Below are 72,089 nucleotides of genomic sequence, written 5' to 3' on the forward strand. Positions count from 1 at the left end.
TAAGGAAGCCCCGAGGCTTCCGGAGTCCCGAGAAAAAAAGGAGTTTTTCGGTTTCGAAACGCTGCTCCAATTAAGTCCCGGTTTTCAATAAAATTCGCTGTAAGTATGCTACGCTTACGCAATTTTTAATATAGCTTTCAAATATTTATGGGAATGTTATTAGGTCCTTAAAATAATTATTTGGGCTATTATTATAAGATATATCGAGTATTATTAATGCTTAATAATACTCAGACTAATTAATTTGTCGCGGTTATCATTAAACTAAACCCTAGTGGTATCGATACTAGGTTTTATCGAAGGAATATCATTTTGAGAGTATCAAAGCGCTGTCCGAGTGCTGAGTCACCACCTAATCAGGTGAGTGCATAGTTACTTTCAACTTACACATAGATATGAAGTATTTAATATAAATTACGTGCTATGTGTGCATATTATCTGAATACTTGCTATCTAAGCTGGATGAACGTTTTATACATGTTTTCAAAGATTTAAACTGTATATGTATTTTATATCTACAAAATGTGTTGGGTAAAACATGGGTAGATGTAATAGTTGCTGTGTGACAAAATAAAATAATGAGAGGCCTCGTTATAGATGTTATTGATGATCCAGTCATCTAGCGGAGTATAGATGACGACCACGGACTATTCTAGACAGTCCAGTGGAACACTAGCAGGCTCGCAACCTGTAGGTGTTTATTTGAACTCTGTGTTTATTTGAACTGTGTGCTCACCAGATGTACTCCATCCCCCGCATGGTTGCATATTAGGACATTTATTGCTGAGGAATCCCCTTAGCAGTAGTGTCCATCCCGATGATGATCCTTAGGCTAGGTCCCTTATGATAGGTGTTTAGGGACGTAAAGTGAGGATAACGGGAACGGGTAATCGGGTTATTGTTGATTGATGAAATTAATAAACTTATTTATTGTGGGTTGAAAACCCTATGTGCTCACTAGGCTCCCAAGCCTGACCCACTCAGTTTCTTGTATTACAGGTAGTGGCGCATGAGCATAGATGTGATATCTTGGGATGAGAGATTCATGGATTTTAGGCCTGTAAATACAGAATAATGTAGTAAGGCTTATATTGTACTGTTTATACTTTTGATCTGTACGAACATGACATCCCGAGTCTTTTAATGAATACATTTCTATGGAAATGCTTTTGATAAATCTTTATCATATTATTGTTTTGGGACAAATTCCGCAAACCTTTTATTAAAAGATAACTCTGATTTTGAAATAAAGTATAAACAAAACCGGTCTTTTCTGGCCGTGATTTTAGGGATGTCTCAATCCATATAGGGAATTTCTAGGTATAACATGATGAGTGGGCGAGATCAGTGTAGTCAAAGTTTATTTGATCATTTTTCCTTAATAGGAGAAACGATATTCATAGGCCCCTAAATGATTTGGTGTTAACATCAAAATGTACAATGATACTCATACTAAGTTGATAATTGATGAATATTGTAGCCTATTGTTAATTATTACAAATTAATCTCTATCGCGAAACATAATCTTGATGTTTGATTGACACACTTTCATGTCTTATGTTAATATGGATATCACAAAACAAATGCATATTTGATCACTTATTTAGGACTATTCATACCTCTAAGTTATGAGTAAAATTATACTCTTGGATGATGTACACCTTGCTAGGCTAAGGAAAATAGGACTATATAGTTGTGACATATATAAGCGAGAGACTATTGGAAATATGCATATGGTCACAAGTTAGCGACTTTCTATAAGTAGCAGCTTCATTTTGGGTAACACACAATATATGATTTAAGTGTGGGATGAAAAAAGAAAAAGTAGAGTGCATAGTTTGTTAATCCATCATAAGATGATAGTCTAATTGAAAATTAGTAAACTTAAATAATTTAAGTGTAAATAAGTGATTATTTGAATCGGTGATCATTATCCATTAGATTAAAGGATAATTATACCAAATTCAAGAGATAATGACTTTGAAAATGCCCTAAGATGATCATACAGCTAGATACGACAATTCCTTCCCTCACAATCTTTCTCTCTCTCTCTCTCTCTCTCTCTCTCTCTCTCTTTCTCTCTTTCCTTCTCCTCTCCCTATAGTTTTCTGCCATAGCTTGCTAGAGTTTGAGTTTTAGTTACCAAAAAAGAAGAAAGAAGTCATCTTGAAGCATCATAATTGCGGGGTTCGCCTACATCTTGTGCAATAATGATCATTATAACCCAATAGTTGGTGCACTTAAAATAACCACATAAACAAAGTGAAATTCTTTATAACTTGTAAAAATATTTGGTGCAAAAAACGAATAAAACAAAATATTTTTTTATTCCGACATAAGCTAGCACTACAAGAAGATTGGGTAACAGCGGCGACACGTGTCGCCGCTAAAGGGTGGGCTTGTCACCGCTAATACCTTTAGCGACGACATGTCGCTGCAAATGCGTCGCCAGTATTGTTTCGTCGCTAATACTCGTTGTCGCCGCTAATACCAGGCGTTGCCGCGAATACTGATGGTCGCCGCTAATACTCTTTTGATTTTTTTTAATTTATTTAACATTAAATTTATAATCAATCCAACTATTAATCCATATAGCATTTGAGAAATCTGATATCTTTTTATAGAAATATTAATAGATATTATACAATCAATCCAAACTATTAATCCATACCACATTAAGTATTCTTCCAAATTACAAAATGTTTTATAAAAATCTAAAATAACTACTCGTCCTCATCATCATCTCCTTCATTATTTGGTGGTGGCAATGAGCGAAACCACTCTTCCAATGCTGCAGAACAGGCCGGGTCCTGTAGTATTGTTTGGAGCATTTGCAACTATAAAGAAAACAAAATATATTAACAACTTATCAGAATAACATTATAATTAATTATACCATTCTACAAAATATCAACATATCAAATACACTTAAACATACATCTACTTTCCATTATAGCATTGTACTTTCCAAAAATTACCAAACTACAAAATATCAACATATCAAACCATAACCAACATATCATTATACCATTCTACTTTCCATTATAGCATTGTACTTTCCAAAAATTACCAAACTACAAAATATCAATATATCGAACCTTAACCAACATATCATTATACCATTCTACTTCCATTATAGCATTACTTTCCAAAAATTACCAAACTACAAAATATCTACATATCAAATCATAACCAACATATCATTATAGCATTTTACTTTTCATTATAGCATTTACTAACAATTACATGTGATTGTGGTTGTTCTTGTGTCATTGGTTGTTGCTGATCATACATAGACACAACGGTAAGGAGGTTTACGCCCAATGCCTCTGATATGTCCGCGTCGAACACCCAATATTCTTTCAAAACAATCTTTTATATCAGTTGGTGCTAGACCGTTTGCCTCAGAAGTAGCTTGAGTTCGTTGGTTTATCTCTTCGAGTACAACATTCTGTATTTTTTAAAAATAATAAAAATCATAAAAATTAGATTACTAAATACCTTTGACGATATAAACATTTATATGAAAAATACAAATTAACCACTTACGTATTGTTGCTCGACTGCAGGATTATAAGTATGTTGCTATTAAGTTAGTTTTATAATTAATATAATTTGATTTTATAAAGGTAACTTAATTTGATTCTAAAGGTAAATTAATTAGATTTTATAATTAATTTAATATTTTCTTTTTTGTTATTAGTTTAATTTATTAAACTAACTTTATTTTAATTTTAATTTATTAAACTAACTTTATTTTAATTTTAATTTATTAAACGAACTTTATTTTATTTTAATTTTAACATTAACTTGATTTTACAACTAATTTATTATTTTTTTAATGTTTTTTTTAAATTAATTTAAATTTATTCTATAATTAAATTAATATTACTAGAAGTACGTTGCTATTAATAACCTAATTAAAGCTAAAGTTGTAATGACCAACATTAAGTCACTAAAAGTATGTTGCTATTAAGTTGGTCAAACATTAAATCACTAACAAAATTAAACACTTTGAAACCATATACAATACATTAGTAGAAGTAAGTTGCTATTAATAACATAATTAAGCTAAATGTATACATCCAATTTGCATATTTCAATTTAATCAAATTTGCATTTTCCAATTTCATCCAATTTCATACAATTAAGTCAAATGTATACATTCAATTTACATATTCCAATTTCATCCAATTTCATACAAATATATACATCTAAGTTTCATGTTAAAGTAATGTGGTATAACTTTCATCCAATTTCATCCAATTATACAAATATATACATCTAAATTTCATCCAATTTCATACAAATGTATATATACATGTCAATTTTTTTTCTTTTTTATACTTCAATGTAATTTAAACATAAATTTCAAAATATACACAAAATGCATAATAAAATTCCCACAAATATGAAAAAAACACACAATCCAACAAAATACATGCAATCCAACAAAATGCATAACCAATTCATATATCAAAATACAAACATAATCACTCAACAAACTTGAAAAATACTCACTATTTATCATCTAAAACAGAAAAATCATAAAAAAGATGAGAAACTCGACCTTGGTTGGGGCAATTTCGGATTTCTAGCTAAATGTCGACCTTGGTTGGGGTTGTAGCGGTATTGTGGCTGCCTTGAGGGAAGGAGAAGCTAGCATCGATCCAAGAAGCAATGCCTAGTCCACCAAGTTGGAAAAATTGCGTGATTTTGAAGACAAAACGAGAGAAAAACGAGTGAAAGGTAAGCTGTGAATGGCAGAAAGGTAAGTTGTGAATGGGATATCTGCGTTTAGCATTAGCGGCGACGGGTATTAGCGGCGACTAAGGGCAATAGTGGCGACATTAGGGCATTAGCGGCGACAAACGGAGGGAAAACTCAGCGCGCCTTTCCGCTTTCCTTAACAACCGTTAGATTGAAAACAAATCGGACGGCTAGGGTGAGAATGACGCGGATCGCTAAATGAAAGCATTAGCGGCGACAGCCAGTAATAGCGGCGACACGTAACGCGTCATTTACGTGTCGCCGCTATTACTGACTGTCACCGCTAAAGCTTTGTTTTCTTGTAGTGTAGGGTCAGTATCATTAATGGTATAGACGAAGGGAGTAAGGGGGAGGTGCTTAACCCCAAACTTGTCTAATACTTTGTATTAATATTTTGGGTGTCTCATAATTAAAGAACACTAATTGGTAAGACGAGCTCAAAATTGATGATTTTCATTAATTTAATGGTGTTGTGTTGTGTGAGAATGAGATATTTAACTAATTTTTCTAATGTTACATTTATGATCCTCTTATCTATAACCTTGTTTTTTTTTCTTGTTTTTATGATTTATTCATTTTTGAAAAGTTACTTTTACGACCTAGTTTACACGTAACATTATAAATAAAAATTTTGCCAAAAATAAAAAATGACATTTATATTAATATTCCAATAAAAAACAATAAAGAATCGATCTCAAATCAAAATAAGAGAATGAGAGCTGCATCGTTTGCTTAAGCCTTCTTATTTTAAAATCCTAACTTCGTCTCTAGTTGGCGGTTTGAGTTTGCAAGCAATACAATTGGTTTGCAACGGTGTCTTCAAGAGTACGAATAGTAGGATAAGCAGAGCATGATGAAAGTCTGTCTTGTAGATCTAGAGTTCGTGAGTACTGTGTACCATTGGACCCTTCTCTTTATGTGATCCACCGGTGTCGTCAAATGTAGGATAAGCACACCAATGTGCTATGCCGCAGTGTCCCTCCCCACCCTTGCCACGTGCAAGTTTCATGTATCCTTTATCTCCCCAATCTGGTCCCCAAGAGTTCTTAATTAACCAATACTTTTGTCCCTCAGGGGTTTCATCAAATCCAACCACTGCTACAGCATGAATTGGTATCGGCCCACACGATCCCTCATAAACCCCCTGTTAATTCGATCGTATTATAACTAATTATATAAACCAATAATTGAGGATAATCGATGTGAGAGAGAGAGAGAGAGAGAGAGAGAGAGAGAGTTACCTCTTTATAACTTGCGATCTCCTCGTTCCAGTACATGCCACAAGAGGCAGGCTGGTTTGAAATTATTTTAAGAAGATTCTCCTCTGTACCGGGCGCAGGGATATTTTCATATCCATGAACTTCTACTACAATATCTTTTTCCTGCATGGCATTCAAAAAGTTGAGATGATAGTACGTACATGCATGCATGCTATCCAGCTAGCTATAGGACATTAATTAATTACTCCATGGATGATCATCGGTCGTACGTACCTTTTGGTGGTTGCAAGGCTCCTGTACAGGTTTGTATGGATAGTTCTTATCTGTTGTTATACCTCCATTCTTTGCAACGTAATCGAAACAGGCTGTAAAAAACGATCCTGCACATCCTCCGACATTACCACAGTCGAGAAGTTCTTTTGGTGATACTTCGACTAGCTTCTTCGTTTTTATGAAGTTTAATCCATCAAGTGCTTCCGAGGCAGCAAACTGTGCGCACGATCCTGTAATTATAACATATATATCAAAACTGCATCAAATTAATGAAAAACTTACAAGATCTCTTTTGATTTCTGGATAGTAATTTATATATAAAATAAGTATATATATATATATATATAAAGGTACGTGTGCATGCATATGCGTTACGTACCGCAACCTTGTTGATTCCTGACTCTGCCGAGGGCACCATTGGCTTTCCAATCAATCCTGGGAGGGATATCAGTGAAATTACGATACATGAAAGGCTCGGGATCAGTCTGCCGGAAAAGTGGAAGCTTCAGTCCGGTATACTGGCTCCTAAACTCCTCCTTACTCATGCCGGAAAACTTGTTCAACCCTAACTTATATGACTTCTTCGCCTTGTTTGATGCCTGAACAGTTTCCAGGGTAGCTAAGAAGTTGTTGTACTGCTTCCTTTTGGCTTCTACGCTTATACTTTCCATATTGTGGTGGCTCCTCCACCTCTCAAACAAAGCCGACCTACTCTCCACCGTTTCAACCTCTTTATCGTCATATGTGAAGCCCTGCACAACTACCCCTAAACACCAAACCAATGTAACAGAAACTAAAATCAACTTGCGAGAATCCATTTCTTGCTGGTTCAGAGAGCTGAGTGTGAATGATGATGAATGGCAAGTCAGATCTTATAAAGACAGATTCGGTGGATGAAAGGTCACGTACGCGAGTGAAGTACGCTAAATTAACAATAACAAGTATACACGTGTCTAAAAATTGTTGTTGCATTTTTGGTCTAATAAATATAAGGGTTTTGTGGCTCAATTAAGCGAGTGATCACATTTTTAGGGTTTGAATATGGATGTACGTTTTAATCGGGTTATAAATCGCCGCCGGTGATTGTGTTTGACGGTATAGTGTTTAAATGTACTATTTTTTTTAAAAAAATTATTGACTTAAATAAATAACTTTTTTTTATAAATTGTTTACTCCCAACTTAGTTACGGCTTGTCATGTTATTACTTATACCGACATTAAAACACATCTTATCTTATATATTTCACGTTTTCATTTTTTTAACATCTTGAATACCACTTATATCTAACTTAAATTATAAATATCAACATGTTATATTAAAAAAAAACTTATTTGGACACTATAATTATTAATAGTTTATAACCCGTAAATCAAAATTACAAAATTAATTAAATTTTCATTGTAAAAACTTAAAACTATTAACCAATTATTTTAAATAAATTATTAAGTAAGAGATATTTTTTTAATTAAATATAATTATAATCGTTGATTTAAATAAATATGTGGTCTAATAATCTGTATTAATTTTTTTTATTTTTTATTCTAATATTATTAATTTAAGGTAATAGAGTGATAAATCTAAAATTTGAAATGAAAAATCAATAAGTTAACAAGTGACATGCTATTAATTAGTTTGACTAATGAGATGACACGTGACAAAAAGAAAATAAAATTATTCTTTTATTAAAATAAAAAGACTAGTTATGAGACTCATGTATTACATGAGTTAATTTTTTTTTAAATAAAAAGCTAATTATATATGTCAAAATATTTAAGAACTTTGAATTTATAAGAAAATAAAAAAAATAATAAATTATTATAATAAAAATATTTTTTATCTTTTAAATTTAAACAAATAATTAAAATAAATAAAAGAAACTAATGAACTTTAATTTTAAGAATTTTGAAATTAAAAGATAAGTTAATTAATGAAATTAATATCCATTTACTACTATATTTATTTCATTTGTTACATTAAACTATTATGTAAAATTAAATAAAATAGAAAAACTCATAAAATGACACGTGGAAAAAAATAATTCAAAATATCCACAAAATAATATTTGACAAATTGAATAAGAATGTGATAAGTGACAAAAAAAACATTTATTTATTAGAAATGATACGAAACAAGATAAACAATCTTTAGTTTTCTTTGTCTCTAAAAAAACCTATATTTTTGAGGAAATTACTACCAACTGATTTTGTTATAGCATCCTTTTAACAAATATTGATAATTAACTTTTTGTGTTATATATATATATATATATATATATATATATATATATATATATATATATATATATATATATATATATATATATAATAAAAGCTTTTATTTAAGTCTAATGTAAACTTTAGTTATAATATTTCTTTAATGTTATTCTTATGTTGAGGTTGTAGAATTTATCTTATAGGAAAACATTTGCTATATAAATATTTATTGGAGTTTGAAAATATTTTTTTTTTAATGTTGTTGATATACATTTTTGTCAGATTATTATCCTATATGTTAAAAAGTAAATTGTTATACTTAAAAAAAACAAATAAGTCAATAATATACAAAGTTACTATCTTCGTTATTCTTCATTTGTATATGTATAAATTAAATATTGCAAAACACTTAAAAAACAATTTATTAACATTATATTCAAGATAAAAATCGTCTGTTCATAAACAATGATATATATATATATATATATATATATATATTATTAAAAAAGAAACCTTATGACATCATCTAAAACAATCTGGATCGTTAATTGTGTTTTCTTTATATGTTTTACATCCTTAGATCAATTTGCTTACGTCACCTTGATCAAACAAGAAATCAATCCGTTATATTAGGAAATTAAATGTAGGAATTGAATGAAAATGATACTTGAATTCTTTCCAAACTTACAAATACAAAATTGGTTCCTTATTAATGTAAACCTTAATTTTAGGCTCTATTTCCATTCAAAATTGTTTTCCAAATATATTATATATTGAAATCTCGGAAACTATTAATTTCAAATTTTAAAAGTTTCGGATATTTTTACGAATGAAAATGATACTTGAATTCTTTCCAAACTTACAACTACAAAATTGGTTCTTTATTAATGTAAACCTTAATTTTAGGCTTTATTTCCATTCAAAATTGCTTTCCAAATATATTATATGTTGAAATATCGGAAACTATTAATTTTAAATTTCAAAAGTTTCGGATATTTTCATGAACCAATACACTTTCAAGCATGATATCTTCTATTAAGTTTAAATGAGATTTCAATTGATAACCTGCTAATTTTCATCATATTGACTTGTATATATATTTCAAACCTTTTTAATAATCGATTTAAACAAACGTTATGTCATAATTCCCATGTAGAAAACAAATGCAACAAAACTTCAACATTCCCATCAGTCTGATTAGTCGAATAAATGTATGTATTTATTCCTTATATCATTTTAATCTGTAAGTTTGATATTGTTTTCGAAATTATATGTTTTTACTCATTCGTATGGTCCTTGTTGAATACTTATAATTTGGATGTATAATGTTGTTTTTGAATTTTTTTTTTGATGTTGTGTTCGGTTCTTGGTTCAATCTTTTTAATCGGTAACTATGATCCTATTTTCGAAAACAGTAAACTCAATGTTAAAATTAGATGTTATATATAATGAAATTATGATGTTACATGTGTGTATACCTTTGTAAAAAAATCAATAGACAAGATAAGAGATGACATGACATAATATAACAGACGGGTTGTACAAAAGACATGAACGCCCTCATTAGAAAGTTTTTTTTTATGGCTCCGGTAGTAACAAAATAAGAATAAGAAATATACCTTCTCAACAATTGATGTGAGCTTTAAAGTTAAATATAAACATATTGTGAAAGATGAAAATAGGCTCTCGTATTCTTTTTTTCAAAAAGAATCGGTACCTACATGGACAGGTAAGAATGCACGGTATAATAGAAGTGTGCACTCCACTAGAGTCAGCATTTGACCCTGAAATACCAAAAACTCCCCTCAGAACCTTCTAAAAAAATCAGGTATACTCAAGGACCAAAAATGTAATCTACTCTAAACTTAAGTAAAAAAAAAAAAGAAAAAAAAAAAAGAAAAATATAAATTTTGTTGTTATGCTATATTTTTTTAGTTTTGGTTCAAAGGCAAAATGGTGATTTAAAAAAAAAAACTAATAGTTAGGGTGTTAACTTAGGCAATCATAAAAGTTTTATGAAACAGTGAAACAAGGTCCAAAAACTACAACCTGATTCTTTTATGGACCAAAACCAAAAAAATCAACTAAAAACAGGGATCAAATATGTAAATCTCTAAAAATAAATGAAAAACTTTTGTTTTAAAAAAGAATCAGTCCCATACATGGACATGTAAGAATGCACGGTATAATAGAAGTGTGCACTCAACTAGAGTCAGCATTTGACCCTGAAATACCAAAAACACCCCTCAGAACCTTCTAAAAAAATCAGGTATACTCAAGGACCAAAAATGTAATCTACTCTAAACTTAAGTAAAAAAAAAAAAAACAAGAAAAATATAAATTTTGTTGTTATGCTATATGTTTTTTAGTTTTGGTTCAAAGGAAAAATGGTGATTTAAAAAAAAAACTAATAGTTAGGGTGTTAACTTAGACAATCATAAAAGTTTTATGAAACAGTGAAACAAGGTCCAAAAACTACAACCTGATTCTTTTAGGGACCAAAACCAAAAAAATCAACTAAACACAGGGACCAAATATGTAAATCCCTAAAAATAAATGAAAAACTTTTGTTTTAAAAAAGAATCAGTACCATACATGGACAGGTAAGAATGCACGGTATAATAGAAGTGTACACTCAACTAGAGTCAGCATTTGACCCTGAAATACCAAAAACACCCCTCAGAACCTTCTAAAAAAATCAGGTATACTCAAGGACCAAAAATGTAATCTACTCTAAACTTAAGTACAATATATATATATATATATATATATATATATATATATATATATATATATAAATTTTGTTGTTATGCTATATGTTTTTTAGTTTTGGTTCAAAGGTAAAATGGTGATTTAAAAAAAAAAACTAATAGTTAGGGTGTTAACTTAGGCAATCATAAAAGTTTTATGAAACAGTGAAACAAGGTCCAAAAACTACAACCTGGTTCTTTTAGGGACTAAAACCAAAAAAATCAACTAAACACAAGGACCAAATATGTAAATCTCTAAAAATAAATGAAAAAACTTTTGTTTATACTGATCCCCCCCCCCCCCCCCATTTTGAGGTAATGGTGGTAATTGAGCTTCATCACTTCTGCCCCTAATTTGCTCTTTGCTTTATAGTAAGGAATGTTTTTTACTACCACTGGATCATTTCTTGCACGTTCAGGATCCATTGATATAATCCCTGTTGTATTTCAAATTCAATAACAAAATTGTAATTAATTAATTTCTCATTGAAGTTAATAAATTATAAATTTATCTCACTTCCTGATCATCCAAGTTTTTTCATTGTTATAACATCACGAAGTTGATCATATCACATATTTTTCTAAATAAGAAACACTAATATCAACAAAAGAAGCTATTTAATTTTGTAATAAAGTTGAATTAAAAAATAAGTAAATTAATAGATAAGAAATAGAAGAACCTTGTATTACTACCATATTTTATGTTTGACCTCATCACCGTATTTAAATCCTCCCATAATTTGAGGCATTGTGATTAACCAAAATGCAACAATGCGTGGATCTTTCATGCTATCAATAATATGCTGAAATACAAAAGTAGATGTTTTGAAGTGAGATAATTGTTACAAGAGGAAAAGGGGTAGAATCATAATTGGCATTTACCTCATAAGGGTTTTTTGTTTTTTTTTTCATTATGTTGTAAGCTTTGCATGGAGGCTCGATAATTTGCAAAGTAAATAAAACTAAAGGGGTGTTTCTTTTTTCCTTCATTAAACTCTATAGTGAATGACTATATGGATAAAGTGTTCTATACATAAAGATTGCATATAAAGATAAAAAATAAAACGCAATGGATTATGAGAAATCACAAAAAATAAGAACCAAACCTAGGAACCAACATCAAACAAAAACCCTACTTTCTTTACTTCAAAAAAAATCAACATACCAGCATATACTCAAAACCGTAGAAAGAATTTCACAAAAAAAAAGTTATTTCATAAAAAAAAGGGGCCTGAAAAAAAAAGATGGTCGTAAACCGAATAAGACATATCAAAATCAACAAAAAAACGAAGATATAAACATAAATGATGGATCTGATAAATGATTTCTGTCATATTATCCATAAAATAAAAAAGAAGCCATCAATGAATCTTAACATTGTCGATGATAGTGACAATAACTTAGATTAATGAAAAAAAGATCTGATACTAGAGATGAAGTGGAGGGAGATGATTAGCTTCGTTGCAGATTTATTGGTTATAGTTTCTTTATATTTAATATTATGGGGGGTTCTATGTGGTTCATTTTGAAGGAACATAAATAAGTTGCTATTTTTTTGAAATAAACAGTTATATTTCGCAATATAGCCATAAATAACAATGTATTTTGAAAGTACATTGTTAAATGTTGGGTTATACTTGTGTAGACCCATTTTCACGCATGGTTGGCTATATATAGTTGTTTTCCGTATAGCAAGTAAAAAATGTTTGAAGGTACTTATATGTGACAAACAAGGTCATTGAACTAATAAAATAAAAAATGTTGTCTATACAGAGGTCCTTTAACACTATATATATTTACCTATTTTAGTGTAATTTCTACACATTTAAATAATACCAATAACCCTATTTTTTTTTTATATAATTATTTTGTAATATCTATATAAATTTGCATTTTATTTATGTGTTCCCCGCGTTTAACGCGGGTCATAATCTAATATATATATATATATATATATATATATATATATATATATATATATATATATATATATATATATATAGTCGTTTACCCGTGCTAAGCGACGTGTGCGAATAATTTTTTCAGAAATTGGTTTCTATGAGCGATTAATTCTTTTGGACGTTAAATATATGTATGTTTTTGTTTTGATTTAAAAATATATGTATCTTGCTATTTTTGATTAAAAGTACATTTCTTGGGTTAAAAAATAATTTTGCATAAGTTATCATATCGTGCAATAGTGTCGTGTTTTTGTCTGCCACGACACGATTGCTTGTTTTTATCATTGACACAAAAATTATAACACTCGAATCCAGGTTTTTACCCTTCTTTCCCTTGAAATAAACTTTTTATTGCAAAATTGGTCCCTTCCGTACGATGAGCGTACTTATAAGTACGCTTAGCGTATTGAGGTGGAAGGATCGCGAAGATAAACAACATACACGGGGAGTACGAGTAGGTACTTTGGGATCTAAGGTCAAGGGCTGGCATGATGGCGCAACGTGCACTATTCAACATTTTTCCCCACTAGTGTCAGGGACACTCTGATCTTTCAGCAGTCTCGTGCTCGTTCTCTGAAGATACAAGATGCGAACCCTACCTTTGCCGCCTCGGGGCAAAAGCTTGTGTGCTGGGCATTCTCCATGTCTACCACCCAACATCAACTAGTGATGGGATCCCTGACCCCAAAGAACTCAGGCGATCCACACGCCTTAAACTCCCTAAACGAGGGAGCTTGGGCCCCAATCTGGCCTTCATAAATCTCGGCTCAGAAAGACCTGAGTCGCTCCTCCATGATCTTCATGATGCCCTCCTTGACGGTACCATAGATCACCGGGGTAGCGTCAAGTATGCCACGAGTAACCTCGTCTGCGATAAGATCGCGCAACCTCTCATCAATGTGCTAGGCACCCAAGCCTGAACCTGAACCTCGTGTGATCATCACCATCCTCAAATGAAAATATTAAAAAAAAATGATGAGAAATTCGAAGGGGATTCCTCCTCACTGGACTTCTAAGAGCTATCAGGTCTATCTTGAATTCGGGTATATGTCCTGTGCTTTCAGTAGTACGGGCCCAATACTACCTTCCGCACCTACATGTACCTTCCCCAAGGCCATACCTGATATCCCTAATTCATCCAACCACAAATCATGACTTACAAGCACAACACTAATTCATATCCTAGACTATCCTAAGATTTCTCAATGCTTACTGAACCGGAAACTCAAATCAATCATAGCAGGTTGCCTTATGCATGCAAGTTATACATAAAGAGAATCACATAGATTGTCAAATAAATCTTTTACACTAAACCACAACCAAACAAGGAACAGGAATAAGGCAGATTCCCTTATTCTAGGGCTATGTAATCCTAGGCATGTAAAACTTTGAAAGCATACACTTATAAAATAATCCATCCAATCATCAAATTCCATATATATATATACTATAGCATGGCTAAAACAATGAGAACACTTACTTGAGCTCGGCCTATTGCGCGCATTTCACTCTCCTCTTTTACTTACAAAAATTGTTTTCAAGAAAAAAAATTTAGCTTTTGGTTTCTTTTTGAAAAACAATTTTACCATTTCCTTAGTTTAGGTTCCCCCTTGTATAGGGACCTTTTCGGTTAATGGGTTGCTAGCTCATGTTCTTTTTGATTCAGGGGCTACCCGATCATTCGATCTCTTGCGTTTAGCAAGAAGTTTCGAGATGCTCCGGGGACCTTGGATTCCCCGCTTGAGGTGGAGATTACGGATGACCACAGCGTGAGCGCTGCGAGGGTATTTCGAAGGAGTATCCTGGATATGTTTGGTGAGGGATTCCCCATCGATTTGGTATCGATTCCTTTGAAGGGATTGAAAGTAATCATTGGGAGGGATTGGTTGGGGCCTAATGGGGCCATGATAGATTGCGAGCGTCAGCTGGTGAAAGTTCAACCCCCGAGAGGGGGAAATTTGGTTATCCATGGGGAGAGAGCCTCGCATGGGCCAACTCTCTGTTTCGCTGCGAGGGCTAGGAAATTTCTTCAGCAGGGTTGTTCTGGGTTCTTGACTTATGTCTCAGATACGAGGGTGGAGGCCACGTCATAAATGAGTTGGGTACCTATTGTGAGAGATTTTCCCGATGTATTTCCAGAGGAGTTGCCAGGGGTGCCTCCCGAGAGGCAAGTGGAGTTTCGTATTGATTTGGTGCCTGGTGCAACTCCGATAGCCAAGGCGCCGTACCATCTAGTTCCAACTGAGATGAAGGAGCTGTCTACGCAACTTCATGAGCTGCTAGATCGGAGGTTTATTCGTCCGAACAGTTCCCCGTGGGGAGCACCGATCATGTTCATGAAAAAGAAGGATGGGTCACATAGGATGTGTATTGACTATTGGGAGCTGAACAAGCTAACAGTGAAGAACCTTTATCCGTTTCTGAGGATTGATGATTTATTCAACCAACTTCAGGGTGCATCTTGGTTCTTCAAGATTGATCTTCGGTCGGGGTATCATCAGATGAGGATATACCAAAGACGGCTTTTAGGACTCGTTATGGTCATTACAAGTTTGTGGTGATGCCATTTGGGCTCACCAATGCTCCAACAATGTTCATGGATCTCATGAACCGGGGTTACAAACCGATGTTGGATCGGTCTGTAATCGTTTTCATTGATGATATATTGGTCTATTCTAAGACCAAGGAGCAGCACGGGTAGCATTTGATGGAGGTATTGGGGACCTTGAGGAGGGGGAGGCTTTATGCCAAATACTCCAAATGCGAGTTTTGGATGCGTGAAGTGTAATTTATGGGGCACACCATCAACCAAGAGAGAATTTTGGTTGACCCGGCCAAGATTGAGGCGGTAATGCGTTGGGAGGTTCAGAAGAACGCATACGAGATCCGAAGTTTCTTGGGGCTAGCGGGGTACTATTGGAGATTCATATGGGATTTCTCCAAAATTATCGTACCTTTGACCTGTTTGACCAAGAAAAGTGTGGCCTTTCGGTGGGGTCCAGATCAACAAGTGGCTTTCGAGACTTTGAGGTAGAAATTATGTGAGGCCTCAATTCTAGCACTACCCGAGGGATTGGATGATTTTGTGGTGTATTGTGACGTTTCTAGCTCAGGTTTGGGAGTTGTTTTGATGCAGAAGGGGCATGTGATTGCTTATGCCTCGAGATAGCTGAAGCCTCATGAGACGAATTACCCCACTCGTGATTTGGAATTGGGGGCGGTGGTATTTGCCCTCAAGATTTGGAGGCATTATTTATATGGGGTCCGATGTACCATTTTCACTTATCACAAGAGTTTGAAATATTTGATGGATCAACAGAACTTGAATATGATGCAGAGGAGATGGTTATATGTGGTAAAAGATTATGACTGTGAAATTTTGTACTATCTCGGGAAAGCTAATGTGGTGGCCGATGCTTTGAGCAGTAAGATGGTAACTGCTCCGATTCAAGATGTCTGCTTGAGTATGACAATGATTTCACATTTATTGGATATGATTAAGGAGACACATGTGGAGGGTTTGAAAAGGGAGAACTGGAAGATTGAGCGGATTTGAGGGCAAATTCCATTGTTTGTTCGAGATAGCCGAAGGTTATTGACTTAGTGTGGCAGAGTTTGGATCTCGTCATTCGAGGGTGTGAGGCAAAGGATCTTAGAGGAGGCACACAAGTTCAAGTTTTATATTCATCCAAGAGCCATAAAAATGTACTGAGACCTGAGATTGAGCTATTGGTGGCCTTGCATGAAGCAGGAGGTTGCGTGGTTTGTTGAGTGGTGGTGTTCGACCTACAAGAATGTCAAATCCGAACATCAGAGGCCTCACGGCAAGGTTTAGCCGCTGCATATTCCTATGTTGTAGCGCCTCGATTCCAGGTATGAATTCAAATGAAGAATAATTGGCCTTATGACCTACTCGGCGAGTTGGTTGCCCTACTCGCCGAGTAGCAGCGGGAATAAAACGCGTGTTTAGTGACCTACTCGGCGAGTCCACTAAGGGACTCGGTGAGTAGGAGCTGGCAGATGAAACCCTAAATTCTGGTGGTTTTACACCCTATTTAAAGGATCATTGGCCTCCACCAGCCTCCCCTTACTGCTTCTTGTCCCTCTCAAACCCTAAATCGTGTGTGTGTGTTCTTTGGTGTGTTCAAGCTTGGAGGAGTAACCTTGGAGAAGGAAACACTTGGGGTAGCAAGGAAAAGCAAGGCCAGGAACTCGTGGGAAGCTAAGGAATTCCTCAGTCATCACTCTCTGGAAGGTGGTGGAGTTCGTGTTGGACCCGGGAGTTGAGCTTTCTTATTTCCGACGACAGTTGCGAGGTGAGTTATCTTCACTATACTAAGGTGTCTAAGGCACCAAGGCCGGCCCATTGGATATGATATCCTAGTAGTTGTATTATGTTGAGAATGAATTAGTTATGCATGCTAGTTGAAATGCTAGAGGGTAGGTCTGTAGGACTACCTGTGATATTGATTGGTTGCTTGTATGTGCATTATCTGTTACATGTTGATATGTTATGTGGGATGGGTTGAGGTTGTACTGCTCCGTGCGGTAGCCAACAAACCCTAGAGTATTCCAGATATGAGCTGAGCGCCCGGTAGGCATTCCAGACTCATACTGAGGACTTGGGAGCATTCCAGATACGAGCTGAGGGCCTGATAGGCATTCCAAACTCGTACTGAGCGCTCGGTGGCAATCCACATGTGAGCTGAGGGCCCGGTAGGCATTCCAGACTCACACTGTGGGCCCAGGGGTATTCCAGTTTGTTAAGCTGTGGACCCGTTATGTGCTGTTTTGCTCAGTTGGTTATGATATGTTATGGTGTGACATGGTTATGTGGACTGTATGTGTATCGGTATTTCGGGGGTAACTCACTAAGCTCTCGGACTTACAGTTTCAATTTATTGTTTCAGGTACATCAGGGGATCACGGTAAGGCGAAGGCATGATAGTACAGCTCCTCCTATTATGTTATGTTTCTTGGAAAACTCTTATATAAATGTATTTTGAAAACAAAGTTGTAATGTTTTGATGAATCTGACATGTTTTGAAAGTTTAAATTTGTCTTGAATTTTTGGGTGTTACACATGTGGAAATAGGAAGAGATCCCTATGGATTTTATCACGAAGTTACCTAGGATGGCACGGGGTGTGGATTCCATTTGGGTTATTGTGGACAAGTTGACTAAGAGTGCGTATTTTATTCCGATTTCAGAGAGTATCTTGTGACATCCCCAAAATCACAGCGAGAAAAGACCGGTTTCATTTATGCTTTTTAAAATAATTTCATAGTAAATCCATTGATTTAAAAGAGTTGAGGAATTTGTCCCTAAAACACAATATGATAAAATAAAGTTTATCAAAACATTTCTTTAAGAAATGTATTTTCTTATATACCAAAACTCGGGATGTCATGTTCAGATACAAACACAAAAGCATAAACAATAAAACATAGTCCTCACACAGTTACATACAACTACTAGTCTATAAACAAAAATATATTCACAAGTTCTCCAACTTATGCTCTCGCGCCACTACCTGTAATACAAAGAAACTGAGTGGGTTAGGCTTGGGAGTCTGATGAGTATATAGGGTTTTCAACCCACATTAAATAATTATATTTAGTTTCACCAACTAACAATAACCCGATTACCCATTCCTGTTATCCTCACTTTACGTCCCCAAAACAACAACTATTATGAGGGATCCAGTCTAGGACTTTTCATCGGGACGGATACTACTGCAAAGGGGTTTCCTTAACAATAGATGTCCTAAAGGAAACCACGAGGGGGATAAAATACAGCAAATGAACACCCAAGTTCACTACACCTACATGTTATGAGTCTGCCAGCGTTCCACTGAACTGTTTAGAAATGTTCGTGGTCGTCATCCATATTCTGTTGGACAACTAGATCACAATCACATCGAGGCCTCTCATCATTTTTATTTCATCACATCACTATCTACCCATGTTCTACCCAAAATATTTGTAGATAAAAATATAAATATATATACAACATAAAACATGTATAAAACATTCAACCAATATTCATTTCAAATAACACATAACATATAAACACATAGCACGTATTTTATGGAAATACTTCGTATTTATGTGTTAGAAGAAAGTAACTACACACTCACTTGATAAGATGATTATCGGACAACACTACGGTTCTACAAGTAGCAATTCTTCGATGAAACCGGGAGATCTTCACATACACCGGGCTTCTTGCGGGCAGAGCTTCAACTTGAAACTCTTTTCTTCTTGGGATCTTCAGAGCGTCGGGATTCGCTTCGGGTCTTAGGATGATATCGGGGCTTTGGGGGTAGAACTTGCATGTAAATTGAGGTAATATGGGAGATAGAGAAGAAATTTGGCAACCAAACTCAGCTGCCTTCATGTTCTATTTATAGGGTGTTGAACCCTTGATTACGCTGGGCGTAACCCCAGAGTATGTTAGGTGTACTCCCCTATCAACATGTACATTGGGAGTACGCCTCGTACGCTGGGCATACTGGGTGGATAAGACAGGAGGCTTTCGAGGCTACGACGTTGCTCATCCGTGGCCAAGAACACGAGTACGCTGGGTGTACTCCGCATTTCCAAACTTCAAAATTCGTAACTTTCACATACGAGCTCCATTTTTTATGATCTTTGTATCCATGCGTAGGTGAGACTATGCTCTACAACTTTCATTTAGACTCCGTCGGCTAATTTTGACTTTATTTTTATTATATTATTTTTAGTAGCCCGGGACAGGAAAACTCCGTTAGAAATTCATAACTTCTTCATCTGACGTCCGTTTTAATCTGTCTTTCTTCCGTTGCACTACTATCGATGATATCTTCGATTCTCATTTAGATTGTTTCGGTTAGAAATCACTCGATCTTAAATCCGAACTTCGGGCTGCATACTGCTAAGCTGAAACTTAGAAAAATCATAACTTCCTCATATGAAGTCAGATTTGGACGTTCTTTTTATGCACGCTCTCGGTTTAACGAACTCTACAACCTTCGTTTATATCACTAAGGCTAAATATCGGTCTGTCTTAAATTCATTATTTACGTCACGCAGTGTCGTACCGGTTCTGTCGCGAAACTTCGATAGGTCATAACTTCTTCGTTATAACTCGGATTTTATCGTTCTTTATATGTACGGAATCCTTGTAACATATACTACAACTTAGTTAAGATTACTCCTTCTAAATAATCTTCCATCAAAAAGTCATTTTTGATGCTCATTGTCTCTAAATTGACTAGCCTGGATCTACGGGCGTTATATATATATATATATATATATATATATATATATATATATATATATATATATGTATATATATATATATATATATATATATATATATATATATAATTAAGTTCAATTGATAAAATAAAAAAAGTTGAGAATGAGGGAATCATTCTCAGTCACTCATATATTTTTGCCGTAAAAGCCTTCTTCGTACCGGCTGAAATGGGAAAGAAATACACATGTGTTTTCCTACAAAATATGTTTCCTTAAACTATACTGATCATTACCTTAATATATACAAAAACAAAGTTTTTTTTTGTTTTTTATTATTTTTATTTTTAATGAGCTATTTTTATCGAAAAATATTTTTAAATATATCAAAATTCATATTTTTTTATTCTTTATAAATTGATATCCATATTGATATAGTTTTATAATTAAAATTAATAAAAAATATATTTTTTATAATTTTAGCTATCGTTATTCATAAGTGAATAAAAATGCATCAGATTTTACTACAGTACATTCGTTATTCACTTATGAATAAAAAATATGATTAAGTTATTTTAACAATTTAACTATCAATCATATATGAATATAACATATAATAAACATAATATATTCATATTTAAATATTAAACGATGTCTTCACTTGTGAATATTATATAGTATATTCACTTGTGAATATTAGATAATATATTATTCACTTTTAAATATTATATGATATATTCATATGTGAATATTACATAGTATTACATGGTATATCATATGTTAATATTACATAGTATATTCACTTGTGAATATTAGATGATATATTTACCTATGAATATTACACAGTATATTCACATATGAATATTACAATGTGTTTTCACAAATATATATAATTTTATATGTTATTCACATATCAATAATAAACAGACTCGCATTTTTGTTTTGTGTTTGAATAATCATATACTGATTCAGGTGAGAAAACATATTCATGTGTGAATATAACGTGACAATTTAGTTTATGCATTTCATCAAACAGTTGGAGTGCATACAAGTTAACTTTTTTAAAAATGTTAAAAACATGATATGTCGACTATTTAAATCTTACAAAATAATAGATTGATAGAGAATTATATGAATTAAAAAAAACAATTTGATCTTTTTCTAACCTTAATTTTGAAGTTTTATGTGATGATCGATGTTGAATGAATGATATGAAGTATATTTTTAATTGATTATCGATGATGTTGATCTAATGACGTTAGGAGTATAATTAATCATAGATGTTGAATATGTGAGCGTATTCAAGCAGAATTGAAAGTTGGATTAAAAGAACCAAAAATAAATTTTTTGGTTCGTTTATTGACGAACAAAAAATTGAAGAAGATCGATAATTGATTAACACTGGATGACGTTGATGAGGGTTTAATTGAAAAAATCTGAATGATTTTTGAAGGTTGGAGGAGAAATTGGACGATGAACGATCGATTAGGAATGAATTTGAACTTTTATATAATTCTCTATTGTTCGTATTTGAGATTGAAAGTTATTATCATATTTACAAGTTTGTTGTGTCTTTTTATGTTTAAAATAATGTTATGTTTGGCGTACTAGCTGAAAAGCTAACTGTTAGCTGAAAAGTTAGCTGATAGCTTAAAAGCTAGCTAATAAAAAATAGCGTTTGGTAAAACTAGCTGAAAAGCAAGCTGAAATATATAAAATTACATAAAAGGACATGTAAGAGTATGTGTTTCTATAATTAATTAAGAGGTGCATTTGAAAATTAAAAAAAAAAAAACAACCCTCCTAAAAAACTAGTCTAACTAGTTTTTCAAAAAGCTAGCTTATCAGTTACTTTTGGCTTACCAAACACAACAACATAAAAAACTCGAAAAATAAGCTAACTTATGAGCTAGATATGACGTACCAAACACAACCTAAACTCCAATTAGCACCGGCTATTTATAAATTGTAATTTGCAAAATTTATTAATTAAAAAAAAACAGTTAGGCATCCCTAAATCTTCTCCCCTCCCATGGTCGCTGCTTCTCAATCAGATCCAAGTTCTAAAAATTGCAGGGTATGGCATTTGGATTTAATTTTATTTCTATCTCTAAACCTCCATTGTTATTGATTAAGCGTGTTTCATGGGCATAAGTCACCTCTCATCCACTAAGCCTGTAATTAGTTATACGATCTCGCTTTCAATACCCTATTTCCTCGACGTTAACAAATTTGAATCCAACAAACGGAAATGAATACATTAATTTTACGTTCACTTACATTGGTTTTGGCTCTAGGCCTTGTACAGGGCTTCGAATACAACGAGAAAGATCTTGAAACGGAGGAGAGCATGTCCAATTTGTACCAGAGGTGGAGGGACCACCACAACCTGCAGGAAACAACCCACGCCGAGAAACATAAACAGTTCAAGGCCTTCAAATCCAACCTGCAACATGTTCACAAAACAAACAAGATGAACAAGCTGTATACATTAAAGTTGAACCAATATGCAGGGATGACAAACGATGAGTTTATGAGCAAGCATACCGGATTTAAGTCCAAGCGTCACATGCATCACATGTTGCACCAAAGCCAACGCAACGAAGTCAAGAACTTCATGTATGCTGATGCCGTTGATCTCCCTCGGGATGTTGATTGGAGAAAAGAAGCCGTCACCCCTGTCAGGACTCAAGGCATATGTGGTAAGTTCGATCTTTTTGGATTTCATCATCTTTGATTATATATCTTCATCTCGCTCATCTATATATGGATATTAATTACAGGAAGTTGCTGGGCGTTTTCAACGGTGGATTCGGTTGAAGGAATTAACCAGATCAAAACCAAGAAACTAGTAAGGCTATCACCACAACAACTTATCGACTGTGACATTCATGGCGTCAATAACAGAGCATGCGACGGAGGGATAATGGGGGATGCGTTTGAATACATCACAAAGAATGGAGGTATAACCACAGAGGAAAACTACCCTTACACAGGTGTAAATGTTACTTGCAACGCCGCAAAGGTATATATATAGTAATAAATAACGTAGCTCAATTGGGATCAAAACTTGTATGATTAAATCCGTGAATTGATCATTTTTGTAATGCATCCACATATCGATCACAGGCGGCTGATCATGCTGTATCCATTGATGGTTATGAAAATGTGCCTGAAGAAAATGAAGATGCTCTATTGAAAGCAGTTGCCCACCAGCCTGTATCTGTCGCCGTTGATGCTCAAAGTAATGATTTCCAGTTATACGCAAAGGTATACATCTCAAAACTCAACACATAAAATTATTTCCAAACAATTCCATGGTGTTTGTATGAAGATTGAAAAGGAATTGAATGTAAGTGCAGGGGGTTTTCACCGGAGAGTGTGGAACGGATGTTAATCATGGAGTAACAGCGGTTGGGTATGGAGAAACCGACGATGGAGTCAAGTACTGGATAATAAGAACGTCGTGGGGGGAATCATGGGGAGAGAAGGGATACATGCGACTGCTACGTGGAGTTTCTGACAAAATGGGCGTTTGTGGTGTAGCAGTCTATGGTGCTTATCCTATTAAGAAGTCTGATACAAACCCTAAATCATCATTGAACAGGGAAGAACTCTAGAAATAATTAATATAATTTCCTATACATAATACTGTTGAGACTTGAGAGAGATATGTGTCGATACACGAAACATAATTATCCCGATCGAAAACCAAAAGGTAAACTACTTACTTCAACCGTAGGAGTATATAGAGTAAGACAGGTGATGCCGAATTTAAATTTATTTTTTTAAAGATTTTTAAGTGTATTAGATATGTAAAATGATGTTTAAGGAACTTGTATTTTAGAATTGGGATGTCGTATGCATCAACATTATGAAATAACTTATTCGAGATCAGCAATTATATTATATCATTAATATATGGTTTGATAAGAAAGAAACAAAGTACAATCAAAACAACAAACATTAGCAACTTTGCAATCGGATTGCTTGGTATGCATACCAGGTTCATGGCATGGTGATTACAATGGCGAAGTGGCACCAATGGCGGATTTATAGCTTTGAAAGGGTATGCAATTGCATACCCTGGTTAGTTACTAGAAGTACTTATATAGTCTTTATTAAAAAAATATATTTATATAGAATGTTTAATAATGCATACCCTTCTCAAATTACTTGCATGCCCAAATAACAATTCCAACCTAAGAAAACAACAATTCAGCACAACTACATTTGATGTAATAGAAATTTCTTAAAAATATTTAAATTCTTATAATTAATAAATGGAACCAACGAAAAAAAATCCCACAAAATCTACATTCCTAATCAAGTTATTATAAAAAGTTACAAGTTTTTGAATTCATGTTTAATAGAAATTCTAAATTCGTCACATTTTTTTACAAAACCAACTAAAAGTTTGATAACTATAAGTACTCGACGACAGCATTTGTAAACTTTACTCTCGATGTTAAGTGTTTTCTATCATTTTCTTTACAAAAAATTATTGATTAAAATTTACTATATAATTGCACACACTAATTTATTTTTCTAGATCCGTCTGGTGGCATAGTTCATGGTTGACCCGATGTGGTCTCAACCACCACGCACAATGCGGAGGGAAAGAAACTTGACGTTGTTTTTTATAAACTATATTTTCCATGTAAATACTACTCAATTTTTTTTTTTGAAACGGCAAATCTAACCTACTCTTAAACTACACCTTTATTTCACATATGTCCACAATAGGACTTGAACCCTCAACCTCAAGGAGGGAGAACAACACCGGATACCTTTACACTATAACCTTTCATTCTATACTCTCTAAACATTTATTTGTCTACTACTTTTTCGCTCAACCCATAGAGCAAAACCCGAACACACCACTAGATATTACGATTCACCGAGTGATACATAACTTGATGATTATGCTACATCGTTCACCAATTCTACTTCAAAACCTTTTCCAACATCCATTTCAATAAAATGATTTTAAACAACCCTTTCAACCAACCCATACAGACTAGATTCCCACCAAACATCCTCTAACAACAATAATTTCAAGGGATACATTAAAATTCCAATTTTTTCATTGATTTGACAAAATTGTCCAATTTTTTTTTTTTAATAATAAAGTCTAAATTACTGGTAATTTTTGACACTTTTACATTTTTTCGGTTAGCTGATAATTAAGATTTTTTTATCAAAAAAATAAAGTTTATGACTTTCTTGTCAAATCGTTAATTTGACATTACTGTCAAAAAATAAAGTTTACTACTTTCTTTTCAAATCATTGAAAACATTGGGACTCTAGTGTATATATTCTTTTTTTGTTAGAAATTTAATGGTATGATACTCTTTAAGCATAAGAGTTATTGAAACCTTCTCTGGTTAGTTAAATTGTTTTTTTAATTTTAACAAACCGACATTGAAAAAAATAGAGATAATAAAAAATAAAATAAAAAGAAAGAAAGAACAAGTGCTGCAACAAAAGTCACAATTAAAAGTTCTTGGGTTACGAAAATACACTAAAGTCTTAATATTTTCAATGATTTGATAAGAATGTCTTAAACTTTATTTTTTTGACAGTAAAGTCTTAATTGACGATTTGACAAGAAAGTCATAAACTTTATTTTTTTGACAAAAGAATCTTAATTACCGGCTAACCGGAAACGTACTACTGGAAGCAGATGATTCGTACTCGAGTCAATAAGAGTCACAAAGAAACCGGGAAGCTTGTAGACTATGGAATTCTTCGAGTATGTTGTGATGGTTTATATGGCTTATTTTCAGTATCGTGGTCACTCGAGGAGGTTCCGGTAGCGACTCTGGTGCCGGTGATGGTTCGCGTTCGGGCTTGGAGCCGAGTTTATGGATGATCAGATGCAGGAGTTCATTTCAGCAAAAATTACCCACATTATTCTTGATCAGACTCCTGTGATCTTTGGCACGATTAATGAGGGTATTCTGGAGATTCTGGATGAGTGCTTGGGCACATTTCGTTCTGAGATGGTGTCGATGATAGGAGCTCTCACTTTGACTTTCCGAGGGATTCGGGCATGTGAGGCTCCGGAGAATAACATACCTCTTTTGTAGCACTTATCTCCATGCTTGAGATCTTGTTCTTCTAAAAGTTGCTTGGATAAGAGGACCCAAACCAAAATATCTTTAATTATATCACACCTAATGGAACCAAAGAGTGGAATAAAATAGGTAGGAGAAAGGTCAATTCCATAAACCTTAAGGTACCGTTTGGTAGGAGAACTAGGTGGAACAGAACATGACTAGACTAGACTGAATAGAACTAGATAAACAATTTGTATTGTGTTTGGTAAGATTGAAATTGAACAGAACAAGTTATCTGAAATCATTTGGTAAAAATAGAAGTGGACATAACAAGATGTAAAAATGATCGTATTACCCTTTTGCAAAAAACATTAGTATTAGATAACATACATAACTTCAAAATTAACATTTTATTTAAAAAAAATAACAATTTCATATTAAAAGAAGTTCTAATACCAAATAATTGAGTTTGCTTCAAAATTAACAAAGTTTTAAATCTAAATGGTTTCCAAAATCCATAACTTTAAATAAAAAATAACAAACTTTATCTGTCTTCTTTAAATATAATCTTCGCGAAAAGTGTTTTGATACCTACGTCCAAGCTATTCCACATCGATAACAAATTCATGTATTTTGTAAACTTCAAACAAAATCGCATGATTTCTGAAGAAGACAACTCCATGGTCTTCAACTTTTCATGTAGGGACATTTTCATCCTAAATTGAGTATCTACAACATGAAATGGGTAGGAACAACACAAACTCGACAGGTAGTGACAGAAAAATGTGCTTAATTAGCCCCCTAATAACCAACTTGCATCTTTATCATAAAGTAGGGAGAAACAAAAGCTTCAGGGCAATTTAGTCCAAAAGCCGAGGTCTAACTGCATATGTTATTCATTCCCTGTTTGGGGGCACTTTAGCCCAAAATTTGAGGTTTAATTGAATATGTTATTCGTTCCATGTTATACACTCGCACTCCCTGGTGTTATGTGTTTAATATGATGATGTTGAAAGAAAGTCATTTGGATATAAATAGAGAAGATATAATATTGAATTATAGGGCTAAATAGTTAAGAATGGTAGATAATGTAGAGTGATTATAAAATTGTAGTATTCCTTTTATCTTGTAAAGACCAATAATTGGAATCCACCATGTATTCTAACCTTACAAGAGTTACAGATTAAACCTCCATATGAAACACAAAGATTTTTATTGTAGGTAATTATAAGGCAATCAAGAAAGAATCAAGTAACAAATGACATTAAACACAAAATTATACAGTAACACAGAGAGAATAACTAAGAGATAGCCATAGAAAGAATAAAAATCATCGGGATGTAACACCTGTTCTAGGTATTACTTAATTTATTTAAAATCTAAGGCTTTGGTGTGTGGACTCGGCGAGTTGGGAGTCCAACTCATCGAGTAGAGGACATTTCTACGGCGCGAGATCGACACCCTACTCGACGAGTCGGAAGGCCGACTCGACGAGTAGGCGTTGTAATGATAAAACCCTAATTTTAGGATTTGCATCCTATATAATCTCCTTAAGAGCCTGGAGGTTGACCTCCCATCATCCTCGAAACCCTAAGAACGTATGTGCTAACCCTAATCCCCATTCTCTTCCATTTTGTGAGTTAGTGTGGTTTTGAAGCTTAAGAATAAGAAGATAGTGTGAAGATCCAGCAAATCAAGCACCCATCCTTGAGCTTGACCTTATTGTAAACTGATGTAAGTCTTCAAGACTCTATTTTTATCATAAATTATGGCTACATCTTGAGAGTACTTGTAACATCCCAAAATTCGAGCCCGAAAATTTCATTTTTTGAATTAATAATATTTTTTTTAAAACATTTTACCATAACATTGTCAATAAAACAACACATTACAAAACCATAATATTGTGTCCCAAATCATGACATCAAAATAATGAAAATCAGAGCGTAATCCCAGAAAATCCGATGCGGAATCATGTATGTGTGTGTGATACGATGCTACACCGTCGACTCCTTCCCCTTAGACGAAGAGGTACCTGAAACCAAAATAGAAACCATAAGCACAAAGCTTAGTGAGTTCCCCATCATACCACATACCATACAATATCATCGGTATCTTTCAACCGGTAATCATCATCGGTATCTCTCAACCGATAATCATCGTCGGTATCTTTCAACTGGTAACTTCCATTGGTATCTTTCTGTTGGATTAGTGTCTAAGTCCATAACTATTTTGGTATGTACTTGACCCGATGGTGCATGGTCCTTTTGGGTTGCCTTCACCAAAGCAGCTTGATTGGAAAAATAAATAGAGAGAGAGGTTATTATGATTTATTAATATGTTATAAGAATAATATATTAAAGGAGAAATCATATTTGTTTAATTAATATTGGTCAATAATTAATTAAGAATTAATTTTGTGATCAAATGTAATTAATTAAACTAGAGGGGCTGAATTGTAATTATGTGATAGTTACAAAATAAGGTAAGTATTATCCTAAGTATAGGATGGACGAATTTAAGGTGATAATGCCTTTGAATTCGACTATGATAAGGATTCAAGGATTATATTATGGGTTGCTTGGTAAGCAAGCAACTAGACAAGGATAATGACTGAAACCCTATCTGTACACCTATATAAACCCCCTTGGCTCATGAATTCGTGTAAGACCTTCCCAAGGCTTCTTAGGGACGAATTCAATACCTCCCCTCTCTCCTCATATCTTCTCCATTTGCTCTCGGTGTTTGTAAGCCATTAGAGGAGTGACAATTGTGACTCTAAGCCTTCCAAAGTCAATACAAGGGGATTTGGGATTGTTATTGCTACATAACAATCAAGGTAACATCTTAAACCTATTATTATATTAATATGATTACTTGAATGCTAGAATTAGGGTTTATAGTCTTGGATAACTTGCATGTACAATAGAGAAACCTAGATCCAAGCATTAGGGTTTGTATGAGCACATAGGATGTTCTTAGGACCAAAACCCATCAGTGGTATCAGAGCCTATACTGGTTTCAATTGTATTGATGCATTACATGTTCAAAAAAATTTGTTTGTTGGTGTTTTGGAGGCTGGACTCGCCGAGTCCATAGCTGAACTCGCCGAGTCCATGCAGACTCGACGAGTCCAGGCTTGACTCGACGAGTCAACTCGTCAGAAGGAGGGTATCTCGGGTTTTCTTGCTGTTTTTGCTTATGGATATTTACCTTATCATGTTAGATCAATATTAATCCGATTATATGATATATTTGACCATAATTTTGATCTAATTGAAGATATTTATCAATTAATAAGATAATTGTTTCCTTATGAGATAATTGATTAATTATTTTGAGTAAATTGATAAATTGTTTTGCAAGAAATCATTAAATAAATCAAATATGGATAATTATGTGATTAAATGTTAATTTGAATTATTTGTTATTTGATCCTTGTTGTTATGAAAAGTTTCATATTTTCTCCTTTAGGTTTTATAGTTTAAATTTGAACCCAAAAGTTTTGTTGTATTGAAATTTAAATAGTTGAAACCCTAACGTTTTGAAAAAGATTTCAAAACTTGCCCTCAAGTTTTGGAATTTAAATTTTGGTTAATAGTTTAATTGTGATGTATATTTAAATTCTAAACCCTAATGTTTTAAAATGTTTCAAAACTTGCCCTCAAGTTTTGGAATTTAAAAGTTGATTAAAAGTTTAATTAGGAATGTTAAATTCTAAAACTCTAGTAATGTTTTGAAAAGTTCAATTCACACCCTTATGGTTTTATTAATTAATTAAGGTGTATAATTAAAAGAGGTTTAATAAATCCATAAAATTTTAGGTTTACAATTTAATTGAATTAAAAGTATAAATGTTAAATTTGACCACCTAGTATTTTAAAAGTATAAAATACACCCTATACTATATATAACATTAAAAGTCTAACATTATATATATGTATGACTAAAAGTCAGTCTTACCATTAGTAGGCCTCATTCACGAAGCTGGTCTATAAGGGGTGTTTAAGGAAATTGCCTATAATATGGCGATTGAATGGGTATCCACTCTTACCCACCGCACTCTTGACTAGTGGAGGGTCGTTAGCCGAACGGGTAGGATAGGACGAAACCTTCTATTATAAGTATAATGAAATACAAAGTAACTAAATGTTTTTCAAATTCCCAATCTTAGTTACTTAGGCAAAAGTGAATTGATGCAATTCCATGAAATTACACTTTGTGCCATTACGAAGACGTTAGTGGAGCGTGTGTGGTTTACCGGCACACTAAATGGCTCTAAGCAAAGGTAGCAAAGGGTGACTCAATGTTTGTCATAGTTCGGTGGAGCGTGTGTGGTTTACCAGCACATCGAATATGTGACTGTAACATGTGAGGGCACCATGTAAGTTTGCATGGTTATTCACACCTGCTTTGTGATCCTCAGCATCCCAGTCACAAACAAGAGGGGCATATCGAGATTTAAACATGCCATTGAAATGTTCAATGAATCTCAAAGGATCTAGGAGTTTTCATAGATTTAAAACTTAAATTTCTTTTTCGTTTTTCATGGTGGAAATTAGTGAATCGTCATTCACTTACCTTCAAATATTCTGCAACTAGATTACGACATCCCTTTTCTAGGTTGTAGCATATTGTGTTGGGTCCTAGCCTTAGTATCTCATTTGGGTGATTTACTAAGGACTCAATCAATCAATCAACTAACTTGAATTTGTTTCTCCCATTTTGTAGATGTCAAAGTTCGACAACTATGGTCTTCCCAAATCCCGTGGAACAAGCATTCTACATGAAGATGGTATTCCACGATTCGATCGAGGAACAAGATATCATGCTTCACTTCCTCCACCTCCTCTAATTGTTCTGCCTAACCCACAAGATCGAAGAATTGAAAGGTTTAATATCACTAAGGCCCTATTGGAAATGAAACATGAAGATGGTAAATCCGTGTGTGCCCACGTTCTAGGAATGAAATCACACATTGATAGGTTGATAATGTTAGGTGTGTCATTCCCCGATGAGTTGGCTGTGAACTGGGTTCTGCAGTCACTCCCTTAATCATATAATGAGTTCAAAAGAAAGTATTATATGATGGATCATGACGATAACCTTATTGACCTAACTTACATGCTCATTGCTGCTGAATGAGAAATGATTTGGCGAAACAATGGAGCGTATTTGTTGGGAGAGTCAACCAACCATGCTTCCGAGGACGTTCTAAGAGAAGCGACATGCGTTTGCTGCCAAAACAAAGGGCGTTGGATACAAGTCTGCCCAAAGAGCCTGAAGAGTCCAGAAGATGAGAGAGTCAAAGTGTATGGCTGCGCTTCAGGTAAAATCCACTATCTAACTCCGTTAAGTTCCTATTCATTGATTCAATTACATGATGTGATAAGATTGCATTTGAATGTTTTGCAGGATCGGTGAAAAGAAAGGAAGCTTGGTGAAAGAGCAAGATGAATCTAATCACAAGAAATGGATCTTGATCGCATGGACTTGAAGATTAGATTTTGAGCTTAGATAGTTATGATAGAGTTGTTAGAAATTTTCCTTTTGAAATACATAATTTTCAATGGATTTTGCAAGGACAAATGTTTTCCGCTGCTTTTATGAATAAAATAAATTTTCGTTTGACTTATTTATTTATTTGTTTATTTCCTTGCAATGAAATCATTATGAAAATTGGTGTTTGCATATTTCTACAACAAATGGATATGATTCTTATTTATGGTGTTTATGGAAATGTCGAGAATTTACCAAATAGGGAGAGTTTCTCATCACCCAAATTTCAATTGGACAGAAATTTGGAATCACGCAACTTGGTTGCATGATGTATGAGAAATTTCATATTTGAAAATTAGACTAATTCGTTGACAATGTGTCAAGTGAAAGGACTAGGAGATCGAGCACACAAAGTTGTGTCCTGATCAAGTCCACCATAAGAGTAACAAAGATATTCGTCATAATTTACTAAAGGTTTAGTAAATATGATTGTACTTATAAGATTAAGTATAATTCGGAATTGATTAAAAAGGTTTAAATCAATAGCAAAACGGATAAGAAGAATCAAGTAGGCAGAAAGATAAAAGTTTCTCCATTCTAAGAAGAAGGGAGAGTACCTTTTATGCTTTATGATAGGTCTTAATGATTAAGAACCATATCTTAATTGATCCTCTAAGTGAGTCTTAGTACAATTGTATGTCTAAGTAGAGGAATAAAGAATTGAAGAAATGGTTAAATCAAGAAGTCAATCATACTTCGTTCCAAAACAAGTCTTAAAGTTAAGATTGTGACAATGAGTGAAAAGTATTAAGAAGGTTTATAACGTTCATCAAATGTGGAAAGTTGTGATGTCTTGGATAAGACAAAGACCAACTAGGACCAATTTATGAAGTGTTTTGATAAAAGCTACACTAACTCTTGAATATTTGTTTTGTCAAGAAATGGTTATTGATAAGAGAATCTTATATGTCAAGGAGTCAGTGGGAGTCTTAATGGTCTTGAAAGGCTTCAAGAACAAATCAAATAAACCTTATCGATCATCACTAGCACACGAGTTGAGGTTTACAACCTATCGTGTTGACATTATTTTGTTTCTGTACTGTTTCCAATTGAGTTAATTATGCATGTGAGTTCTATGAGTTCTCATTTTGAACACATAAAAGGGAAGGCACCTTGATCAATGAAAGGTACATTGATAGGAAAAGGTGAGCTGCTTAACTACTTGGAAGACATGGTGGGTAGTTGTGCTACCATAAGGCAAGAAATCAAGATTAAGAAAGTTCGATCCATATGAGTTTGAATTTATCGTAAACTTTGGTTTTGACAAATTCACATGGATAGGAACAAATACACTGTTTAAATCTAAGTTTCATAAGATTTCCTCCTTCATGAAAATGATTGTGAGGAAATGCTTTCACTAAGAAAGATTTTAAGAAGATAGTGATTGTAAAATTGCATTCTCGAATTCGATTATGGTTACGGTATTCCTTTCCATAATTTGAATTGTGAGGTTTGGCAATTAGTCTTAATTGTTTAGACACACATATGAACTATCTAAGGCAAAGGTATATAAGCTTAAGAGGCCTTGATAAAATATTATTATCAAAGCATTAAGTATTAGAAACATGGACTTAAGAAATTCAATAGGTATTGTTTTTCTGGAAGTTAAGATGTTTTGAATACATGTCAAAGCTAGTGGGAGCATAAGTGTTATGTTTTATAATAATCATCATGATAGTGGGAGCATAAATGTTATGATTGTATGATTATTAAGGAAAGTATTGCAAGTTGGCAATATTAATTATAGAAAACAAGAGTCATTCTTTGCAAAGTTGTAAGGATGGAATAGTTGTTTTTCTATAATTAAGGGAGAGAATATTATGCTTCATTTCAAATCTAAAGGCTTAGGTTGTGGAATGTTAATAAAATTTAGTCAAAGGTACATAGTGTGTTCTTAAAATTTCGATTATGATTACGCCATTCCTCTTCACAATTCGAATTTTGAGAACATAGCAAATAAAACATTATGCATCGTGTCCCATACGCTTTGGGTATACGATCGATTGCAAATGCTTTAATGTTTGACCATTCTAAAATTTTCCAAATGTCTAGCGCATTTAGAGGGAAAAAGGACTAGGATCGGTTTTGACTAAAATAATTAAACAACTATTAAAGGACAACCCAAAGTTCGACGAGGGTTGGTTGCTTGTGAGTAGTTGGAAGCATGGTATTGAATGGACCGTATCGACATTATTATGAATAGACAAGATTCTATTAAGAATGAGTTGTCAAATGGAAAAATATGGAAGCGTGTCCATATTGGGAATTGAATATTGAAAATCTATGTCTAGATTAGAAACTTTTATGCAAAAGGATGTTCAAAGAATATATTTTGAGTGAGAGACATCATATCTAAGGAATTGTCTTGTAACAATATCCGATAGAGGACTTTGTAATATCATTGGCAATAGTCTTTGTGACTTTGGTGCAATGATATTACGAAAGAATCATTGCATGGAATGTTAGAATCTAGCATATTCTATAAGTAGCAGGAATTTGATATTCTTTCACTTATGGAAAAGGATTTGGAATTGTGAAATGAGAATGATTGGAAATGTATTCAATTTGTTCTATTTCACAAAGTAAGAACCATAGGTAAACATTGTGTGCATGCGAAAGAGCATGGGACAAGTGTAATAATTCAAGTAAGAAGTTGATTACCCGAAACGACAAATAATGAGTAATCGATATGGTGATAAATAAAAGGAGTTTTATTTATACTCAAAGGGTTGAGGCCATATGGGATTAGTATTATTCTTGTGTTTCACTTTGCATGTTTTGACTTCCAGAATAATTGAGTTTATTAAGAATAATCAAATTATTCAAACGGGCCACAGTCGTTCATATGTTGGAAGTAGATATGAATGAAGAATGTCGTGAACTGGTGTGTGGATTGTCTAAAAGAGTATTAGACATAAGCAAATGTTTGCTGCAACATTCATGAGTGCTTATGAATATGAATTTGAGCATTGGATTAAACCCACGCTCACTTGGATCACTCCATGGATTGTATCACGAGTGATTGGTGAGACGATAACATCTTATATTCTTTAAACCGAGATGTGTGAGTTGTATCTTGCAAATCAGTTGCATATTGATAATATGTAAACGCACCAGTAACTCGGTGTTATAAAACTTATTGTTGTGTGTCATTTGGTTACTGAGTGCAAGCAAGCATTGTATCAAAGTTTATCCGTTCCTTTTATCCAAAGTAGGACACAAGCGATATCTTTGGGCCCTTCGATGGTTTAGTGATGGCAAACGTAAATGCTAGGCCGGGCTAGGGCTAATTTGATTTGTTCAATTAGTCAGTCGTCATGAATCGGAGATCGAGAAATAGTACAAAGAGAATGATTAGAAATCATGTCATACGATATCTAGAATGGAGGAATATATGATCCCTTATCTAAGGACACGCGTATCTGATAGGATCAGAGTTGACAGCGGCTTTGGAAAGCTACGATTGCAAATCAGGATCTGAAGTCATACGCATAATAGTTATTAGACTTATCCAAGTGGGAGACTGTTGGATTAGTGTCTAAGTCCATAACTATTTTGGTATGTACTTGACCCGATGGTACATGGTTCTTTTGGGTTGCCTTCACCAAAGCAACTTGATTGGAGAAATAAATAGAGAGAGAGAGGTTATTATGATTTATTAATATGTTATAATAATAATATATTAAAGGAGAAATCATATTTGTTTAATTAATATTGGTCAATAATTAATTAAGAATTAATTTTGTGATCAAATGTAGTTAATTAAACTAGAGGGGCTGAATTGTAATTATGTGATAGTTACAAAATAAGGTAAGTATTATCCTAAGTATAGGATGGACGAATTTAAGGTGATAATGCCTTATAATTCGACTATGATAAGGATTCAAGAATTATATTATGGGTTGCTTGGTAAGCAAGCAACTAGATAAAGATAATGACTGAAACCCTATCTGTACACCTATATAAACCCCCTTGGCTCATGAATTCGTGTAAGACCTTCCCAAGGCTTCTTAGGGACGAATTCAATACCTCCCCTCTCTCCTCATATCTTCTCCATTTGCTCTCGGTGTTTGTAAGCCATTAGAGGAGTGACAATTGTGACTCTAAGCCTTCCAAAGTCAATACAAGGGGATTTGGGATTGTTATTGCTACATAACAATCAAGGTAACATCTTAAACGTATTCTTCTGTTAATATGATTACTTGAATGCTAGAATTAGGGTTTATAGTCTTGGATAACTTGCATGTACAATAGAGAAACCTAGATCCAAGCATTAGGGTTTGTATGAGCACATAGGATGTTCTTAGGACCAAAACCCATCACTTTCAACCGGTAATCATCATCGGTATCTTTCAACCGGTAACCATCATTGGTATCTTTCAACCGGTAATTAGGGACTATTCCACTCCCTAACACTAGCATACAATGTCAAGATATAAACATATAATCATGCATATCCGGGTACTGACCTACCCTCCGGTCCTTAGGACCACTGTCAGGGAAACTGATCCCTACTATACACATAACATATCATACAGATAAATCTCATGACCAAGGCACATAACCAGACCAAGATAATTATCACAAAGACAATCATCTCCTAAATATTCCTTTTTGGTGGGTCGACATTGTGGCCTTAGACCCACCCCTACTGGAAGGTAAATCACCTCGTACGAGTAGCTGCTAGTAATCTACGCGGGAAACCTCTGTCTGCTGCTGCTTCGGAAATCCTCCGGCTATAATCCCCACAAAACACTTAGTCGGAATCTAATATCTACTCTTAGGGTAAAATGACTATTTTACCCCCAACCAAGTCGAAGTCAAAGTCAACTTCTAGTTGACCCGACTCTCCGAGTTGGGACGTCAACTCGTCGTGTCCCTACCCTTTACTCGTTCTTATCCATGACTCGACTCGTCGAGTTTGGCAATGACTCGACGACTTCCCCTTCTTTACGAACATCAATGAACCTTCATCTGACTCGCCAAGTTGTATGAACAACTCGTCGAGTTCATCTTCATTTGATGAACAAGTCCCGACCTTGACTCGCCGAGCTGTATGAACAACTCGTCGAGTTCATCTTCATACATAAGAAGATTGCCTTCGACTCGCCGAGTCTGTTCTAGCACTCGTTGAGTCTCATGAACTCCGGGTCTAAAACAAAGTTTAATGTGTTGAGTCACTCCTTCTATCCTGTTACCACCCTTCTAACACCCAACTGAGTTCTTTTGACCCTCAACAGATATGGGACTCAAAGCCTTGGACTCGTCGACTCCCAAGAACGGACTCGCCGAGTTGATGACATCCACACCCTAAATCCTCGATTTCTGATGTACAACACTTGACCAAATGATAGATCCAAGCCCCTAAGCTCGATCTAGCATGTAAAGTTACGAACTTTACGTGCATGCATGGGACTTTTGAGCCAAAAAAGGCTCTAAAATGGTTCTTTTGTTGCATGGGGCCTTCCTTGGGTGCAAAAGCAACCCAAATCTGCCTTGTGACTCTTCCCAAGTGCTAGATCCAAAGTTTTGACCCCCAACCATGTTTGCAAATCATGGTTGGTCACCTCATATGGCTTAAAAGCCATAAATCTTCCCCAAAAAGGGATCTAACAAACAAGCAAGCAAGGTACAAACCTTATAACTTTCAAAGACTGCAAATGATGAACCAAACTCGAATCCTTCAGCCTCCTATTGATCCTTTTATGCTCTTCCTTCTTCCTTGAGGTCAAACCCACAAAAATCACTCAAAAGCCTTAGATCTTGCACCAAAACACTTTGGGTTTGCTATGGAGAGTCTTTGGGAGCAATAGGGACGAGTGGTGGCTGAAAGAGATGATTAAATAGGGTGCAAACCCTCTGATTAGGGTTTTGTCTAGTCAGAGCCTACTCGTCGAGTTTGGCCGCCGACTAGACGAGTCCATCACTTAAGTCCTGTGTCCAATGCCACTCCTACTCAACGAGTTGGGCCTTCAACTCGTTGAGTTCCAGGCCAAAAATGCAAAATACAACAAAATAAATTACATACCAGGATCCGAGTGCTACTGTACTCTTCATTTCCTACCCTTCTTGTTGATTGCATGCATGAGGTTTATAAAGTTTGCAATTTTATGAATCTCCAGGGCAAAATGGTCCCAAGGTGGGCTAGATCTGGCCTTTGGTCGAGTAAGGACACCATACAAGGGTTTTAGGGCATATTTCTCTCTTTTTGGACATTTTGATCTAGGGACATGCATGTCCATAAAACCTCCACCTTTGGAATGTTGTGAGGACTAGAAAGCTTTCTTTAAAGGAAGGATTTCAGATCCCTGGAGTTTTCGACCATATGGTAAAACTTTGGAGCTTTCCAACCTTTACTAAGGACCTTAGAGCATTTGGAACGACTTTAGAAGGTAAAGTTGGAAACTTTATCCTTCTAGACACCTTAGGGCTTCAGATCTAAGCCCTGGAATCGTTGTATTCGGTGTATAATCACAACAAGCAAACAGGAAGGGGGACTCGGCGAGTTCCCCTAGCAACTCAACGAGTCGGGTTGGGTTTCCTCGTTTTCTGTATATATCAAGCGAACTCGGCAAGTTAATGAAACAACTAGGCGATTTGGCTAGGGTTCGATCAGGTCTTTTGGACACGGAAGGAACTCGACGAGTTGGAGTTAACATGGACCGTTGACTTTGACTGATGACCTTGGTTTTGACCAAGGTTGACCACGGTTGACTTCGGGAGTAGTTTTGGGTTTATGACAAGTCTATCTTTTGTTGCTTTTAGACGGTTGAGTTGGAGCAGCATGTGGGACATATCTGAGTATAGTTTGCCAGTTCAACATATTTGAGATGTGAGTCTCCTCACCATGCCAATGAGTCGAAGGCACCAAGGCCGGGCCATTAATTGTTACGTATGTGCTATTGAGTTTTGTGATATGCAATGTACTAGTTGTATCTGTGAACCTTGTATGGAAGACCTTGAGGGTTCCCAGGGTACTTAGGTATAAGACCGTGGAGGGTTTCTATGGCATCCTAGGCAAAGACCTCGGGGGAGGGGGGGTTCCCGAGGCACTTAGGTGTAAGGGGTTGTTTGGTAGGATCTGAATTTTCAAGAGGTCTGAATTTTAAGGTCTGAACTTTTAACATGTTGTTTGGATGACACCTCTGAATTTTAATCTGAATGATGAAAATGACAATTTTACCCTTTTATAGTCATGTGTTGTGCTAATGATAAATACATAATTCATAAAAATTACAAGTGATCATACAATAACCAAATTAAACATAAATTCTTTCAAATTCACTTCTTTCAATCTATTGAAACTTAAACATCATACAATTTAACCAAATTATATATAAATTCTTCCAAATTCACTTCTTTTAATCCATGGAAACATAAACATAATATAATAACAAAAAAAACACCACCATTAATAAATACCACCACCAATCCCATATGTCTTGAACCCAAATGTCTACAAATTTTTTGAACCAAATCCTTTTACTTCCTGCACATTTAAGAAACAATAAAAATCACATGAACTAATGATTCCAGATAAACAAGTCATATGAACTATTGATTTCAGCAACAAACTTTTCAACACATATCAAGAGAAATCATAAGACCATCAAAATTTTCATAAAGAGAATATATGAGCATCGGATGAAATCAGCAAACAATTTCATCAAAACATCATCAATTTCAACAAGAAATTGCCGATTAGCAACATGTACACAAGTTAATAATCAGTTTATAGGCAAAGAAACTGAAATTAATGCTCCTAATAACAATTTTATCAAAATGTATACATACACCAACACTTAAAACCCAATCCAAATCTGGTATAAGCTAAACATTCCAGAAAAAACATATTCAGCTCTTATTATTAAGTTTTAGGGTAAAGAGGAAGAAAGTCTCACCTACAACCGGAGGGGTTTTCGAAAGCAAAGTCGCTGGTGGATGGAGCAACTCGTTATCTCGGAGAAGAATGGAGTTGCAGGGACTAGCGGTAGCGACCGAAGAGAGACGATGTAGAGAAGCGAAGAGTTGATTATGCGCACAACTTGAGAGGCGAGAGAGAAAGAATCGATGAGTAGTGGGTTGGAGGGGTTGATTGTCATTGGAGATTGTCGGACACACAGTGGCAGTGGTCGACTGATATCGAGGGGATAGCAGAGGGTTGTAGTCGTACGATCGGAAATGCAGTTGGAAGGATGGGTCGGCATTTGTGAAAGAAGGAAAAGAGGAAAGAAGTGGAGTAGCAGGGCAAAAGAGGAACACACGTCGTTTTTTTTAATTCAGACACGCCCCAATATCTTAAAAATTAAAAGGCAATTCCCAAATTAAGAGCTATAAATTCAGATATTACCAAACGGTCTAGATCTTAAAAATTAAGAGATTGCCTCTTAATTTTCCAATTAAGAGACTATCAAACAAGACCTAAGACCAACAATTAATTAATGAATATTCAACCCTTTAATTAATTAAACTGTTTAATTAATTCCAAAATATTTTACAATTAGTTTCTAATTAATTATTAACCATAATAATTAATAAATTAATTTCCTCTTTATTTATTCTATTCAAAATCCAAAAAAAAAATGACTTTGTTATTATTAGAAATATTACAAATAATTAATAATATTTGACATTATTTCTAGTAGTACGATCAGTTTTAATACGGTTCGTTTTCATACGGTTGCAGTTCGGTTTTTAACTGCATAGATTTTGTGCAATTTCTTTTTTCTGCATTTTTATATCACGATTAAACATTTCATATTTCACATATGACATAACTTGTTTGGGCATTTAAGACTTTCTTTTCGTGGTTTTAAGAACTCAAAGACTATTTAGTCGTTATAATAATAAAAAACAATAAGACAATAACTCAAAACACTACCAATGGTATTCAACCTTAGTTTGAATTATGGTGTGGTGATCAATTGATTCAATATTCCGCTCAAAGTTTCAGTATAATATCATTTTTTAACAAGTAATATATTAATAATTAAGTACTAAATAATTAATTGTATAAAAATATTTATTTAATGTATAAAAATCAGTGCGTTTAGTTTTTTATTTACAGTTCGGTTTTTACAGTTCGATTTTTAGCGGTTTTTCAAAACTAAAAACACCACACCAAAAAATTTCGTTTTTTGCTAAATAAAAACAGCATCATTGGTTTCCTTTTCGATTTTGATTTTTTTAGTGGGAAAATGACTTGATAGCGTAAGATACTTTTAGAAATGTACACATTTAGTCCTTTTTTTTTTTTTTTTTTTTTGTAAAATAAACCCTTATATATATATATATATATATATATATATATATATATATATATATATATATATATATATATATATTTGTAACAATGCGATCCTTGTGACCGGCTATACCCGGTATACCGGTCATATACAAATTTTATTTTAGGGAAAATGACTTGATAGGTAAGATACTTTTTGAATTATACACATTTAGTCCTTATTCTTTTTTTTTTTGTAAAATAAACCCTTATACTTTATTAATATGTACACATTAGGTCATTTTCACCGGATTCTACAGGTTTTGCTGATGTGGAAGCACAAGTGGCACTAAATAACAATTAATTAGCTTAGTCACCGGAGGTGGGTGATCCTCCAGCAACAAAAAAAAGGACGGCGACCCTTCTCTTTCTCGTCTCTCTTCCTTCCGGTCGAACATCAACAGTCAAACACCCTTTACCTGTTGTGTTTCTCCGATCTGTCTCTCTTTGTCACCATCTTTGAGATATGTTGCCAGAAAAAGAAGAAATAATCGACGAGGGGCTACCAGAGCAGCTCCTCACCGCCAACTACCGTCTCTACGTCCTCCTGCCTCCCCCTTCGACCTTGTTGTTTTTGCCATCATTCCTCCTTGCTACCAGTGATGTGTAGGAACACACAAATGAGTCGGCGAAGATCGGAATTCTCCCTCTTTTTCATGATGAATAAAAGTTGGAAAAATCCCGTTGTGGATATGTGGATGCCACCTGAGTATTTCATTTCAACAAAATAAAAGAAAGGGAAAATGACTTGATAGGGTAAGATATTTTTTGAAATGTACACATTTAGTCTTTATTCTTTTTTTACCACGTCAGCAAAACTTGTAAAATCCAATGAAAATGACCTAATGTGTACATATTAATAAAATATAAAGGTTTATTTTACAAAAAAAAAAAAAAAAGAACTATGTACATTTCAAAAGGTAATATATTAATAATTAAGTAATAAATAATTAATTGTATAAAAATATTTATTTAATATATAAAAATCAGTGCGGTTAGGTTTTTTATTTACAGTTCAGTTTTTAGCGGCTTTTTCAAAACTAAAAACAACACCACACTCTTATGGATTTTTTGAGTTTTTCAGTTTATGGATTTTTTTTTTTTTTTTTTTTTTTTTTTTTTTTTTTTTGTAGATTAGTTTTTGTTCGCCCCTAGTTAGTAGTTATTACTGTGAGAAAGGTTGTTTTGCAAAATTAAAGTATTTTCACAAAACCAATTTTGCAAACTAGATAGCTTATTTTGTGATAAATGTGCAAAACATGGTTATTTTGTGCGCACTCTTATTTTGGTTGTTTTTTAATTAGCGCTAAAATAAAAGAATTGATGCCAAAATCAATTTCATATAATTATTAGGATTCAAATCAAACAATACAAAACAAAATTCTTCCAAAAAATATTACGTTTATTTTAAGATAAAACATTCCATATAATAAAATGGCTTCAAGCAACCACTAGATATGCTTAAATTCGGTACTTTAAGCCCCCTTTATTTGCCTTCATATCGTAAACTAAAAGCCAACACAATTTATAACCCAAAACATGCAATGCTTGCACCTTTCACTCATCTTAAATTCCCTATTCAAAGTTTCAAACCCCCAAAACGTGACCAAAGTTATCTATTCCATCTTTTGACCCATAAAACAAGGGCAACAAGTCCTTATATTTGGTCTTTTTAGGCAGTGACAAAGCACATGAGAGTTTAACAAGTGTCATATTATCTTACTTAGTTTTCAACATTAGAATAGAAAGTAGAAACTACAATTACTTCCATTAAGTGTGTTTCATGGCCATAAGTCACCTCTCATGCACTCAACCTCTAATCATTTAATCTCACTAGCAATCAATCTCCTCTATATAAACCAATCACCAAGTTCATAACTTTCAATCACAAACAAAATCCAAGAAAACTAGCAAAAAAATGGAAATTAGTAAGTTAGTCTTACTTTCACTTGCATTGTTTTTAGTTCTAGGCTTTGTGATGGGATTTGATTATAGCGAGAAAGAGCTTGAAACAGAGGAGAGTTTGTGGGATTTGTACCGGAGATGGAGGAGCCACCACCACGTGGCGGAGATAGGCCGCCAAGAGAAACTCAAGCGGTTCAATGTGTTCAAGTTCAACCTGCAACATGTTCACAACACAAACAAGATGAAAAAACCTTATAAGTTAAAGTTGAACAAGTTTGCTGACATGACTAACCATGAGTTTAGAAGCGTGTATGCTGGATCAAAGATTAGCCATCACCGGATGCTGCAAGGAGCGCGTATTGGAAGTAAGGGTTTCATGTATGAAAATGACGATAATGTCCCTGACTCGGTTGATTGGAGAAAGGAAAATGCAGTCACCCCTGTCAAGAATCAAGGCCGATGTGGTAACACTAACAACTTCTTTTCCTCTTGTGTGTTAGGCTATGTTTCTTTATTTCCATGATAAGTGTTGTATGAATAAATGATATTGGGTATGTATTACAGGAAGTTGCTGGGCATTTTCAACTGTGGTTGCAGTAGAAGGAATAAACCAGATCAAAACCAAGAAACTAGTATCCTTATCAGAACAAGAACTTGTGGATTGTGACACTGGTGAAAACCATGGATGTAATGGAGGACTAATGGACATGGCATTTGATTACATTAAAAAGAACGGAGGTCTAACTACTGAAGATAACTACCCTTACACAGCTGCAGATGGAAGTTGCAACAAAGCAAAGGTAAAACTTCTGTTTGAAAGATCCCAGGGATGAAAACTTGTGAATCGGATGTACATGTGAATCGATTTTGGAATTACAGGTGGGAAATCAAGTAGTAACGATTGATGGACATGAGGATGTGCCAGTTAATGATGAGGATTCTCTAATGAAAGCAGTTGCAAACCAGCCTGTATCTGTTGCCATTGATGCTGGAAGTTCTGATTTCCAGCTCTATTCAGAGGTATCTCAAAACTCACATAGACAGATGACATATAATTTGGTTTGGAAACCTGCAACACAAAAATCAAAGCGGAAACCAAATAAATATGTTGATTTTTCGAGTCCAAATCACCAACTGAACGCCCTTAAGTTATCCTAAATCGCTCGTTTATGGTTTTTATTTGGACTTTTACGAAAACGAATTTGTTTACGATTAAAAAACCTATATATGAAGGTTTAAAAGGTAAATCAGCAGTTAATGATACGATTTAACAGGGAGTTTTTACCGGAAAGTGTGGAACGGAGTTGAATCATGGAGTAGCGGTGGTTGGGTATGATACGAGCGACGACGGAACCAAGTACTGGATAGTGAAGAACTCGTGGGGAGCAGATTGGGGAGAGAAGGGATACATACGGATGCAACGCGGAATTTCTGACAAGAATGGGCTCTGCGGCATAGCAATGGAGGCTTCTTATCCTGTTAAGAACTCTGATACAAACCCCAATTCATCATCGATCAGGGATGAACTCTAGAAGAAATGAATAATTGAATTCTTATGTGATCTCAATACTAATTGTATGGCTATGATGGTATATGATTACGAGTTTGATTTTTATCATCAAATAACTGGGCATTTGGGCTGGAGTATATTTTCTCTTGGAACCAATTATTAGATTACTTTGACTTCGATCATATTACCATAGGTTAACTAACGAATCAGGTGGTCTTTCCAAGGTTGAGGTTTCAAGCCTTGGTGTATGTAAGTGTTAGTTTAGGAGTAGTTATATATTATATTTGCCAGTTAAAAAAAAAAACTAACGAACCAGGTAATTAGGTTTCGAATTTTTTCACGTTAATGTATTTTTTTTTTTTTTACATATTACACCAATATGGTTGTTATAACCGTTTAACTATCGTCACTTTAAACGTTAAGGGGCCGACATTTAAACAGTTATATAATTATATTTGAGTAATATGTATAAATAAAATACCTTAAGGTCCTAATATGGATAAATTTGAAACATTATTACCCTCCTAGGTCATTAATCATTCTAAAAGAGATTAGAGATACAAGATTTGTCGGGATACTCCATTACTTGTCGAGAATATCTCATTACTTGTCGTGGATACTCATTTACTTTGATTATGACTCTGTCACTGGCTGAATGTGACATGCTCATTTTCACGGTCAGAAAAAAACCGATTTTGTTTGTGATTTATAAAAATCAGAGTACATCTTTTAATAGAAATGTTGCGGAATTTGTTCCTAGTAAAATATGATAAATACGTTACCAAGGCATTTCCGAAGAAAAGTATTTTTATTTATTTTAAAACATTTGGGATGTTATCGTCAATACAGAAACATAAGTATAAACAGAACTTACATTCATTATCAGTAGTGATTTATATCTCCTTAATCTCTCAGTATAATGTGACTTCATATCAACACCTGTGATATAAATAAACTGAGTGGGTCAGGTTGGGAAACCTGGTGAGTACATAGGGTTTTCAACCCACAATAATATAATTATTATGTTTAATCTTCAAACAATTAATCAACCCAATTACCCATCTCCATTATCTTCTTTACCCTTAAGAATCTACCCTAAAAATCATCTATTCCTCGTTCATTTATTCCTAAGGATTATCCTAAGAAATTGGCACAAAGTCCATCGTCACCGGGATTAGGCACTAAGTCTGCATAGTCGTCAGGGTTTATACAACAGGCACTAAGTCTGCATAGTCACCAGGGTTTATACAACAGGTATTAAGTCCGCATAGTCGCCAGGGTTTAGGTACTAAGTCTACATAGTCACCAGGGTTTAGGCATCAAGTCTGCATGATTGCCAAGGTTTAGGCACTAAGTCTATATAGTCGCCAATGTTTAGAGTACACTGAATGAACACATCGTTCACAACACCTACAGGTTGCGAGCCTACTAATGTTCCACCGGACTGTCTAGAATAGTCTGTGGTTGTCATCTATACTCTGCTAGATGATGGGTAAGGGTGAGCATGGTGCGGTTCAGTGCGGTTTTTGGCCAAAACCGAACCGAAAACCGCAACTTCGGTTTTTTGAAATTTAGAAACCGCACTGTTCGGTTTTTGCGGTTTTTTATTGCGGTTCGGTTTTTTTTGCAGGTTTTTGTTAGTTTTTTTTTTTGTTTTTGTTTTCCCTTTTTACTCAAACTCAAGTAACTCAGTGAGTTACTTTGACTCATATGAGGAGTGTTAATCATTTATTGGAGATAAACCGATACCACCACTCTTGGTTTAAAATCAAATTACATAACCACTCACGATAATATCAATTAATGTATTAATAAAAATGATACTATATCACTAGTACTTTTCATATTTAAATGTTAAAAAAATATCATAAACATTATTTGTTATTGTAAATACCACTGAATGTATGCTTAAAAATATACAATAATCATCCGATAGATACGATAGATATTTACATTTATAAAAAATTTAATTGTCATAAGTTCTTGGTTCTTACAAATATCAACACTTTATATATATATATATATATATATATATATATATATATATATATATATATATATATATATATATATATATATATATACGGTGCGGTTCGGTTTTCTTACGGTTTTTGCGAGACTAGAAACCGCACTGCACCGAGTATTTTCGGTTTTTGCAAAAATAAAAACTGCACCATCGGTTTTCATTTCGGTTTCGGTTTTTCGGTTTTGGTTTATGCGGTTTTTTTGGTTTGCGGTTCGGTTTTTGCTCACCCCTAATGACGGGTCCATCATTTGGGTAAAAGGCTTCTCTCATTGTTCACCTCTCACCCTTATCTCATGGTCTATATCACCTCTCATCTCATCATCCGAATCATATTTCATCTACCCATGTTTTACCAAACATATTTTGTAGATATAAAATACATATATAGTTTAATTCATTTAAAGCATGTACAAAATCATTTATCCAGCATAGACAACAAGTATGAAGCCTACTCCGCACCTGCTGAATCCTCTCAGTCATCTTGAGCACCACTTTGGTGCTCCCCATGACCCTCTGGCCAACTTCTCCCTAACATATCGGGGTCCTGCACCTTCTCCCGTATAACATCTCGAAGGGAGGACGGTCAATACTTGCGTGGTAGATGTTGTTGTATGAGAACTCGGCCAAAGGAAGATAAGTATCCCAACTACCACTGAAGTCTAACACGCACGCCCGCAACATATCTTCCAGAGTTTGGATGGTCCACTCACTCTGACCATCTGTCTGCGGGTGAAAAGCGGTGCTAAAATGCAGACGAGTACCCATCTCATCATGGAACTTCTTCCAAAACTTGGAAGTAAACCGTACGTCTCTATCTGAAATCACGGAGACTGGAACTCCATGCCGCGCCACCATCTCTCGGATGTAGATATCAGCCAGCTTCTCTGACGAGATACTCTCCTGGATTGGTATGAAGTGGGCGCTCTTGGTCAACCGATCCACGATGACCCATATAGAATCCACTCCCCGTGTGGTCCTAGGAAGCTTGGTGATAAAATCCATCATCTGGCAGCAATGGGGTCCTTCGTCCCATGGAAATCTAGCGCACCACTGCCCCTGAAGTCCTTAAAGGACAGTGTGCGAGATCCTGACTGCCCAGATGCCAGGTCACTCCTAAATTCCCTGAGGCGGTCCTCCATTAGCTCAACTATTCCTTCCTTGATCGACCCGAAGATGATGGGGGTCGACTCAAGGATACCTCTGGTGATCTCTGACGCTAAGAACTCACGTAGCCCCTCATCTACTGGCTCGAAACCTGATCTCGAACCCGATCCCTCTCCTGAGCTGCCAACTGCTGGCCTCGAACGTAGTACCACCATTCTGCAATAATTAATAACAACCGTTAGTGATATTGATACCTCTTGAGGGATCACATCTACTACAAGTTCCTTGATCTTATCTCGGCCTTCCTTAGTTCGGGTACGGATCCTCTGCTTTCAGTAGTACGGGCCCATACTACCTTCCAAATCTATCCGTGCCTTTTTCAAGGACTATTCAACCTTGATCACATGGGGTGGGGCTCAAATAATCCTTCGAGTAAAAGACTCGTCCCCACAATGGTTAAACTCAAACGAGAGCTGCGCAATAGGGCCAATTCCAGCACTCTGAGATTATTCAACGCTGATCACATGAGATGTGACGTATTCACCTAATGGCTAACTCTCATTGTTCAGAGTCCCACAATGCACAAAGCAAGTATCATTCAAACAAAAGGGAACAACTCCCTTAAATGAAGTATGATGATATTTCTGAAGTTTCTGGAGTTGTGTCACAAAAATGTGATCGCAGATATAGCTTATACGATTGCAGAAATTGATTTTTTCCCAGATGGATTTTACAACTATGCAAAACCTCGACATAATTATGCGATCACAGTAACCAAAAATGTGATCATAGAAATGGCTTTTCGCCTCAATTCGGATGTGATTCTTTAGCTTAATCATTCCAAGTTATTTCTTAGCATCCTTCTTTAGTTCCAACTCCATTTAGGCTTCAAATATACATCAAGCTGCTCCTAAAGTATCCCTCCGCTCGAATTATCTGAAAACAACACAAAAACGCTAGCAGTTCGAGAATTCTGATAAAAGACATGAGTTGAACATTATTTACACTATTGACATGCAAATTTACAAAATATGATGCTAAATGTTAATAAAAACTACCCAAAAGATGCATAAAATGACATTTATAATCCCCTCCCTCTTTGAGGCCAAGGGTTTAAGTCTCGTCGTGGACATATGTGAAATTAGGTGTTAGCTTAGGAGTATATTAGATTTTCTGATTCTATTTTTTTTTTACCCGAAGCCATTTGATTCATATTAGTTATATTTATGTAGAAAGACGACAAACGCTTTGTTCTCCAATATTAGTGAAATGGCCAAAGATCTATTATAACTCTCACACACACACACACACATAAACATATGTATGTATGTGTGTGTGTGTATATATATATATATGTGTGTGTGTATGTGTGTGTGTTAGGAGTTCCATACATACATACATACATACATATGAGTTAGTTTTTCTTGGAACTCCTAACTCATATGTATGTACATATATGTTAGTTTTTCTTGGAACTCCTAACATATATGTTAGAATTCTAACATATATGTGTTAGGAGTTCCATACATACATACATACACACACACATACATACATACATACATATGAGTTAGGAGTTCCATACATACATACATACATATATGTGCAGACCTTTTAGAATTGCCAAAAGAGATTGATACAATTACTTCGTTACATTTTACTAATGACTTCGGTAAATATAATTATGTACAATACCGAGGCATAAACATGAAATCTTTGTAACTTTTAAAACTTTTCATAATGGAATAAAGAATCAACTCAGTAAGAACATAAAATCCATTTTACCTGATAGCGGTAGTAAATATATGAGTTAGGAGTTCTAAGAAAAACTAACAATTTATAGGATTGACTTGGAATTCACTCTGAATGGAACACCACCTTATGCTAGAAAATGCCTTTGATGATATACGAACAATGACATACAATGTTTCATAACAGACAAAAAAACATTTGTCATAAAATTATGCCATCTGTTATCAAATTTAGAAGGTTTATGATAGTAATAAATGTATGTCGTCAAATGATGTCATCTTGTATTAAAATTCATGACATACATTAATATATGTCATTGATTACGGTTATAAAAAAAAAAATTTTAAAAATACAGGACACTCTTTCATTTTTATGTGTTATCTTAAAATAATGTCATGCCGTCTTATTTCCCGATGTAGCATTTTTCATCAACTTCAAAAAGTCATTTAATGTATCCTCGATCTCCAAGCAATTTTGAGTTTTTGGTACAAGAAATCGACTACTCACAAGAAATCTACATCCTAGATTTAAACATCCCACTCGCCGTACTCATTTTCATTCTCCCTTCAATTGTCTCTATTTACCGTAAAAAAGCTAAAAGAGTGCTTAAGAAAAAGGTAACCTTTGTCTCTTTGGTTGTCTACTTCATCTTAACTTTTCAGCTCTTTTACATGATTTTCTTGATGTTTACTATTTTGTAGGGATGTGAAATTATATAGTTTGTGATGGTTTTCATGTGCTTATTTTTTTTTAGCTTAGTTATTTTTGTTGCTTACAACTTGATTCGTTCGACTTTTATTTTTTTTTGAGATTTATGTAGAGTTATTTCTAATTTATTTATGGGTCTGTGTGGTGTTTAATATGACATTTGCTTTTAATTAAAACTAGTAAAGAAGCCCGTGCGTTGCACGGATCAGATTTTTTTGTTGACGTTTAGTGAAAGTGGAATTTAATAAACAAAGGTGATTATGTATTCAAATCAATATTAGTGTCATCCATAATAAAAAAATAATATTTTTTACCCATAGCCAACATTTTGTCCTCTTATAAATCTTAACATATCTAATTTTGGTTGCATGTAAAATACATACTTGTTATAATAATATAAATAATCTGATTCAATTCCCCACCACAACATACTTTCATGTATATTTTTCTCATATCATCTTATAAATTTTGTCCCACTGCAACATGCTACTTTGAAAGATTTACCAAATTACAACATTGTAATTAGAAAAAAAAAAATGAAGGTACAAAAGTGCAGTTGGGTCATTTTCCATTCGGATCATGGTTCTATGTGTACTTATGGCCTACAGGCCATTTTTGTTACTAATCACATGGGAAAACAACTTCTGATAAGCTTGAACAATAGCTTATAGGTGATCAGCTTAATCTTTCATATCTTTCAGATAACTTCAAATTCAACATGAAATTGCATATCGGATTAGATTGACCAAACAAATTAAGCCTTAAAAAACCCTTCAATTGACAGAAAATATAGCAAAAGACATAAATACCCTTAAGGAATCATACCTTAAGAGTCTACTTTGAGGACCTAACATAAGGTTTATTTGATTTAAACTGCACAATCCGACATAATTATAAGATACAAATTATATTAATAATTAAATTGACAATTATAATGTCATAAACTATAGGAATATTATCTTAAAATCAAACATACACATTCAGAAAGATCATCTAGGCAGTCATAAACTACATATAAGGGATACACTTTGGTAATTTCCATCAAGATCCATCTGGCAACCTAAAGCAACAAAAAGAAACTCACTAATTAAAATTTGTTTGTTAATAAAAGATATTTTTATTTGGGTTTTTCGGTATTCAATGTTAGTTCTTCTCGTTGTATTTTGCCTTAACATATTGAATTTTTTCGTAAATAATATTAATTCTTCTCATTGTAATTTTTACATTTTTAAACTTGATTTACACAATTGAAAGTGAGTTACTCATTACCTTTCATGGACAAACTCACAAACATATTTCAACATACAAAATAACGGAAAAGGAAGCCTATAAATCAAGCTTTTTTTTTTTTGTCTCTTTTACATTTTACGGCCCAAATTTAATAAACGTACAAGGCCCACAAACTGTCAACACCAACTCCGTGAATAATTTTTTTTAGCAAATGAAAGGGTAGTTCTATCTTTTCACAAATTTAATTAGGTGCAGGAAGTTGATTAGAAAACCTCAATCGGATAGAAAGTTAGTTATAAAGGGCATCTTCAGTTGAAATTAGTATTAACCATCAAAAGTGTAGAAAACATTTGATCCAACAGGCTGCAGTACAACTTTTTGCATCAAAATGTCCTCAAAATACAATCAATTTATTCCCGAATCAACTAAAAAAATGTAGAATGATAACAACAAAAACATAAAGGAGTCAAGTAAAAGGATTTATTTGGTCATACATCTTGACAAAGCATAACATCCTGGGTTGCAGTTTCTATATTAGTAGAATTTCCCAAATGCTGCTCATCACTTGAAGTTCCACCTAAGAAGTATTGAATTTTTATGAAAAGATGAAAACCTTCTTTCAAGCATTTTATCAAACAGTTGGGGTGTCTAATACAGAAGTAGCAAAGAAACAACAAATCACAACAACCACATATGACCTCCATCAGATACTAAAAATTTTCATCTAAGTTATTTTAATAACATCAAATTTAATATGAAAAAGTAGACATTTTTTAGAACAAATTATAGATTTTGCTGTGAAGTACAACCGAACCCGATTTACAACATTGGGTATATACAGGTCGATTCACACGAGAAAGGCTTACAACCCTTTTTGCAAACCAAAACAATGCTCCACAAAATTCATACACATAGGAACAATCACCACAATCATCAACCTCAAGAAGACTAATGGCCACAGAAGAATCACCAACCAAGGTAAGAAGACAATTACGCTTAGACGGACGTGAAAATGGAGGAAAACATACAGAAGAGGCATCAGAGCAACGGACCTTCCGCTTTGACATATATATAAACAAAGAAAACCAACAGAAATCGAAACAATGTCAAGCAAACACCGACAAACATGAGCAAGTAATAACGAAGATTGCATCAACAGAATAATACATAAGAGTAATTGCAGAGAAAAAAAAATACCTAGACAGGTTAACCGAAGAGAGAAAACAAAGAAGAAGCCGACAAAGGAAAATCGCAAGTCAGCATCTCATTAAGTTTTAGAGAGCAGGAAAACACCACATAAACACCAGGTCACCATTCCACCATGGTTTTGCGATTACCAAAGCATAGCCACCGACAAACCTCCCTCTTCAGGCGACGTACATACAAAATTAGAGAAGTAAGGGGAAATAAGTGAGAAAATAAATCAATAAAGGCATACAGTAAAAAGGAGAAGGAGGGTAACATGTAAAAATAGAATGAATTTTTTTTACCGAACGTACTGTTCCTAAGGGTATTGGGATTTAATTATATGTTTAATATTTAGATCTATGTTTTGTTTGAATCCCCATATGGATTTTGGTATAATTGATTTCAATTTTCGATAAGTAGTTTTTAATTATAATGAAATTATATCTGTCGTTTTTCCAACTTACAAAAGTTATAAACAACTCAACGTAGAGGTAGTTGGAGATACACTTTGAGCAATAGAAAGAGTACCGATAGGAGGAAGGGACAAGAGGAGGTTTAAGAACGTGTAACTTTAAAGAAATATTTGGACATCTTTGTTATATAAGCTTATTACAATTTCAGGAAGGAATCATATCGGGTGGCGGTGTTGTGTATGTGTGATGTAAGCAAAGATGGTAACTAAAAAACCATATGTTGTTTTAAGGGAAATCTCTAGAAAAGTACTATTATTTACGGAAAAATTACACTTTAGTTCCAATAATTTTTTTGAACGAAAAGGTCCTAAAAACCGGCAAAAATTTACAGTTTGACAATTTTTGACCGGTTGAAACCGGTACCAAATTAATTTGGGATTATTTCGTAAACTAAACCAAAATATTGAGATTTTTCTGTAAACAAGAATATTAGGATGTTTGTGCAAACAAAACCATTATTATTATTATTATTATTATTATTATTATTATTATTAAAATAAATAAGATTACTGTTTTTTGAACTTGTATTATTAATATTGTTAATAAAACATCTAAATGCATTTAAATGAAAAAATAATGCCATTGTTTAAGGGTGGAGGTGGAGGAGATGGTGATGTTTTTAGCATTGAAATCATTAACTTCTGCTTGTATATTTTTTTCTTTGTATATGATCATTTCACATTTGTTATTATTGTTTTCAATTCAGAATATTAATACGTAACAATTTAAAAGAAATTGTATATTTATAAAACTGTTTATAAATAGTTTAAGATAGAATGATTTCCCACTTTGTATATAAAATTGTTTAAGGTAGAAGAATTACTTTACAAATCCAATAGATTCACTACAAACATCTACATAGGTAGTCCATAATAATAATAATAATAATAATAATAATAATAATAATAATAATAATAATAATAATAATAATAATAACAATAATAATAATAACAATAATAATAATAATAATAATAATAATAATAATAATAATAATAATAATAATAATAATAATAATAATAATAATAATAATAAGAGTTTTGTTTGCAGAAAAGTCATAATATTTTTGTTTATAGAAACATGTCAATATTTTGGGTTAGTTTACGAAATAGCCCCAAATTAATTTAGTACCGGTTTCAACCGGTCAAAAAGGGTCAAATTGTAAATTTTTGTCGGTTTTCAGGACTTTTTCGTTCAAAAAAAATCCTGAGGCCGACAACAGCCATGGAGAGGGACATCCGAACCAGTGTGAGGTACAATAATACATCAGCTGAGATTTGGAAAGACTTGGAAGAGAGGTTTGAGAAGGAAGGTGTTCCACGGGCTTACGAGCTAAAAAATTCGTTGAACACTACAAGGCAGGACGGGACTTCGGTTTCATCCTACTACACGAAATTAAAAACCCTATGGGATGAACTGCAACTCGTTCTCCCAACACCAAGATGTACCTGTGATGGGTGTAATTGCTCTCTAGGAAGAAGATTGAATGAAGTGAAGGAAAAACAAAGAATTTATGAGTTTCTTATGGGGCTCAATGAGGAGTTCTCCATCATCCGAACCCAAATCCTTGCCATGAAGCCACCACCTTCCTTGGGGGCCACGTATCACCTGGTTGCTGAAGATGAACAACAACGCGCAATCACAGGTGGATCGAGAAAATCAGTTGGCGAAACAATAGCCTTCCAGGTGAACATGATGAACAAGAAGGCAACACGCACTACACAAGGGGTTCAAAGCACACAGATGGCTAACAAAGGATCACAACGAATCATGAAACAGAGTAGCAACAAGGCAGAAAAATGCATTTTTTGTGGAAAAGGACACAAAAGCGATGGGTGCTTCAAGAAGATAGGTTACCCTGATTGGTGGCCGGGAAAGAAAGACAAACCAAAGGCAAAAGCAGCTTGTGTAGAAGTTGGACCCAGCCCCATACTAGGGTTAGCGGATGAACAATATCGTCTTTTTGTTGCACACTTCCGAGAAGATGAGGCTCCTAAAGCTAATCTGGCAGGTAGAACTAACACGTATGATGGATGGGTGGTTAACTCGGGTGCAACTGAACACATCACCCATCGAAGTGACTTTCTTGATAACAGAGTCACAAACACCAAAGAAACACCTGTCATCATCCCTAATGGCGATAAGGTGCCCGTCATGGGTGAGGGTGAACACACCCTACCAGGAGGTGTCAAAATTGATGGCGTATTACATGTTCCTAATTTCAATTATAACTTGTTATATGTTAACAAACTTACAAGGAACCTTAATTATGCTGTAACTTTCTTTCCTGACTTCTTTGTTGTGCCGAAATTAGTGACGAGGGACATGATTGGTGCGGGTAACTGCATTGGGGGATTGTATCGAATGGGGGCAATGGAGAAGAAGGCTCTCGTGACAACTTTTGAGGTTTGGCACAAAAGACTTGGTCATCCATCACCCAAGAAGATTTCGAATTTAAATTTTGTTAGAGATGTTTCTAGGAATAACCAAACTAAAATGTGTGATGCTTGTTCTAAAGCTAAGCACACTGGGTTGCCATTTCCCATTAGTGAAATAAAGACTGTTTCTTGTTTTGAGCTTATACATTGTGATATTTGGGGAAAATATAGAATCTCATCCCTATCAAAGGCTCTCTACTTTTTAACAATAGTTGATGACTATAGCTGATCAGTGTGGACTTTTCTTATCAAACACAAACATGAAGTTGGTTTACATCTCATAAATTTTCACAAAATGGTGAAAACACAATTTGGGAAAGACATAAAACATATACGATGTGACAGCGGGGGAGAATTTATCTCTAAAAAATTTCCGACTTCTATGCCAAGAAAGGCATTGTTTTAGAAACCACTTGTCCATACAGCCCACAACAAAATGGGGGTGGTAGAATGCAAGCATCGACACTTGCTTGAAACAGCCCGTGGATTTTTATTTCAAGCAAACCTACCAAAAACCTTTTAGGGTGAGTGCATATTGACTACCACCTATGTCATAAATCGACTCCCCTCCAAGGTACTTCGTGGTCTCACTCCCTATGAGCTTATTTTCAACGAGTCACCAGATTATGATCATATGCGTGTCTTTGGATACTTGGCATACTATTGCAACACCGACACTATGGGAGATAAATTTGAACCACGAGGCAAACCAGGAATATTCCTTGGGTACCCTTAAGGGATAAAAGGTTATAAAATTTATGACATGGAAACCAAGAAGTTAGTGATATCAAGGTACGTGAGATTCCTTGAAAACGAGTTTCCCATGAAACATATACATGGAAACATGCAACCACTAGCCAACAGTGAAGATCTTTTTCGCTTTGCTAATAAGATCATCACACCCCCTAATCAAAACTCATCATTCGAGACTGTCATGCATGACGGTTTTATCGATGACAACAGCCCCATAAGTCATCCTGACTACAAACAACATACGACGAGTGTTGTAAATGATGTCTTTGGCGAAGTTGAAGATAATTATGTACCAACGAACCATCACGCCGCCAGTGAAACCAACAGCACTGATTAGCAAACCAGCAGCACCGATCAGCAAAGAGAAACCAGAAACAGGTCACAACCCACATGTTACAAAGACTATGAAGTGCAACTTCTCCCTTCGATAAATCATCCGCAATCTGTCATTGATCGAGTCGCCTCTACGGTACATCCTCTTACGAATTATGTCTCTTATAAAAAAATTTCTCAGTCTCACAAATCTTTTTAGCTGCCATCATCACCCACGATGAGCTTAAATTTCTTCATCAAGTAGTTCGAGACAAACGATGGAAAGGGGCAATGCAGATGGAAATTGAAGCCCTTAAGCAAAACAACACTTGGGAACTTACGAGTCTGCCAAAAGACAAGAGAGATATAGACTTTAAGTGGGTGTGCAAAGTGAAGTATAAGTCGAATGGAGAGGTGGAACGATACAAAGCACGCCTTGTGGCAAAAGGTTACACACAAATGGAAGGAGTCGACTTTCATGACACATTTGCCCCAGTTGCTCAACTCGTCACTGTTCGTGTTTTACTTACCATAACTATCAAGCATGACTGGATCATATCCCAATTAGACGTCAACAATGCATTTTTGCATGGCGATCTCAATGAAGACATTTGTATGAAAATACCACAAGGATTTAGAAGAGATAATGAGACACGTGTATGTAAGCTAAATAAGTCCTTATACGGCCTAAAACAAGCCTTGTGAAACTGGTATCACAAATTCACTGCTACCTTTCAAGATCTTGCTTTTCGACAGTCTCATGCTGATCACTTGCTCTTTATTCACAAAGACGGAGATATCTTTGTGGCAGCACTCATCTATGTTGACGATGTTATCATTGTGGGGAATGATAGAAAGAAGATAAAAGATACGAAGTCATGCCTTGACAAGATTTTAGTATTAAAGACCTTGGAACTTTGAACTACTTCTTGGGAATTGAAGTAGCTCGCACAAATGAAGCTCTAGTACTCAGTCAATGTAAGTACGCCATTGATGTGCTCGAAGATTCTGGCATGCTTGGCTGTCGGCCTAGTCGGTTTCCTATGGAACAAAATTTGAAGCTCGATAAAGGAGATGATGCTGACAATGTAGATGCAAGCACCTATCAACGCCTTGTTGGTAGGCTTCTCTATCTCCAAGCCACTAGGCCCGACATAACTTACAAAGTAAACGTGCTTAGTCAGTTTGTTTCTGATCCTCTCCAAAACCATTGGGATGCAACCATGCGAGTACTTCGATATCTGAAAAACACCTTGGGGCAAGGCATACTTTACCAAAGGAAGGAGACGTTAAGCTCACTGCCTACAGTGACTTTGATAGGTTGGGATGCCCCTTCTCATGGAGATCATGGACAAGATATTTGTTGATCTTAGGGGGTGCTCCAATCTCTTGGAAATCCAAGAAACAATATTCTGTTTCACGCTCCTCCGCTGAAGCAGAATACTGTGCAATGGTTGTCACGGTTAGTGAAATACTCTGGATTCATTGGTTGTTGGCTAATTTCGACATTGTTTTGGACAAACCCACTCCCCTTTTGTGTGATACTGAATCTGCTCGTCACATTACACACAATCTTGTTTTCCACGAGCGTACAAAGCATGTGAAAATTGACTGTTACTTTGTTAAGGAACGAGTTAAGTCTAAGGAGATTGCACCTGTCAAAATCAAGACTCAAAACCAGTTAGCTGATTTATTGACCAAACCACTTGGATCAGATCGTCTCAAATTTCTATTGGACAAGTTGGGCATTCGTAATCTTCATGCTCCATCTTCAAGGGGAGTAATGAAACTATTTTACACATCTAGACTATTTCATTAAGATAATCACGTATTATTTAGTTTATTCCTATGTTTATCTTTAGCCTATTTTCTAGCTAGTTTATTTGATCCTGTTTATAAGGATCTCTTTAATAATGCTTGTACGTAGAAGCATCAATAATCAATCAATAGAATGTTTTTTCAGTTTCTTTAGTATGTACATATGATAGCTAAGTATGAATATTTTGAGGTATTTAATTCTACACTTGTTATAGCTAATATTAATCAAACCAAGTGGTAATAATGTCATTTTCTAACGTCGCATGTTGCCCAAGTACAACTAGCCAATAAACTAATTAAACTTAAGTTAAAAAAAATAATAATAACAATAAAATAACCGATAGACAATCCCCATTCCCCACCACAATCTTGTATTTTATATAATTTTTTTTATCAACATTGGAAAACCTTAAACCTCTAAACTCGAAAAACAGCGATGGATTGAACATTGATGTATATAATAAGCATATAAACCAAGTCGCATTTTGGATAAGATAGGCTTCGTTTTCAAAATATAAAATTATCTCTCAAATAAAAATAATAATAATAAACATTTGGTACAACTTACAATTCACTTTTTAATACCATCTAACAGAGAAAAATAAATATCGTATATATTCTTAAAATTTTAAAAAACAACAAATTTAAGAAATTTCCTCTAGTAACCATAAGATAAAACATAATGGGCTTTTCTATCGTAAAATAGGCCTCTCGCCTCCGGCCTCCATCCATTCCTATTTAGGATAATTTTCTTATATAAATAAGCATCTCTCTTGTTTTGACATCTTCGAACATATCGAAACGTTATTTTAAAACTAACATTTCGATTTTATAATTTTTCGTAAATTATGAGCAATTTTATAATTTAAAAAAAAAAAAAAAAAAAAAAAACAATTTTGCAGTATAAAGAAGGCATGCAAATAGCGCATTTCAGAGTACTTAATTTTTCTTTTTGTTTCGCATGAACGTATTTCACTATTTTGTGGTATGGAATTTATTTCTTAGTTTTCTTTACAAAACGACTTAGATAATTCACAATATGTTTAACTGAAAAATTGACGGTTATAATACATTAATTTCTTAATTTTTTTGGTTGATTTTTATCAAAGTCTTAAGAGAAAAGTGGCTATTTTTATATATTTTTTTTCTCTAAATGAAATTTGTAATTTCGAACAGCTCACAAGTTTACAATCAGTTGTTTATCCCCTATATCTTTGATATTAGGTTTGACAAACTAATAATAAGATATTAATTTGGCTTAACTAATAAAACAGAAATAATTTACAACTCAATAAACATTATCTATAATTATTAATTCCTCTTTTTTTATAGACCAATTACTTTTGTTAAGTCATTATCCATGTATTAAAAACCACCTACTTTTATTGAATCCTTCGTTTTTATATGGTATTCTATGTTCAAACTTCAAAATCTACTTAACAAGCAATAAAAATTGAACTTTTCCCCACATAAAATATTTATTCCTTCTTCCAAGTCTTCGTAAAATGTATGTAAATTGGAAGCAAGAAATGAATAAAGAAACCATGATACGATATACTAAAATATACCTTAAAAAGTCGAAAAAGCTCACCCTTTTTACTCAATCACAAAGAGTACCCTTTTTAACAAAATACCATCTAAACCCACACCAAACATGCCACATGTACAAACAACACCATCTTTAGCATTTCCACTAAACTAAACAGATCAAACAAAAATAAAGAAACAAAGAATAAGACTCATTTCTCCTAAATCCGTGTTCAACATGCTACACTTACATGGTTGTTCATGGCGTCTCTCAACGATCTTGGTTGTTCTTGTTGTTCTCTCTTCCTCATGGGTAAAGATAAGGAAGATATGGCTTTAGCTGCAACTACTTTTCTCACTAGCAATTTCCATCTTGCTTCTTCCTTCTTGTTCTTCACTTGTTGCTCTTTGATTTTGAATTGTCGGCATAGGGGGACTCTGCAAGTCGAATCAGGTGATTCACAGATGGAAGAATGGAGTCTGAAGAGCTGCCACATACGTTTACACCGAACACAACCTCCGTTAACTCTCTTCTTACAGATTGCGAAGTGTTTAATGGAGTGTTGGAGGCCTTCACATGTTGAGAACTTGCTGCAAGGTGCCCTGTTCTTGCTTGGTTCCTTGTCGTATGGTCCTACACTTGTGCAACCTTCGGTGCAGATATGCTGTAAACAATCCATCGCTTCACTCAGCTGGAAGTACAAACTTTGTTCTTGAAGATGCTTCCTAGTCCGCTTTCTCCTCTGCACATTTGGATTCGATTCATTAGCATTAAAAACTCCTAATCTTTAAATTAAATCGAAGATACGATTTGGAAATTAGATGAACTTGAAACTAATTAGAATACGTACCAATTCGGATTCATCCATGAACTTGAGGATTTCGAGTTCGAGATATGGATCATTGTCTTGTAGGAATCTCCAACCTTCTGATTCTTCGACGACCTTGAACCTGTTGGATATCAATTTCATACACTTGAGGTAGAGATCCGGCGCATCACAGAGCCTGGCGAGTTGCAGAGTGTCGACGACGTTCTCTATCGTTAGCCGTTCGATCAACGATTTGGTGCACTTCGCTTTCAGTTGTGGAATTAGGTAAACATGAGAAAGTGCTAGCAGATGGATCCCGAACTTTTCCATCTCTTCTTCGCTGTACCTGTTGGAATAGATGAATCTTACGAACGCCTCTACAGCGTCACACGGAACGCCGAGAATCGGAATAGTCTTCTCGGAACTCCGGTGCTTCCGCGGCCTATCGATTATGCTTTCCAATACCGGCGAAGCTGATGCCTGAATTTTTCCAGAGAAAAAAGAAGAAAATGAATATCAAAATACTCGAATTTGAAGAATCGGATGATAAGATATCAACTGATTCATCTTAAAATTGCATCTCCATAAATATCTCGACCGGAAAACTAAACATTTATAGATATAACAACCCCTATGCATTTGCACAGATTAAAATTCCAACGGATTCATTCCTTTAGTTTTCCAGTCAAATGATATTCTTCAATTCTAACATTAGCCGATTAATTACCAGTATTTTAGCGAGTGCCGGAATCCGACGACCACCGGAAGTTATAATATAGATAATAGTCTCAACAGATCCGCCAGAAACATGATCGGATTCATGATGTGGAGGTGACACAGGGCTTCTACACATTTTGCCGGAAAATTTTTAAGGAGATGAAAGTTGTAATATCAAATTTGGAGAAACGGAGCCGTTGGAATCTTTGTTGCTCTCCATCTAGTCTCCCCTTTCCCTATTTATAGGCGGTCTTCCAACAAGTGTGCTGCACGACCAAAACATTTCTCTTACCCACGCTTACTGACATCCGTGTCGACCACGCTCCTAAAGGAACTATAAAAAAAATATCAACCGCTGAATTTCCAATAATACCCCTGCAGATGAGTACTGAGGTGGCAAATGGATAAACCACCTCATCAGGAAATGGAAGGGCGTGTTTGTAATAAACTGGCTTTTGGGAGAAAAGTCAGGTCTGACGTGTAACCTAGTGGGAGCAGTCCATCTACGTGGCATGTGACTATGTTTATCTCTTTGCCTGGTGGATGACCTACGACATGACACGTCTACCAAAGTGGATGTAAATCATTTTTAGAGGCTGAAAATAATACGTGCAAAATAAGAAGGCCACTGCATATTGGAGTGGTAGATATTTCTGTTAAGATATTTTTTTGTGTTCATTGTTTTTAGTTAAAGCCCTATTTTACCCTTCCAAGTTATAACATCTAGGGGTCCAATTTCAAAACAATAATATAAATTAAAAAAATTACATTTTTCGGTTAGCATTTATTAGTGTTATTTAAAATAATTTAAGATGTGATGTTATAAATTTATAAACAGATCTAGTACCTCATTACATGAGTTTTATTGATTATAAGTTTATAACATAGACACTTAATTGTGACTTTATAAAATATACTTCTGCTACGTCTAAGTTAACTGTAAAAATGTTATTTATACGTGATTTATACAAAATTTAAGTTAGATTTATGGATAAATGATAATTACTTGTTAGGATATACAAAAAATTAATTAATGTTACATTTATACATAATAGTTTGTTTTATCAAACATACTACTTATTACTGTTTTGGATTCAGAACTACCGATATTTAGTTGAATGGATCGATTCAATTAAATTCGATTAACTAACCCATTTTGAATTTGGTTTGCAAAATATGTATAAAATTATATGAACTAAATTCGAATCTAATCCGAACGAACCAAATTGTAATTAGATCTATAAGGAATTATATTTGGACCTGTGTTCTAACTAAAAAATCTAATAACTTAATAAATGATTTGTCGGTTTTCATTTTAGTTAATAAATTTCTAGAGTTAGAGTAGGATATGTTAGCGGATATTAGATACGTTGACATAAGAACTAATAACAATTGAGACTTTTTTTTTTTGTAACTTTTCACAAATTTAAAGATTGTCTATCTGTATTTTGATCGTTTTGATAATGCCACGAAAAATAAACAACAGATTTTATTTTTGATGTCATTATAAACAATATCTTGCATATTTTTATTTATTATAATAATTATGAAATTTTCGTGTGTTTGATGGCACCTCTTCAAAATGTTAAAGATACGAATGTGCGACTTTCTTTTATTAAAATGGATGTTAAAGTTTGACCCCCCCAAAAAAAAACATGTTATATTTATAAGAAGCTTCTTGACTTGTTAGACCTCATCGGCTCATCGTTACAGTCAAATCCTTTAAACTTTTTTCTAAGTTACGTACTATATCGTCATTTTTTAGTTTTTTGATGTATGTGAACATAATACAATGAACTTTTTTGATTTTTTTTATAATTTATTTCTAAAAATATGTTCTAAGTATATTGAAAAGTAATATATATTGAATCAATTTTTTCCTTCTAGAAATGAACTATTATTAGCTGAATGATACTATAAGTTTCCATATATGAAAGTGACTTGAAGATTTTTAAATTGAAAGCAGTTTTTGTTGGTATAAAAACTCGATTAGTTTAACATTTGCAAGGAATAAAATTCAAGGTCATGAATTCTCATCTCGTATATTTGACATCAGAAATTAACCCATGCATTGATTATTCAATATTACAAGTAACTTAATCAAATCATTAATATTGAATCTATCGTAAACCAGAAGTAAAACGAGCGAATTAGTCAGGTTGGGTAATTGGTCAAATGAATCAGGTCACAACAAATAATCTTGAATACAGTTTCCACATAGGTTACGTTAATTTTAAGTTTTAACCCATTAATTTAAATTTATAGTTTTGAATACAGTTTCCAAATAGGTTCAAAAACTTTCTAATAATCTCTATGTTACGAATTTCCTTTCTCACTTTATTGTGGGAGGTTTGGAATATGTGTGCCAAATATGGGACTGTTACTGATATTTTTGTTGTAAAGTAGAAGTCCAATCTTGGTATAAATCATTCACTTTTGTCTGTTTCATTAAAGTCACATATATTGGGGTCTTGTTTTTGAATTTATGTACTTAATGAAAGGGAAGGAAAACTTCGCTAACTATACAGCCCATGCTTCCATGGAAAACTTGGAACAGCCAAAAACTACAATGGGTTTTAAATTGGTAAGTTGAGTTGTAATTTTTTTTAATCATTTTTAGATTATATATATAAATAATATATGTTTCATATAGGATCACAATACTTGGATTATGAAGCAGAGCAGAGTAAAATCTTAGTACATGCCTTCAACTGTAGAAGTTAAAATCTTAGGACATATTAACCACGCATTCCAATTTATATTCAAGATTAATTAGGGAAATTGATATTAATTTCATTGCTTATAAACATCTATATAAAGTTTTATATTAATCTCTATATTATTTTTACTTCTGCTCTACGTTATATTACCATGGTAAAGATTTAGTCATTGTTTAATCAAACGATATGAAATGGAGTATACATTATGATTAGTACTTGGGTGACTTTCGGCGTATTAGACTTATTATAAAAAAATTAACTAAATTTTTACTTCACTTATTTGATTTGTTTGATACCAACATAACCAAAATCGATTCGTTCATAACTAAATTGATTACAGTTACCGTATTTACATTAAATATTCATTTCGAAAACATAAACTATTAGCAAAAAAATTATCTTAAAATATGTATCAACTGCTACAAATTGCTCAATTCAGCATACGTTAAAAGTGGTGGTGTATGTAGTGACGGATCCACAAAAAAAAACTTACGACAAAACCATTTGAAGGGAGATTGAACAGCCTGTACTAGACGATGGCGACTTATAGCAAATGGCTACTGATTAAATCGATGAGGGTCGGCTGACATTAGAAAGCAATGCCTTTTATTAGTTTTGGCTTTGTCCATTCAATGAGTTGGTTAGTTGGGCCTTGGGGGCACCAAATGCGGTTGCCTTGTGTGTTTTTATTTTCTCCAAATAAAATATAAGTTACAGTTTTGGTCCTTGTGGTTTACACATTTCTGTAGACTTAGTCATATTTTTTAAAAGTTGATGGAAAAATCCTTATGGTTACAAAATCTATCAACTTTGGTCTCTTTCACTTTAACTCTTTCCAATACATGTTACATGACAAAATTATGTCTTTTTTTGTCCCTTTCTTATTTTGTCATTTATTAAATTTAGACTTATTATTATTAATAAATAAACTAATGGGTCTCACCTATCTCCTCATCCCTAACCCCATCATTGAAAAACTATTGGGTATCATTACTCCACTACTAGCATAACAAATTAAAAAATACTAAAGTGGAGAGAGAGAGATTGTGGTTGGAGTTGCAGGCAAGAGAAAGAAAAAGAGGATATTGGTAGACAAAATTAGAGCCTATAGGTGAGTGAGGAGGAGAGAAATATGGTGGCCGAAGTTAGATGCAAGAGAAAGAGAGCGTCAGAGGGATTGGTTGCTAGACTTGCATGAGAGAGAGAGATTGTAAAGGATAATATAGGTGTGATGAGTTTTAACATTGACATCATCACTAAAGGTAACAAGAGGGGGTGGAGTTGAAGAAGTGGGATTGACAGAGAAACATCGATCGGTTATTTAACCAAATTTAACGACAATATATGGACTTTAACAGGTTAAGGTACCAAACCTGGTAAAATTTGCAACCATGGAGACAATTATCATCATTTAAAAAAAATAGGACTAAACATGTAGAAAGGTGTAAACCAAAGGGGCCAAAACTGTAATTTACTCTAAAATTAAAATAATGGACTAATGGATGAACTTTCCCCGGCAAAAGAGAGTTCCATCCCCGGGTTGTACGAGTGCCATGACGTCAAGGAACCCGAGTGGAAGGTGTTATTATTGCATGTGTCTTATTTGTGGCACACCCTGCCTTTCAAAGAACCTACACCAGTCAACCTTGTTCACCAAAGAATTCAAACAGCAAATAATACTTGATCACCATTCCGAATCCTAGATGACCATTGCTTATACTTTTTGAGGAAACAGTAGCGTATCTTTTATTTAATTTGTTTTTTTGTACTGTTGATAATGTTGTTTATTTATAATTTAATCTAGATAAAATGAACTAATAATTTAAGTCAATAATAACCAAACAAGCTAAATGAAAACTTTATAAAGCTACTAAACAAATCAAAACTTTATCCATCTTAATTTAGAAAATATCATCATACTCTAGTGATAAAAAAATATAGTTCTATTTAATGTAATGTAAACCTTCCAAAAACTTAATTTACGCTAACTTTCATCGTATAAAAATTTTAGTTGTGTTTGTAAAAATTAAATACTCAATCATGAAAAGGTATTGGATCCAAGAAACATAATGAAATTATGTCATGCCGGAAAATATCAAGACGCCTTTTGACATTCTGCAATCAAGCACGCTTCAATGACTTTTTAATCTTATGCGGTAATTATGTAATTTTGCAACACAGCTTCATTACATAAATACTTTTGTTCATAAATATATAATCAATAGATTATTTGGTTTTGATATACAACCGAAGCAAATAAAAAAAATATATACTAATCGTATTCTTAAATCCGACCATTATACTTGTCATCTAATCTAAAAACAAAGTTAGCAAATTGATGAGTACGTGTATATATATATATATATATATATATATATATATATATATATATATATATATATATATATATATATATATATATATATATATATATATATATATATATATATATAGTATAAGGACTTCGTTTTCCTCTTGAAAGTTTACTTTAACGAAAAGATTAGTAGCAGAACGTCGTAGCTGAGGCTCGAATTGGACACGATTCTCTTAAACAGACTCGCCGTCTGTTTCCAGGGTACAACAACTTTAACAGTGTGTGTACTGCTGGATATTTCACTTACCTAAAAGAGTCACCGGAAGCAGGAGTACAGAGAAGGAGGAAGAAGAAAAGAGTTTTCATTTGTATGTTGAATGAGACAGTAAATTTCTCTTTTTATAGTTGAATCGTGTAATACAAATAAATCAATAATTTATTGAGCGTTTAATGTCAATAAATATCATTAATTACGTAATTAATGCATCCGTTACAGAATTCAAAAATAAGGACCAAAACAATCAAGTTTAGCAAAAATGAGGGTAACGCGAGCACGAGTTTTCGGAGCTGCATTCGTGTCCGCAGGTTGCGCCCATGCACAAGTTCGGTGTTTTTGGTCTACGAAATCCAAGATTTGCACCCCCCCTGCGCGTACTCAGAGCAAATAACAGATAACACTTATCAAAAGCATCTCCTAAGTTAAGGCATCATACATCAGATAACTCTAGCCCTATAATATGAAATACGTAGACTACTCTCTAGCATGCATTTCTAATAAAATATCTCATAACACAAAAGTAAGGGTATTTTGGGAAATCACCATTCAGACTCTGGCTAATTGTACACACTATTCCAACTCGTTTTTCTCTTGAACTCTTTTCTCATTTTAGAAAAATAATCTCTTTTGAAATTTTTTCTCAAATCCTCAGTTTGAGTCCAAACACACCCAAAGGTGCATCAGAATCCCTCAAACAAGGCTCTGATACCAACTTGTAACGACGTAAATTTTCAAACCAAAATTTTCATTTTCAAACACAATAAAACCATAACACCCCGAGTTCATAAATGAAAGTTCAGGGTTCTTAGTGTAAATAATTAAGGTCGACTCGGCGAGTCCATGGGTAGACTCGGCGAGTCGAGTCGCGGTTTTGGTCACGTGTTAAGTGACCAACTCGGCGAGTCGGCGGCTGGACTCGGCAAGTTGGTGCTGAAGGGAGAAAACCCTAATTCGGGGGTTGTGCCCTATATAAAGCACATTATAACCCACCTTCAACCTCTTTGCTACCCATTTTAGATCCAGAAACCCTCATCTCGTGTGTGGGACTCCATTGATGAAGAATTAGAGCTTGGAAGAGAAATTTGGTGTAAGAAGCTTGGGGATTTGGAGGCCATCATCAAGGGGATTGGGTAGGTCTGGAATCTACTTCTATTTGGGCACATTTCAGGGGTAAGGAACCTCCTCCTTAAGCAATTTCATTATTGATTCATGAATGGTGGTTGATTTAGGATTCATTAGTTTGTTTGAGAGTTATCTCGAGTTTGAGGCTTAGATCTGAAGTTGCTACTTCAGATCTAGAATTGTGATGGCCCAAAAGGTCATATAGTTCCTGTCTAAGAGTTATTGGTGAAGCCCTTTGTCTTTAACCCTAGCCCTAGAGGTGTTTTGGGCTTATATCTCCTTGCTTTCACATAAAGTTTGCAACTTTATGTGAGGGTTAGGCTGTAGAAGAGTGGATCTATGGATTGGAGTCCCTGCATGGCTTGAAAAGCCTCTGTATGGAATGAGAACTGAAGAGACTTGGTGAGTTACATGGGTGTGCTCGACGAGTTGTATGATTATGTGCATGGACTCGGCGAGTTGGAAGAACAACTCGACGAGCCTGTTGAAGATTGCATTGGACTCGGCGAGTCTATGCTTGGACTCAGCAAGTTTGGTCGTGAGGTCATAACCTTTTTGTGGTTGAGTTGTGAATCGGTGAGTCGAGGGATGACTCGGTGAGTTGAGCTGGAAGGGACTCAGAGCTTGTTGGACTTGACGAGTCTTGGGCGACTCGGCGAGTTGAGTCGTGGCATGGGAGTTTCTGAGCATAGGAAATCGACGAGTCAACGGGTTGAATCGGCGAGTAGGGTCAACCAAGAATGTTGACTTTGACTGAGGACTTTGACTTGGACCAAGGGTTGACCAGTTTGACTTCCAAGGGTATTTAGGTAATTATTGGTGTTTATTGGTTTTGGTTATTTGGTAATGATCAGTGGTGGAGTTCGTGCTGGTAGTCGGAGCAGCATGGCCTTATTTCTTCAAGTCGGTAGTTGCAGGTGAGTTGTCCTCACTATATCGACAGGGTCTAAGGCACCAAGATCGACCCTTTATCGAATGAGAATTCGGGTAGTTGTGTTGTTATGTTATTGCTTTGCTATGTCTGCATCAGGGTATTTGGGATGGTATATGTTAGATACCTGGTTAAGCTCGATATCCTTGTATATAGGATGAGGCTATGTTAGTGACCGGTTAGGTCGGTATCGTGGTATATAGGATGATGCTATGTTAGTGACCGGTTAGGTCGATATCCTGATTAGGATGTTGCTATGTTATGTGATCTGCTAGATCGGTTGATTAGTTGTGAATTGCTATATGATTATATATTTATGTGCACATGGTTGTTGGACTGGGGTTGGGTTGAGGTGGGTCCTGCTTTGTGCTGTAGGCCAACATACCTAGGGCGGACCGGTTAGATCGAAGGCCCGACGAGCGGTCCGGATGGGCTGAAGGCCCCAAGAGAGCAGACCAGACGTGCCGAGGCTCGAAGAGTGGACCAGACAGACTGAAGGCCCAGTGCGGGCGGACCAGTCATATTGTAGACTGGGAGAGTGGACCAGGTGGACTGAAGGCCCGGTGCGGGCGGACCAGTCATACTGTAGACGTGGAGAGAGAGTGGACCGGGTGGACTGAAGGCCTGGTGCAGGCGGACCAGTCACACTGTAGACTCGATATGCATGGTTGTTCTGTTTATGATATGATATGATATGTGTATAGTATTATGGTTGGTATTTTGGGGGTAACTCACTAAGCTTTCGGGCTTACAATGTTAGTGTATTATTTCAGGTACTTCAGGAGACCGTAGCAAGGCGAAGGCGTGATCGTACCGCTCCTCAGTTTTATGTTGATGTTCTGGGATACTCACTTAATGAATATGGGTTGTTTTTGTAAAGTTTAAATTGGTTGTAAATTTTCACGGTGTTACAAGTTGGTATCAGAGCCTTGGTTTGAGTGAATTGGAGGAACATTCGTGTGAATCCAGTCTCAAATCAAGGAGAGTTTTCAAAGTGAAATTGAAATGGTTTTCAAAAAATAAGTAGAGGAGGATGTTGAGGTACGATCAGCCAGAGCCATTAAGTAGACCGCAAAATACCATACAAGTTATTTGATTATGTGATATGTTAGAACACCATGCTAGTACTAGGCTAGGGATCTTCAGGAATTGTATGATAGAATTATCTGATTATATGATGCCTGCTAGCCTAGGGTTCCCTGTTATGTGAAGTAGTTAGCAGTTCCTCTAGAGGTGAGGATTGAGTGTTGCCATGTATATGTTTATCGCTAGGGTGTTGTGGTGATACTTGATATAAATATAGGTAGGTGTGGAAGGTAGTATGGGCCCGTACTACTGAAAGCACAGGACCCATACGCGTATCAAGGAAGTCACAACCCCTAGGGTCGGGTTAGGAGTTGGTTCCCGGGTTACTGGGGAAGCATCTGGTTTTCTTGCGGTGTATTTTCAGTATGGTGGATACGAGGCATGCCAGGGGTGGATCCAGTTCAGGATCAAGATCAGAAGAGTGCGGTCAAGGTAGATCAGCACCACCCGAGGTCATTGGTCATATGAGTACGAATGAGTTGGATGCCAGGATTCGTGAGATCCTGCACGATGAGATTGCTGCTATGTTCAGAGCGGAGATGTCGAAGATGTTTGGGTCGATAAAGACCGCAATGGTTGAGTATTTTGATGAACGCTATGCAGATCTCGCAGAAACGACTGTCGCGGCAACTGCAGTGACTGTAGCAGCGACAAGTGGAGAAGTCGGTCGGGGTTTTCAGTATCGGGACTTCAATAATACGAAGCCCCATACTTTTGATGGGGTTCAGGATCCGATCATTGCTATGAGGTGGTTGTCGGACGTGGAGCGGTGTTTCTTCACGTGTTCATGCCCTGCGGATCAGTGAGTGAGGTGTGCTATGAACCTTTTAAGGCTCGGGGCGAAGGATTAGTGGAGGTTGACAACGAGATCTTATTCAGATGCACAGCGGGCTGCGGTTACATGGGATCAGTTCCGGGAGATGTTCATTACCTATTATGTTCCACGAGTTGAGAGGGAGAGGTTGGCTCAGGAGTTCTTGGAACTGAAGCAGGGTTCGGAGTCGGTGACAGAGATCACCAGGATGTTCACTGAGAAGGCGATGCTTTTCCCTGAGTTTGCTTCGGAGTAGGCTCAGATATCTCGATATCTGAGTATGCTCAAGAGGGATATCAAGAAGTTTGTGTCTACGCAGAGGTGAGAGACCTTACTAGAGTTGCAGGAGGCCGCTCGACGACGTGAATTGGAGATTGAGTTGCAGTTGAAAGAGCAGAGGCAGACCCCGGTGCAGTCGCAGCCGGCGCCAAAATGGTCGAAGACCGTTGATTCCAGTTTGGAAAGTCAGAGCAACCGCACTTGTGTAACGCCCGTAGATCCGGGCTAGTCAATTTAGAGGCAATATGGGTCGAAAATGAATTTTCGGAAAAAGATTATTTAGAATAAATAATTTTAACCAAGTTATATTATATGTCACAAGGTTTCCGTACATATAAAGAACGCCGAAATCTGAGTTATAACGAAGAAGTTATGGCCCGTCGAAGTTTTACGGCAAAACCGACACGGCGCCGGGAAGCGTAAAAAGTGAATTTACGATAGAGCGAGATTTATCCTTAGCACTCTAAATGAAAGTCGTAGAATATGTTAAACTAAGAACATCGATAAAAAGAACGCCCAAATCTGACTTTGTATGAGGAAGTTATGATTTTTCTAAGATTTAGCATAGCAGTGCACAGCCCAAAATCTGAATTTTAGATCGGTCGATTTTTAGCCGACGGGATCTAAATGAATGTTGTAGTACTCATAAATACCAATGTGTAGATATAAAGAACGTCGATAATAGAGCTCGTATGCGAAAGATATGGACGAAGCTTAGTCCCTACTTTTCGAGCGCGACAAATTCGATACAGTTTTGTAAATCCGAGATAGAATGAGAATTAGCCAACGAGGTCTAAATGAGAGTTGAAGATCTCATTAATAGGAACTCAACGGTAAAAATACAGACAAAAACGGAGCTCGTATGCAAAAGTTACGGACGAAGCTTAGAGACTACTTTACTATAAAACTCCTATAAATACAAGGGTGAACTCCTCATATTTTCTTCAC

At 34.9% G+C, this 72,089-nt stretch overlaps 4 protein-coding genes and 2 long non-coding RNA genes across 10 annotated transcripts; 2 read left to right on the top strand and 4 right to left on the bottom strand.

The window, feature by feature from the left end:
* Window positions 1–5,469: 5,469 nt before the first annotated feature.
* Window positions 5,470–7,092, bottom strand: LOC145048670 (vignain-like). Its single transcript, XM_078997247.1, has 4 exons — window positions 6,643–7,092; window positions 6,264–6,493; window positions 6,012–6,152; window positions 5,470–5,914 (listed from the first exon to the last, which is right to left on the bottom strand). The coding sequence occupies exons 1-4, from the start codon at window positions 7,079–7,081 to the stop codon at window positions 5,645–5,647; spliced, it is 1,080 nt and encodes a 359-aa protein (XP_078853373.1). The 5' UTR covers window positions 7,082–7,092; the 3' UTR covers window positions 5,470–5,644.
* Window positions 7,093–22,550: 15,458 nt separating this feature from the next.
* Window positions 22,551–24,404, top strand: LOC145048678 (vignain-like). Its single transcript, XM_078997260.1, has 4 exons — window positions 22,551–23,128; window positions 23,210–23,451; window positions 23,556–23,696; window positions 23,789–24,404. The coding sequence occupies exons 1-4, from the start codon at window positions 22,678–22,680 to the stop codon at window positions 24,044–24,046; spliced, it is 1,092 nt and encodes a 363-aa protein (XP_078853386.1). The 5' UTR covers window positions 22,551–22,677; the 3' UTR covers window positions 24,047–24,404.
* A 14,995-nt stretch (window positions 24,405–39,399) lies between these two features.
* LOC145028595 (uncharacterized) lies at window positions 39,400–44,657 on the bottom strand. 4 transcript variants are annotated; one of them, XR_013676069.1, is made up of 4 exons: window positions 44,522–44,657; window positions 43,529–44,305; window positions 43,275–43,450; window positions 39,400–39,537 (listed from the first exon to the last, which is right to left on the bottom strand). It is a non-coding gene; the product is annotated as an uncharacterized LOC145028595 (long non-coding RNA). The 4 variants fall into 4 exon arrangements; XR_013676071.1 differs by lacking the exon at window positions 39,400–39,537 and adding an exon at window positions 41,799–42,036 and having other exon boundaries at window positions 43,370–43,450; XR_013676068.1 differs by lacking the exon at window positions 39,400–39,537 and adding an exon at window positions 41,799–42,036.
* On the top strand, window positions 43,229–44,768 carry LOC145028584 (vignain-like). Its single transcript, XM_078977281.1, has 4 exons — window positions 43,229–43,700; window positions 43,801–44,036; window positions 44,116–44,256; window positions 44,511–44,768. The coding sequence occupies exons 1-4, from the start codon at window positions 43,250–43,252 to the stop codon at window positions 44,766–44,768; spliced, it is 1,086 nt and encodes a 361-aa protein (XP_078833407.1). The 5' UTR covers window positions 43,229–43,249.
* Window positions 44,769–52,274: 7,506 nt separating this feature from the next.
* LOC145028612 (uncharacterized) lies at window positions 52,275–53,237 on the bottom strand. Of its 2 annotated transcripts, XR_013676088.1 has the most exons (3): window positions 53,219–53,237; window positions 52,764–52,931; window positions 52,275–52,624 (listed from the first exon to the last, which is right to left on the bottom strand). It is a non-coding gene; the product is annotated as an uncharacterized LOC145028612 (long non-coding RNA). The 2 variants fall into 2 exon arrangements; XR_013676080.1 differs by lacking the exon at window positions 53,219–53,237 and having other exon boundaries at window positions 52,764–53,097.
* A 6,883-nt stretch (window positions 53,238–60,120) lies between these two features.
* Window positions 60,121–61,817, bottom strand: LOC145028618 (BTB/POZ and TAZ domain-containing protein 1-like). Its single transcript, XM_078977310.1, has 3 exons — window positions 61,609–61,817; window positions 60,924–61,361; window positions 60,121–60,815 (listed from the first exon to the last, which is right to left on the bottom strand). Exons 1-3 carry the CDS (start codon window positions 61,732–61,734, stop codon window positions 60,306–60,308), a joined length of 1,074 nt encoding a protein of 357 aa, XP_078833436.1. The 5' UTR covers window positions 61,735–61,817; the 3' UTR covers window positions 60,121–60,305.
* Window positions 61,818–72,089: the final 10,272 nt, after the last annotated feature.

The sequence above is a fragment of the Lactuca saligna genome, chromosome 1 (genome assembly GCF_052625555.1).
Source record: "Lactuca saligna cultivar CGN05327 chromosome 1, ASM5262555v1, whole genome shotgun sequence".
In the NCBI taxonomy this organism is placed as follows: Eukaryota; Viridiplantae; Streptophyta; class Magnoliopsida; order Asterales; family Asteraceae; genus Lactuca; species Lactuca saligna.

Bases quoted from the DNA above. Each gene is read 5' to 3' on its own strand.
- LOC145028584 (XM_078977281.1), top strand. From the start codon at position 43,250: ATGGAAATTAGTAAGTTAGTCTTACTTTCACTTGCATTGTTTTTAGTT. The intron at 43,701-43,800 runs GTAACACTAACA...TATGTATTACAG, and splicing joins CAAGAATCAAGGCCGATGTG to GAAGTTGCTGGGCATTTTCA. The intron at 44,257-44,510 runs GTATCTCAAAAC...ACGATTTAACAG, and splicing joins ATTTCCAGCTCTATTCAGAG to GGAGTTTTTACCGGAAAGTG.
- LOC145048670 (XM_078997247.1), bottom strand. From the start codon at position 7,081: ATGGATTCTCGCAAGTTGATTTTAGTTTCTGTTACATTGGTTTGGTGT. The intron at 6,153-6,263 runs GTACGTACGACC...AATGCCATGCAG, and splicing joins AGCCTTGCAACCACCAAAAG to GAAAAAGATATTGTAGTAGA. The intron at 5,915-6,011 runs GTAACTCTCTCT...TCGAATTAACAG, and splicing joins AGATCGCAAGTTATAAAGAG to GGGGTTTATGAGGGATCGTG.
- LOC145048678 (XM_078997260.1), top strand. From the start codon at position 22,678: ATGAATACATTAATTTTACGTTCACTTACATTGGTTTTGGCTCTAGGC. The intron at 23,452-23,555 runs GTATATATATAG...TATCGATCACAG, and splicing joins TTACTTGCAACGCCGCAAAG to GCGGCTGATCATGCTGTATC. The intron at 23,697-23,788 runs GTATACATCTCA...ATGTAAGTGCAG, and splicing joins ATTTCCAGTTATACGCAAAG to GGGGTTTTCACCGGAGAGTG.
- LOC145028618 (XM_078977310.1), bottom strand. From the start codon at position 61,734: ATGTGTAGAAGCCCTGTGTCACCTCCACATCATGAATCCGATCATGTT. The intron at 61,362-61,608 runs GTAATTAATCGG...GGAAAAATTCAG, and splicing joins CGGCACTCGCTAAAATACTG to GCATCAGCTTCGCCGGTATT. The intron at 60,816-60,923 runs GTACGTATTCTA...CCAAATGTGCAG, and splicing joins TCATGGATGAATCCGAATTG to AGGAGAAAGCGGACTAGGAA.